Below are 72,089 nucleotides of genomic sequence, written 5' to 3' on the forward strand. Positions count from 1 at the left end.
CAACCACCTAACATTCTTCAACGTGCTTCCAAATCCGAACACACGGGCCTACAGCATTCTCACCTCTATCGAAAATGCAGCCGCCGCAGCCGGGATTCGATCCCGTGACCTGCGGGTCAGCCGCCAAGTACCTTAGCCACTAGACCAACGCGGCGAGGTGGTCATCAAAATATTTTAGTTGCTTGATCTGCCATAGCACCTACATTTCGGCTTTCGTGTGGCGAGTTTGAAAAAGCTACAAACCTTTTTTTTCATTCAAATTTCTCAATGAATTTAGAACATTCTTTCTTTTTCTGTTTCATGTATTGCACAGCAGTGGTGCACACGTACGTATACTGACACGCGAGGACCAGAGAAATAATTTCTATTTTAAACATAATACATAAATAAAAAATGACAGCATATCCACGGGGTGAATGATGGAGAGTGAGGCTAAGCTGGGTCCGCACGCCGTTTCGGCCTCCCGTTGTCGTACTGCAGGGTCTTCGCGGCACCGCCACGCAGCTTCGCGAGCGCTTCTGCCTCGCTCGACCGCACGTCGGGGTCCCTTCTTCGAGCGCGAGCCGCCGCCGCCCTGCGCGCACGCCACTCGGCAGATTTGTCCACCCTCTGTCGCCGAGCCTATGATTGAGCGCGCACGCCAAAACGGTGCTTTTATTGTACTATTGAGCGCCCCCTGGTGTATGGTGCCACCGAATAACACGTGATCGTAGTCACGCGATCGTCTTTCTCTCCTTCCGTACGTGTGACGTCAATCCTTCTTTTCTACTAGTAACGCCCTCTAGTGTCGTACCATTTGCATAAGCACCACCCTCTATGGCTGGTCCAAAAATTAACGAGGGGCTGTTACTCACAACGGGGACGCACAAGCCACGCCATAAGGAGCTTCGCCCCTGAAAACATTACATGGTAGACAAGACATGAGTTGGGCTGGAACATCTTAAACTCTTCTATAGTATCTTTTATTACACAGTGCAAACAAAATAAAAGATTGATAAAGAGGGACATGACCATTCTTATTTTTTACTTGTCTATGTTCCACGTGCTTCTAAGCAGTCCGTCATCACAGCAGTCCACAAAATATCTTAAGTGCAAAACGCAACACGGATAGAAGACAATACGAAAGGCTACTTCAAAATGACCATAACGCAATGGCCTACAAGTAATGTTTTGTATGTGTTTACACTTAGGAAACATGTGCATATTTGGGCCAACACCTATGTTTTGTATATTATGTGTTTACAAGCGTTGTCAACCAAGACACTTTTCTAGTCTGCTCCCGTACAGTATAGTTTATGCACTTGTACCATACCGGCTAATTAGTACCACCCATATACACGAGAACGCGGAGTGTGCTATGGCATATGAGGCTTGTCGAGGCATTATTTCCACCGTCGAATATCAGGTTCTTCTGGTTCCACATTTACAGGCTCAACTCATAGATTACTATTAAGCCGCCTAAATAAGTATCCACACATGTGCACCTTGAAATTTTATTGTTTCACACTGGCCGGACAAGTGCAAACGTCGATGGTTGGTAAAGCAGCAACCATATGAACCTTGTCATGGCACATTTTTTAAACTAGGAATACTCACTTCCAGCTTTAATCGGGTGAGTACGTCAGCTGAGCCATACTTTGTAGCTGCCATCTTCTGCAGGGTAGCCACATCTGCTGCCCTTCTCAGTCAGCTAACCTGCTCGAGCTGGTTCGTCGAGCATAACTGCATGCATCCTTGGCCTCTCATTAATGTATCAAGGAACATGACATGGGTGTGCTTGCGCATGCCGAAAACGTGAGGTAAAAATATACGAATTCTTTGCATAACAGCTATCTGTAGGAGCATATTGCAGAATGTACGGCGTGGTGCAGACTGAAATGCTGGCACATTTGCAGTTTCCGCAGGACTACCTGGCTCTAGTGTGAGATCGTTGTGCGATGGTGGTATAACCTTATTTTTAATACAGCATAATGTTGTGTCTTGTGTGGGGGGGGGGGGGCTGCAGGGCTATAGGCTTGTATTTTACCGCTTTGTCGATTTCATGAATGATATGTAGGGTTTAATGTGCCAAAACCACCATATGATTATGAGTGACGCCACAGTGGCGGGTTCCGGAAATTTCGACCACCTGGCCTTCTTTAACTCGCGCCCAATTTAGAGCACACGGGCCTAGAACATTTTCGCCTCCATCAAACATGCGGTCACCGCAGCCGTGATTCGATCCTGCGACCTGCAGCTCAGCAGCCGAGTACTTCAGCCATTGTGTAGACAATCAGAGCGGCGCTTAAACGCTGTGTCGACTCCACCTCTCGGAGCACGTGTGCCCGCACCCGGGCGTTTTCTTACAGTTTGCCCAGTAAAAATTGTTGCCGTGAGCTCAAACAAAGTAAACTAGGAATCGGCGTGCTCCGATCCTAAACGGGATACGTGGCTCTCAAAGTTTGCCGCTGTAATGGTATCTACGTGTCGACTGTGAGTCTGTCAAAACTATGACGCACACTATAGACGTGTCTTCTATACGCCTATAAACGCTCTTAGAAAACCCTTGCCTTCAAGATGCATTCCTCGTTATTTTTAATTTTTGGTATACCACAGCACCGAAAAACCTGCTCACCGTGATGGCTATCACCTCAACTGCTGTGGTTGTTTTATTTGCATTAACATTCCCTGTGTCTGACCGCCATCGAGGAAAACGAGCGTTGACTTGTCAAGTCTGATGCAACGGAAGATTTTTCTTTTGTCATGATGGATTATTCATCTCTAGGATATTATGTATTACGACCAGATAAATACATTGCGCAGCGAGCTATATAAGAAAAATTGCAAGGCTTGCGTAGCTTTAAGACGTAAACAGGCACGACACTGTAGTTTATAGGGCAAAAAAAAAGAGCCACGTGATATTCTCGTTGCAGCTACTTTTTCATCACACGACTTCATTCTTTGAATTAGAAACGTTCCCAGCGGTGCTGCCTCTCCTCTGAGAAAACCACTACTGTTGCACGACATGACACGGCGATTCCTGAGCGAAAACTTTGTCGGCGCGCCCTTCTCAAGCAGCCCACGGCCGCAAAAAAAAAAAAAAAAAAGGCCGAATGCCTCTTTCAGAACCAGCGTACACTTTATAGTCGATAAGTGGTGCTGTGATCTAGTAGGTAAATTCTGGGAAGAATTCCGAGTCGAGGTTCATTCGCGAAGACGCGGCCATATGAAAAAGAAGTGGAGGTCGGATACAACAAGTGCAGAGCATGAGAGATCATTGGTGCTCAAATGCATTAACAAAACGTGTCGTGAGGCAAGTCGTTAGCGATAAGTTACAGGTGAAATGATACCATTTCAAATGCTCAGCCACAGCAGCCATACCATGTCATAGGAGGTATAATCAGTTTGCGAAGGACAGGAAAAACTGGGGGTCTCTAGAACGAATATGCTTCACGCAGAGGACGTTACACGTGACGTTGTTGGTTGTAGCAATGGTGGTGATGATGATAATCATAATAACGATGATGGTGATAGCATTATAACAATAGACAACACGAAAAGTAACACACTTCAACCCGAAACAGCTGTCTCTGTATCGCATAAGCGCACGACGCCAAAGGAGGAGGCACGATGACTAAAAAACAGCCGAAGCACATTCAGGGCGTTTACAACGTTGGCTACGCCTGTACGTCATCGTCGGGATCTTCTTCGATGGAGATCCTCTCCTCTCGTATGGTGCGGCATCCACCGGCGTGGCTGCTCTCCTCACTGCTTGGAATGGTGCCACCCGAGTGGCTGGCGGCGTCGGCGCGCGAGTCACCGGCCGAGTTGCTCTCAGAGTCGGCGTCGTCACCCGAGCTCGCTACGCGAGGAACGGCAGCTTGAGGCTTAGGCTTGAGCGATCGCAGTAGCTTCCGCAGCCGCTGCCGCAGCGTCAGGTCCTCACACTCGGCGAGCGAGTCCCAGGAACCCCGGCTCCGCTTCTCCTGTTCGTGCTCGTACAGGGCTTTCACTTTCTCTAGCGCTGCAGGATGTAAATGAGACATAGTTAATACACATGAACTCTGTGTCAGTGTGACATGACACCCATTCAAAAAAATGAAAAGCAAAAACAAAGCTAATGTTTCTCTAAGACAACCTCAGCACGCATCAGTGCGTAGGTGGGTTGGCAAAAAACTTGATTTCTTCTTTTTTGAAGAAGAGGAGCGAAGAGATAGAGAGAGGGGGAAATCATTACACAGGGTAGTTCTCCATCACTAAAACTTTGAAAAAAGAAAAAAATATGAGAGGCAAAAGGGGACACAGTGATACAATGGCTTCGTTAGGTAGTCACCTCTTTGTCACTGTCTCTGCGTTTGTCTCTGAGATATTTTTCTCTTTTCAACATTTTAGTGGCTTTTTCTAAGTTTAAGTATGTGCGAATTTGCTCAACAAGCAACACTTTTGAAGGCTGCCGCAGCTTTCACTGATCTAACCAGGGTGGCCTCCTAAACTATGGTTCTGGAGCAGCGCAAGGCAGCCTCCCACAGCTCCTCACTGTCTAATCGTTTACGGCGGGATGGAGATGGCGTGTGCTTAGGCCACCCCCACCAGATATTATGTAGAATTTTTTACAGAACAATATTTACCGATAGAGGGCGGGATGAACAGCAGAGTTATGATTTGGGTGAGTTGGTGCACATTCCTCAGAATTTGAACGAGTCAATAGAACAAAGGACGCAGCGAGAAGTGGGACACAAAACTATTGGAAAGATTAGGCGTGAAATCCTGGAAGCCTGTCACATCATCATATGAAAGGATAATAGCATAGGTGCACCTTATATCACAAGTACAGATGAGAAGAGAGAGAGGGAGGCAAAATAAGAGAATGGTAAGGAGGTCAACCAGATTTATATCCCCTTTAAAACTCTGCACTAAGGGGAGATGGAAAGGGTAAAGATGAAAACCAAAGTGGAGAGAAAAGTAGACGCGCAAAAAATGTAAACAAAGAAACAGAAGAAAGGCGTAGAAGTTGCACTCCCTATCACACTGGCGTTAGCGACTTGTCCTATCTTGTTACCAGTGTTGTACGGTGCTTTGTTATGTTTTGAGCTGTGCATGCTCGCCCGGTTTTTGAAGATGATAAATGCTTTCCGTAAGTCGCAGTTGTTTGTCCAACCATTGTGTATATTACTGCTCTCCTCTGTCCTTCGTTCCCTTGGCTCGCTCCAATGATGAAGAATGAGAGCAGAGGCTAAGTGCGGTAATCATATTCACTGTTGTTTTATGTGGAACAGTCGGACTTGAATAATGAAGTATGAAGTTTTACGAAACAATAAGAGAGAGAAAAACATAGGTGCAAGAGTAGTACGGTAAACCAACTGAGAATTCAGTCTGACATAAAACAAATGCAACCTCAAGGAGCACACATAAAGTGAGTTAACATTGCTCGCACACAAAAGCACACACAGCAGAGTTGCTGTCAGTCACTCAGGCTGGTGTGCTGTGAGCCTAAAAGCAAACCAAGGTATGGATGCTGGGCTGTGAGAGGCATTGAGGTGAAGCGACACGGTTTCACAGCATTAACTTGATCACCCGATGCATTGCGCCTACATTTTACCCTGTGTTTCATTGAATTTCTCCTGTTCTCTTTCTAGATATAATAGCAAGGATGTCCTTCAATTTTGTTTCATCATAAACGCAGTTAATAAAACAAAACAATCGCAAAGTGTGAGAGGTCTGCCACATCAGAGTTTGCTTGTTCTGGGATAGGGATATATCGGCGTTGGGAAGAGGACGCAAAAATAGAGGTACTGAAAGAAGAAAAAAATAAGAAGGGCATTTATAAACTAAGATTTCACAGAATACCGTGAAACGGTTAGAATTCTGCAGTGAGTTCAAGGTTGAAAATGCATTTCCTGATTATAATTATCTCACACGAATCGCAAAGCACTTTCGCTCTCAACATGCTTGACATTACTGTGGATGGTAACTGGAGTTGTTCATGCTCAGTTCTGTTCTTCATTTTGTATATATATATATATATATATATATATATATATATATATATATATATATATATATATATATATATATATATATATATATATATATATATATATATATATATAAAGGAGATTTATTAAGCAGAAAGGTTGATGCTTGGAAGGCTTGGAAGGCAAAGCACCAGCCGCAATTTCCGAGCTCGAGCCGCTGCTGCACACTCGATGCTGCTGCCTCTGCGCCGGAGTACTTCCTCTTCTTTACAATGGCCCCACGGAGAAAAAAGGAGCCATCCTGGCGACTTAGTCCTGGGCAGGCGGCGTTGAACCGTGGTATTGCTTGAGCCTCTGGACGTGTACAACCTCACGGTTGCGACGTCGCAAGTCTGATGGTGGCGTAAGAGGCTCAATGAGGTAGTTTACTGGCGAAGTGTGTTCGACAATACAATATGGCCCATCGTACTTTGGCAGAAGTTTGGAAGAGAGCCCAGGTGTGCGATGCGGCACTGACAGCCATACAAGAGAACCCGGAAGAAAAACGGGAGTTGAGGTCTGGGCATCATGAATTGCTTTTTGCCTGTTTTGGTCATCGCAGGTAAAGCGACGAGCTAACTGGCGGCATTCTTCTGCGTGTCTGGTGGCGTCCAAGATCGGTAGGCACTCGGACGCGTCTGGTCGATAGGGCAAAATGGTGTCAATGGTGTGGGAGGGGTGGCGGCCGTAGAGGAGGTAAAAAGGGGAGAAGCCTGTTGTCGCTTGCGTTGCCGTATTATAGGCGTATGTAATGAATGGGAGAACTAAGTCCCAGTTAGAGTGGTCAGGCGTCACATACATAGATAGCATGTCCCCGAGAGTACGATTAAAGCACTCGGTAGCCCCATTGGTTTGTGGGTGGTAAGCGGTACATGTGCGATGTACAATAGCACACTCAGCGAGCAATTTTTCAATGACCTCGGACAAGAAGGCGCGGCCGCGGTCACTGAGGAGTTCTTGAGGGCCTCCATGACGCAACACAAAATGACGCAGTAGGAAAGTGGCAGCCTCCTGTGCTGTAGCCATTTTAAGAGCAGCGGTCTCAGCATAGTGCGTCAGGTGGTCGATAGCAACTATTATCCACCTGTTGCCAGTCGGAGTCAATGGAAGTGGCCCATAAATATCTATTCCAACCCGTTCGAAGGGTCGGGAAAGGCATGGTAAAGGCTGCAGTTCACCGGCGGAGGCGTGTGGTGGAGATTTTCGGCGCTGACATTCGGCACAAGAGCGGACGAAGGTATACATGCCACGCCAGTAGTAGCGATGTCGAAGCCTTTCGTAGGTCTTGAAGACTCCTGCGTGGCCACATTGTGGGTCAGCGTGAAAAGAGGAACAAATCTGCGACCTCAGGGTTCGTGGAACGACGAGCAGCCACTTGCGTCCCTCTGGTGTGTAGTTACGTCGATAGAGAAGCGTGTCACGTATCGAGAAGTGTGGAACTTGGCGCCGAAGCGTTCGCGTCTTTGGGAGTTCAGAAGTGTCGGAGAGATGATTGAGGAGAGACGCAGTCCGCGGGTCATTGCGTTGTTCGATAGCAATGGTGTCAAAGTCAAGCGATGACAATGTGGAATCGGAAGCGGAGTCAGCTGTGGCATTCTAGGACAGGGGGGAACGGGAAAGGGCGTCGGCGTCAGCATGCTTCCGTCCTGACCGATAAACCACGCGTATGTCGTAATCTTGAATTTTCAACGCCCAGCGAGCGAGGCGGCCAGATGGGTCTTTTAACTTCGAAAGCCAGCACAGCGCGTGGTGGTCGGTCACGACGTCAAAAGAACGACCATATAGATATGGGCGAAACTTTCCAAGGGCCCACACAATGGCCAAGCACTCCTTTTCTGTGACGCTGTAGTTGCTCTCAGCCTTGGTAAGTGTGCGACTAGCGTATGCCACGACGTATTCCTGATGTTCCGGTTTACGCTGTGCGAGCACAGCACCCAGGCCTACACCACTGGCGTCGGTGTGGATTTCAGTTGGAGCTTCAGGATCGAAATGGCGTAGAATGGGTGGCGTCGTAAAAAGCCGTCGCAGGGTGGTGAAAGCCTCGTCGCAGGCAGGGGACCACGATAAGAGGTCTTTACAGCTGCTGAGAAGTTGCGCGAGAGGTGATATAATAGACGCGAAGTTTCGGACGAATCGCCGGAAATACGAACACAAGCCGATGAAACTTCGAAGTTCTTTGATGGTGGCAGGTTTAGGAAACGCCGTAACAGCTCGCAATTTCTCGGGATCCGGGAGGATGCCTTCCTTGGAAACAACGTGGCCCAAAATGTTTAGTTGACACATGGCAAATCGACATTTTTAGAGGTTTAATTGCAAACCGGCGTTAGTTAAGCAAGTAAGGACGTGCTGAAGGCGACGTAAGTGTGTGTCAAAGTTAGGGGCGAAGACCACGATATCATCGAGGTAACACAAGCATATCTTCCATTTTAGTCCACGCAGGATGTTGTCCATCATTCTTTCGAACGTTGCAGGTGCATTGCAAAGTCCGAAGGGCATGACGGTGAATTCATATAAGCCGTCTGGCGTGACAAAAGCGGTTTTGGGGCGATTGGCCTCCGCCATAGGCACCTGCCAGTAGCCTGACCGCAAGTCTAACGAGGAAAAGAACTCGGCACCTTGCAAACTGTCCAAAGCATCGTCAATGCGCGGTAGTGGATAGACATCCTTCAGCGTGATCTTGTTCAATCGCCGGAAATCGACACAGAAACGAATAGAACCGTCTTTCTTTTTGACGAGAACCACCGGAGACGCCCATGGGCTCTGTGAAGGTCGAATGACGCCTCTGCGAAGCATGTCGTCTACTTGGTCAGCAATGACGCGGCGTTCTGTAGCGGACACGCGATATGGTCGTTGTCGCAGTGGTGAGTGGGACCCAGTGTCAATGTGGTGTTCTACTGCTAAGGCACGGCCGAGAGATGTTTGTTCAACGTCGAAAGAGTGGCGGTAGCTCTCAAGAATGGTGAGGAGTTGTGAACGCTGCGAAGATGTCAAATCTGCAGCGATGAATGGTTGAAATATGTTTGCCGACGTTGAGTCCGGCGCTGAGACGACAGCCAGTTCACAGACGGAGGTAGAAGGCACCTCATCGGGGATGGATATAATTCTGGAAGAACTGGTTGTCTCGACGTGGCCAAGGCACTCGTGACAAAGTAGGGATAAAGACGACGACTCATGATTATAAATTGGCATTGTGGTTGACCCTTCTACAAGATCGAGAGCAGCAAAAGGCAGGGGGAGGGCTCTTCGGGCGACGAATATTGGAGATGGTGTGAAGAAGACCGTGCCGTCCGATATGGCGCTGCATGAAACTGGCACGAACGCAAAAGAGCATGGAGGGATGTAGGTGTCATCGCTAGTAAATAAAGTAGTAAATTCTTATAAGTATCTGGGTATCCACATAACTTCTACATTGTCTTGGAAGACACACATTGAATATATTGCAAGTAAAGCTAATAGCACGTTGGGTTACCTTCGAAGAAATTTTAATCAGGCACCCGTTTCCTTGAAACTCTTATTCTACAAAGTATTGGTACGTAGCAGATTAGAATATGCAGCATCTGTTTGGGACCCTGGTCATGACTCGCTTATCTATGAATTAGAACAAGTGCAGAATCGGGCAGCGCGCTTCATCCTTTCAAATTACCATCGCATCTCGAGCGTCACATCAATGAAAACTACACTAGCATTACCCCTACTGTCTCTTCGCAGGAAAGTGTCTCGGCTGTGTATATTCCATAAAATTTACTTCACCAATCCGTTACTCAGAAGCAGATTATTGGCCCAACCAACTTACGTTTCCACTCGCATTGATCATCGCCATAAAGTAGGACTTCCTTTAGCGCACACCAAGTGTTTTCACGATTCATTTGTGCCAAAAACATCTGTATGTTGGAATCATCTTCCTTGTGATATTGTTGGTATAAAAGATGCCGCTTTATTTAAAACTGCCGTCACTAATTTTATTTGTACGTAGCCTCAGTTCAACCCTGTAGCAAGTGATGATTGCAATTTTTCAGTTGTTGTATTTTGCTTTGTATGCTGTACATGTATGTATGTACCCACTCCCCTCTGTAATGCCCTCGGGCCTTGAGGGTAACTGAATAAAATAAATAAAAACGACAAGTTTAGCGGCAAACTGGGTGTCGACGGACGCTTGGTCATCCAGTGAGCAAAATTCGACCTCAGCCCTAGCACAGTCGATTACGGCGTTATGACGCGACAAAAAGTCCCATCCCAAAATAATATTATGGGAGCATGATGAAAGAACCACGAACTCTATCGTATACAGAACGTCCTGAATTGTCACGCGGGCTGTACATACTGCGGTCGGTTGAACAGGTTGAGCACTGGCTGTGCGAAGCGATAATCCGGAGAAAGGCGTCGTAACCTTACGAATTGAGCGACAAAATCCAGCATCTATAACCGAAACAGCTGCACCGGTATCTACAAGAGTGACAGTAGGGATATTTTCGACGAACACATCAATAACATTGGTAGGTGGCAAATGAGGACTTGGGCAAACCGAAACTTGCGCAGTTCTTGCCTCAGGAACTGCGTCGTCTAGTTTTCCTCCTCGTTAGGTGCAGGCCGTCGACGCATAGGAGAAGGCGAGCGGCGGCGTGGAGAGGGCGAGCGAAGACGTCCCGGCCGAGGGCGGTGGTCGTCCTGGTAACGGGTGTTGCGAAAGACGGCGACGCCAACACGGTCCCGAAGGCGCCACTGCTTTCAACTCCGCCGGGAAGGTCACCAGCCGTTTGGTAGCGTATGTTTCTCAGCTCGCGACTGCTTCTGCGCAGAGCTGATAAGACGAGCCGACGAGACGACGGTGAGTTAAATAAGGTTTATGTACAGCATATATACAGAGGCGTTACAATTTCGGCACTGGGGCCGACAGAGACTCGAAGAGCCGAGCTCTCCTCTCTAACACATAGGTCAACTTTTCGCCTAAGACCGCAGACTCAAACACATGTCGGCTCTCCGACATGGGGACTCCTCTCTCATAGGACCGCCCATCGCGACACGCCGCAGGGCTTTTTTTTTATATGCACCGGGTCCAACCAAAATGTCCAATCAGAAGCGCCGCTGGTCGTCAGGGCAGATTCCTCCAATGGGGTCGCCGCTGGGCCACGTTACCCTCAGACACGAGGACGCCGGCTCGCTGTCACGTGCGCTGCTGACTCACTGCACGTGGGCCAGAGAGGCGCCGCGCGTGTTTACGCCGTTGAGTTGTTCGTGTCAGGCGGTCTGCGGGCTGGCCTTGACCCAGATTGCCTTTTTCAGAGGCACGGACGTTTTACGAGGACTCGCTGGCATAACAGCACCCCCGCCGCCAGACAATGCACCGGAAAGACGAGCTGCTTCCACGGGGCTCGGATGTCAGGTGCGCTCGTTCGCCAGGTCCCTCCAGGTTCGCCTCCAGGGCCATGGGGAGAATACAGCTCCAGACTGTTCCGGAAACACATCCCATTTTTGACGACGGATCCCAGCTCCACTGGCTTGTCGCCACAACTTGCTGGCCAACTTCGCTCGTCTCTTCTGACCATCTTCGGTTTCAGCACTTGTCGATGGTTCTGCAACTTGCTAAGAACGGTTCGACAACAAACAACACACGACACAAGCAAGTGCCCTCGGTCACCCGACAGAACACCAGACAAAGTATAGTACAACATATACCTATCTACGTGTCTATCGGAATTTTGTTCCCTCTACATCAAGAGGCACATGTGGGACACAAGACTCTTAAAGTAAGAACTTGAATTTTTCACAATTACAACAACGCAACGAATTAGAATACCACATAAAGTTGGCCCCTTGAGATCACTCTGAACGAGAGCGCTCAGCCCCGGTCGTGATGAGGTCAAAATTTTGCCCCGAATCGCCAGCGAGAAACCGAAAGGTTGAGAAGTTACTAGCTGGAACGCACTGCTCAATGCACCTGCATTAGCGTTTACCTTTCCTTTATTTTTTTTTTAATAGCGAACGTCAAAGTTGCGCTGTGGAGCAACATGCTCCACTTCAGCAACCGGCCACTTTTAGGCGACGATACCTATGCGGCACCAAGAGCGGCTCACACTTTCGACGTTGCACAGGGGAACAACGATACGGCTTGCTACGGATTGACTCCTCACCGCTTAGCTCGATATCGTGTTCGATCACCCTCGTGTTTCCGGGGCGGTCCGAAAACACGTCTTCAAACTCGGAACCAATCTTTCTCAGGTCCTCTTTCTCAGGTCCTCCTTCACTTAAGCTAGGCTCTAGGTTTATCTGCTCCCGGATTACTTTCGATCCCCCTTCAATTACCTCACTAGAACTCAAAATTTCTGCTTCCTCTTCCTTTGAAGCATTCAACAACAGATTTACGACCGCTTGATGTTGAACGTATGGTTTCATCAAGTTGTAAATTTTGTCCGGCCGCCTTCCTAATTTCACTTCATAATTTGTATCGCAAGGCTTCGATAATACTTTGGCGGGCCCTTCCCAATCAACCTCAAGCTTGTTCTTTTTGAACGGTTGCAGCAGCATTACCTGACTCCCTACTTCAAAAGCACGCTTCTTCACCGATTCCTCGTAGTGCTCCTTCGACAGCACTTTTGCCGCGTTTTTCTGGCTTTCCACTAGCGCTTCAATTTGGCTTTCCACTAGCGCTTCAATCGAGAGATCCTCACGCTGCTCTCGAATGAGCGTCTCTCGATCAACTCTCGGCAGCTCGCTCCAACTTTCCGCTACAGGCGAGAGCGTTGCAACCCTCTCGCTCTGACTCAATGGCGCCATGTCGTCTCCCCTTTCTACGGAAACCGCGCTGGTCGGTTCGGCGACGGGCCGCTCGCGTGACTGCTCACATGACTCATGCGGAAACTTTCCCTTCTGGGGTTCCGTCGACCCGCCGACAAGGTCACTTGAGAGTTCACCGCATTGAACCAGATCAAGCTGCCGTGATAGCTTCCGCGCTTGCGATCGCGTGAGAGCCATGCACGCTAAGTTGGGGAAGAACGATTTGCCCTGCTCTTTGAGAAGCTGCTCTGAGTTGTTGGAGAAAAGATAAGGAAAACGATCATTTAGCGCGGCAGACACAGCCGCTTCGGTGCGAAGCTCACCGAACGGGCCTTTAATGACAACCGTGGCGATTAGTAAGCGAACACTCTGCTCCTCGCGACCTGCCTGATCCACGCGCATTCTCCTGTGAAGTCATCCGGAGACACCAATGAAGGACGGACAACGTCCATGGTTGCCGCTGAGTCTCTAAGTGCTCGGCACGTTTTCTCATTCACCCTAATTTCTTGGAGATACGGCTCCAACAACCGAATGTTTTTATCTGATTCTCGGATCGTTGCGAAAGCAAACTTTTCCTGACAGTTTCTCGCGATGTGCCCTTCCTTTTTGCAGTTGTAGCAGATTAGCGGCTTCCGTTTGTCTTCCGATTCAAATGCCTGTGTGGTAGAAACCTCACTCGATTTCTCCGCTTCTGTTTGCCCTTCCCCTACACTGTCCTTCGTAAGAGACGGGTCCTTCTTGAAATTACGGTGCGGATCGGGTCTCCGTTGATCAGGTTTCTTTGAAAAGCCCTCTTTTCTTTCATCCTTTTCAACGCGCACTGCCCTGCTATGCAACTTTCGGCGAGTATAATACTCCTCAGCTAACTCTGCTGCCTTGTTTAGCTGTACTTCACCAAGTTTGTCCTGCAGCCAAAGTTTGACATCCTCCTCGATGCAGCGGTAGAATTGCTCCAATGCAACGCATTCCACCACTTTATCGCGGTCGTCATAAACACCTTCGCCCTTGAGCCATTCAATCAAATCGGCTTTAAGACGAAACGCGAAGTCAACGTGTGACTCATTCCCCTTTCTAGCATACCGGAACCTTTGCCTGAAAGCCTCGGGTGACAACTTATAACGTCTCAAGAGCACCTCCTTAACCTCGTCATAGCTCTCAAACGCTTCCCTCGACAAGCAAGTTATCGCGTCGGACACTTCGCCGGGAAGAAGAGCTAGCAGGTTCCGCGCCCAAAGAGGCCGCTCCAAAGCGTTTCGCTCACAGACGTGTTCTAACTTGACGAGATACTTCGCCATGTCCTCGCCTACTACGAACGGTGGCAGTTGGTCCCGAATTCTAATACCGCTGACCTGAACTGTTGGAGAAGCTACGCTAGGCGCCTGCGAACACTGTAGGATTGCCAATTCTAGTCGTTTCAACTCGAGACGCTCCTGTTTCTCGGCCTCCTCGCGACGTTCGCGCCTTTCAGCTTCTTCACGTTCGCGAGCTTCGCCTTCTCGCCTTTCAGCCTCCTCACGGCGTGCTTTAATATCCACCCAGGCCTCATCGACTTCCTCAGCCGACACTCCCTCATCCTTCATGATCTCAAGGATCGCTTGCTTTCGTTTCGCACGGCCCAAAGTAATGCCGAGTTCCTCACAAATTTCGATGAGTTCCTTCACTTTAAGGTTCTCCATCGTTCACACTAGCCTCTTGCTGTTTGCCCCTGTTAACAATTTACTTGCCGTACCCACTATAAGTCAACTAGCAAGACGCGCAAGCAATTTTTCACTCTCCCGTGTTTACCCCCTCCGCATTAACTTTGGTTTCAAAGCACTTCGACTTTGCTTGAAACGATCAAAGCTCACTCTAATGCTTCACACAGCCCTTCTCTAAACTACTACAACCTGAGCTAGAGTAGTCTGGTGAACTGAGGGGAAAACATCAGGCACTCACCGCATCGATGTCGCTGACGCCGGCCGATCCCGCAGCTGCCAACCACTGTTGCGAAAGATGGCGACGCCAACACGGTCCCGAAGGCGCCACTGCTTTCAAGTCCGCCGGGAAGGTCACCAGCCGTTTGGTAGCGTATGTTTCTCAGCTCGCGACTGCTTCTGCGCAGAGCTGATAAGACGAGCGGACGAGACGACGGTGAGTTAAATAAGGTTTATGTACAGCATATATACAGAGGCGTTACAATTTCGGCACTGGGGCCGACAGAGACTCGAAGAGCCGAGCTCTCCTCTCTAACACATAGGTCAACTTTTCGCCTAAGACCGCCGACTCACACACATGTCGGCTCTCCGACATGGGGACTCCTCTCTCATAGGACCGCCCATCGCGACACGCCGCAGGGCTTTTTTTTTATATGCACCGGGTCCAACCAAAATGTCCAATCAGAAGCGCCGCTGGTCGTCAGGGCAGATTCCTCCAATGGGGTCGCCGCTGGGCCACGTTACCCCCAGACACGAGGACACCGGCTCGCTGTCACGTGCGCTGCTGACTCACTGCACGTGGGCCAGAGAGGCGCCGCGCGTGTTTACGCCGTTGAGTTGTTCGTGTCAGGCGGACTGCGGGCCGGCCTTGACCCAGATTGCCTTTTTCAGAGGCACGGACGTTTTACGAGGACTCGCTGGCATAACACGGGCTGGCATTGGAGTGGAGGAACTGTATCGCGCGTTGGAGTCAAGCGGGAAGAAAGGCTCATGGCGGTTTTCATTGGTGATATGCGTCCGGCGGCGGCAATACCTTGCGACGTGTCCGGGGTATCGACAAGCGTAACATATCGGGCGATTATCGAAGGTGCGCCACGGGTTGGCGGTATTAGTGCTGGTTCAGTGAACTGGAGCTGGGGGACAGCTCGCGCGAGGCTGGAACGGAGGCGCAGGCGCCTTGCGAGTTGGCATGGCTGCAGCCGCGGCGTAGGTGAGAGGAGCAGCCACAAGATTAGGCTCGCGAGCAGCTGGTAAGGCCTCGGCGACCTCTCCTTGAATGACGTCACGTAGAGACGATGGTAAAGTTGTGGTAGCTTCTGGTGTGAAAGGCACCAAGGAAAGCTGTCGTGCAACTTCTTCGCGGACAAATGCTTTTATTTCGGCTATTAGTGACGCGTGGTCATGACCACTGATCACATTAGACAGCGATGCCAAATCGTGCGCTGGAGGACGTCTTGTCAGAGCTCGCTTCTTCCGCAATTCATCGTAGCTTTGGCAGAGGCTAATTACGTCGTTAACAGTGGTCGGGCTTTTCGCCAAGAGCATTTGAAAAGCGTCGTCGTCAATCCCTTTGAGGATGTGCTTACATTTTTCAGCTTCCGTCATTTCGGCGTTCACGCGTCTGCACAAATCGACGACGTCCTCTATGCAACTTGTGAAGGTTTCACCCGTTTCTTGTGCGCGTGTGCGTAAACGTTGCTCGGCACGAAGTTTTCGGACGGCAGGTCGATCGAAGACTGCTACAATCGACGTTTTAAATTGCGGCCATGTTCGGACGTCTGCCTGGTGGTTTCTAAGCCAAAGGCTGGCTACACCCACGAGATAGAACGAAACGCGTGTCAACTTGTCCGCGTCCGTCCATCTGTTTAAAGCGCTCACCAGTTCAAAAGTCGAGAGCCACTCTTCAACGTCGTTGTCATCTGTTCCACTGAAGATTGGAGGCTCCCGCTGAGGAACACTGTCTGGACGGGTGGCCGGAAGAGATGGAAGCGTCTGCTGATCGGCGTCCGGCATAGCAGAAGGTAGCCGTCGAGAACGGAGTTCCAGGATGGTAGCGGGAAGGTGTAAGGGACGGTACCCAGCACGGCTCCACCAATTAATTATAAAGGAGATTTATTAAGCAGAAAGGTTGATGCTTGGAAGGCTTGGAAGGCGATGCACCAGCCGTAGTTTCCGAGCTCGAGCAGCTGCTGCACACTCGATGCTGCTGCCTCTGCGCCGGAGTACTTCCTCTTCTTTACTATATATATATATATATATATATATATATATATTATATATATATATATATATATATATATATATATATATATATGTGTGTGTGTGTGTGTGTGTGTGTGTGTGTGTGTGTGTGCGTGTAGGCATGCATGTATGAGCCCAGAGAAATGTTGACGATAGTCGAGTCTGAGCGTTGTAAAATAAAATAACAGCGATAATGATGCGTGTATTAGGCAGATACATGTAATATTTATGTTGGTCAACATTACTAAAGGAAGCCAATACCTACCTAACTTAAATTCGACTTCTTCGACGGGCACTTTGTTCAGATGCTTTCTAAAAACTTGGGTGAGCTTCTTTCGATGGAAGTCTGCCTCGATATCTTGCTTCGTTCTCGGAATGCGGCATTTCATAAAGCAGCACATCACCACCACTGAAAAAACGAAACGAAAATGAAGTTCATGTAGTTCCTTTTTAAACAATCTCTTCGGATGCTTTATTTGCACAAACTAAATATCAGTTACGTTGTTTAAGGAGTCCTCAAGAAAGAGGAGGCAACCTTTTCCATATTCGAAGTTACTCGGCTTCACGTTTTCCTCCGAACTAAACTGGTTGGTATTCGCCGCATGCATTGACTATTGGCTGATGCATTAGGGCACAGTCATTCAGGGTATACGAGTATACGTGTGTTACTCTCTGCGATTACACAATCCTCCAATGCAGAGTAGCCAACTGCGTGACTAACCTTTCTTATTTCATTGTTTACTCTGTCACTGATAATGAGACGTAAACCGCATGATGACCAAGAATAGATGACAATTTTTCTTTCTTTCTCCTGTATTAAATAACGTCAATGCCGTGCATAGGTCGCAAAAAAAGTGTAGCTCACTTGAATTCATTCGTGAAATATGTCTTGAGCTTTAGACTCACTCAGACTCCGCTCTGCAAAGTTTTCCTGAGCCGGACTCACTCGGACTTACACGAACAAATACTTTCTTCAACTGGACTCCTCCCACATGCACACGTCAGTTGGCACAAGGCCCTCAGTCCCCAGTGGCTGCGAAGCAGCTGACCACGGTGGCAGTCAGATCTGCAACGCAGCTGAGGGAGCTAAGAATCTCTGTGTCCGGACAGGCTGCCATTAGAACCCGAACATGACAACGTTTAACGCTAGAACCTTGGCTAGTGAGGCAAGTCTAGCTGTACTATTCTAGGAGCTAGGTGGTGTTAAATAGGATGTAATAGGACTCAGTGATGTTAGGAGGACATATTGAGGCCTATAGAGTGCAACAGAATGGGCACGTCCTTTGCTATCGTGGCTTGGCTGGCCGAAGGGAACTCGGTGTGGGGTTCCTTATTCAACTGGATGCACTCGAACTAAAATCACCAAAATATTACTCACCCCGACACACTCAGACTCACGGTTCAATCTGTGTCTCAGTGAGTTCTAGTGAGTTGACTCATAGGTGAGATCACCGACCTATGGTATCGAGAAGATGGAGATGGCGCTTCGCTGACCGACAATCTAAAACGTTCAATATGTGTTCCCGAAAGTTGCGCTGAGTGAGGTTGATACGCTGAAATGATGAACACTGGCCTAATGAAGACAGGTACGCTTGTTAAAAAGTTGGCCCCAATGACATTCCTCTGTGAAAATCTGTCATCTCTTCAAGCTTCAGCCTTTTTTCTGAACTTCTGCCACATAAGGATAGCTACGCTGTAAGCCAATTTTTGAACTAGTGCCGCATCATGCAAACTCGCTTGTATTTTCACAGGTCTTCAACAGTTGTCCGTGTTGTAGACAAAAAAAAAGCCAGTGATTTAACAATTGAAGAAACAAACTTAGCTGCCCTCCAAGCTAGTCTTGCAGCGTCACTAATAACTCATGCGAGTTGTTTTTTTTTCGGGACGTTAAATAACGTATTTCTTAATTTATTGCGGTTTTCTTGTTATTTGGATTGGTTTCGAGTCTCAAAAATCAACCCAAGTTGTAACTGGCAAGGGTGCTTCATTGCGTACATACTACGTCAAAGGTGAAGCACTACAACAAATCGTTGGGGGGAAAGGGGTGATCGTGGGAAAATGACGGCGCGATACTATAATGGCTATGCTATATGGTTCAATACAAATAAACCTTTCGCTACTTGACATTTGATAGCTCATTACACAAGGTGTGAATTTACACTGCTTAATAATACTGACGTAAATTATTTCTTCAGAGAAAAGTCAAAGCGATATATTGTTCTAACATTTTTTTCACGCCAGATAAAAAAAAAACACATACTCTGAACCATCGGTGATTCGAAATTAATGGTACCGATTCCGTAGCCACACCTCAAAATACCCTTGAATAAGCGATCCTGTGTTAAAAATAGCCACTGGGTATTTTAAACCCCGCCAGCAACTTCGAGTTCTTGTAGGGTGTGCCAGTGCGACTCTCAGAGGGAGCGGTGCAGTAGAGTTGAAAAAAATATATATACTAATTTATTCTCACAGAACAGCTTAAGTACAACAAGGTGTCTTTAGAACAACACAGAACATGTAGCGAAGGATAGCTTGTGGGGTTAGCTGATAAATCGTCATACGCTCGTGCACAAAAAAAAAGAAAACCACACTGACTATGAGACGTCAACAAAGTGAGCATGTTAATCTCACTTAACACCAATTAGAATCAATTGATATTGCAAAGTAAAGATTATTTATTATTTATTGTGGCTTCCTACGAGTGGGTAATAGGTGACAGGAAGAGCAAAGAGCGGGAAACGGGGACACGGGTATTCACAGGTGCAGAGGTTTGAGCATGTTGGCAGTACCTGGCGAAACGAGGAGAACGTGTAACGCGGTCACACCGGTAAAAAGACACAACGTCAAGAGATGGGTCTTACCGACGACGATGAGACCTCCGAGAGGAGGAACATGAGCTGCCATACTCGGAAGCCGGCGATGACATCCTGCTCCAGCCAGTCTGCCGTGTCCTCCACGTGCAGCGAGGGTACGCACTCCTGCGAATGCGAAAACCGTATAAGTAGGCAATTTTATACCCTCTGTCACTACTACGAAGGCCCAAATAGGACACCCTGTGGACAGTGTAATTTACCAGTGGCCACTGGTATTAACGAGGTTTTCCACACGCCCGCATACAGTTTGTGTTTAAAAGGTTGTTATGCAGGCTTATAAGCTCCAAGTATAGTAAACTTTAAAATGTGACATACTTTGCAGATTATCATTTGCATTGTACCGAAACTCAAAGTCTATATATACTGCCATTCAAGGCTGCTTCTTCCTTCGAAAAAGACATTTGAACAAGCTTTGTTTCAATTCAAAAATGTTTTGCAGGTTAGTTTGGTCATCACAAACAGGCTCGTTCGTTTTTTTAAAGATGTGATTCATACTATTCGAATAGGCTTCAACCCTAAAATTTACTATTCGCACAAGTCTGTAAACAAACCTTCCACTGGCCATGGCACCTAATTTTTCTTCACAACCAATGCTAAGCGGGTTCATTTTTGTAGGTTCACGAACAAGCCGGTAAAATTTGTATTATGTCGAGCGCGTAGTTGATAACTAAAAATTAAAAAACGAAAATGTAGTCAGACAACACCGATGCACTCGCGAGCTGTGACGTCTTTGCGAGCGTCTGCATTTTGGTCACTAACGGCGAACTATTTTACCGTAAAAAATTGTTGCGAGATCACACGAGTCCCTTGCGGCGCTACTGGTGTCCATAACCACTATAGCACAAAATAAGGTAAATAAAAGCCCACAAGACATAGCAGGATTCGAACCCAGGTCCTCTGCGTGCCAGCCCAGTATTCTGCCGCAGAGTCATGCTGATGCGTGAAACTCCGTTGCAAACATGCTTTGGCAGGCTTGATGTCTGGAAAGGAATCGTTTTAGCATGAGCGATGAAACGCTTTAGAACAGCAAAGGAACAACTGGGCGTCGCACGACGGGAATTAATAACGAGCGGGCCGTCGAAAGCTCAGACCTATTACAAAAGCCTGTTCTTAATCACGTATTAACTCTGGCACATACCCACTTGAGGCGTATTTCTTCGTCTTTAGCCACTGCATAAGAAATTTGCGCCTAATTCCTTGCAAGTGTCTATAGTGAATATCACGGTTTTCAAAGGATGACGAAAAATATCATGGTGAAAACCGGCCTACTACACAAAAATTGACTATTTATGGCGTTGTGGGCATCCAGCAAATGTGCTTGTAGCAGTTTCAGAGCATTTCTACAAGATGCTCTGAAACGGCGCCCCTCCAGTTTTCGCTGTGACTGTGCGGCGCGTTGCGCGCAGGCCTGGCTGTTTTTGTTCTGCAACCAGCTGCACGTCCTATCGAGCAATTTTACGTCTCATATTGGCAAGAAAAAAATAAAGAATTCGCAGCTGCTGCAACTTGCACAACAATGCAACATAACTTGCATTGCATAACTTGCATTGCATAACTTGCAATGCAAACTTGCTTAACAATGAAATGAAATGTCGTAACAGTTATCTTTCAAGCATACTATGCCACTCAGATAGGACGACTCAGCATCGTTGACATTAGCCCCTAGGTGCAGGAAGAAAATGGGACGCGCGCACTCATCCCCCTTCTAGCCCGGAGTACTGTATCACATACTAATTCCGCCATATTAGAAAATTTCGTAATGACGGAATTTTGAGCGAACCATGGAAGTCGTAGCAGCCATTGGGCCAATTTGGGTTGTCAAGTGGCTGAACTGGAGGACGAGGCAGCATTCAGTAGTGTCCAGTATAACACCCGGTGATGAATTGTCCCTTCATCATGGACGAAGACGCGCGCGTCGCATTCGCATCTTTTGGTTTTATGTTGCGTGTTCACTTTCACTGCCAAGTACTTATAACAGGCCCAAAACAGTTTATACTCAGAACCAGGTGCTGCCAAAAAACACCTTATTTGTTTTTCTTTAAAACAATGACACATGTTTGTTTTTCCCGCTTCTACTTGTTCTTCTTTGTTTGTTTGTATGCTTGTTTGTGACCTGTCGACTCTGGCACATACCCACTCTGGGGGATTGGCCAAGAAAATTTTACTGATCTTCCTCCTCCTCCTCCTCCTCTTCCTCCTCCTCCTTTTTCATACGTGGCACGGCCCAGTCAGCCATATTGTTGTTTGCATATAGGCGTGTCCCGTCGGACATAAAAAATATTTCAACGTTATTTTAAATAAACCCATAAAGTAAGAAAGCGCCGCAAAAAAGTAGTGCGGATGTCACACAGATCTTCCTAACAAGGTTCTACTATTTCCGGAGAAACTATGTTCTGAACACAAGTGTCTTACCGATTACACAAGCAACTTTTGATGGCTGCACACACACACATTTTTAGTGAGACGGGTTGTGACAGGCGCTCCTAATTGATTCTATTTCAAGCACCTCCACTCGAGCATTTAGAGGAAAAAGATGGGAAGAACAACAACAATAAGATCAACAAAAAATCAACAGCAGCAAGAAGAACAAGAAGGGGAACAGCAGCAACAACTAGAAGAACCGTATGAAGATGAACAGCAACAACAAGGAGATGAGTATCAATGCGTTCGCCGCACAGGTTTCTTTAATCACACTGAGGCATTGGCGAATGGCATCAAAGGCAACTATTCAATACAGTCCATTGCGTAGGCCGAAATCTTTTTGGGGATCTGAAGTGGTGATCAGGCAAGCAAAGAAAATTTCGTGGAGAGGTGGAAGGAAGCGTTCCCGGTGTGCCACCCAATGGCTACGCTAATCATTGATTGATATATGGGGTTTAATGTCCCAAAACCACCATATAATCATGAGAGGTGCTGTAGTGGAGGGCTCTGGAAATTTTGACCACCTGGGGTTCTTTAACGTGCATCCAAATCTGAGCAAGCGGGCCTCCATAGAAAATGCAGCCGCCCGCAGCCGCTACGCTAATTATACGTTACCATGAGTGGAAAATGCGTATGAACGATCGTCACAAAAACAAAGTAGCCAAGTTGGCAAACTGGTGTCGATTGGAGCGCTTAATCAGTACCATACGTGCTGGACGAACGTACATTGATGTGGGACACACACCAAATGCTCGGAATTGCCTTTCCATGTCTCTAGCAATGGGTCATGACACATGTGTGACTTTATTAGGCATCGTTTTCTAGTACCATGTAATTTACACCAAGCCATGGTAAAATATTGCATGGTACTTGTTATTCTTCTATAATGAGAAATATCACGTCATTTTTCTTACATATATATATTTATGTTCATGCTTTATGCCGTCTCTCTTGCTAATAATATTGCATAATCAGAAACATTTAACGGCTTCTCGGTACTTAGTCTTGCTTTTTATGTTTTCAACCCTTCCCTTCTGTAATGACAGTGAACGTTGAATGTCTCGCAATTAAATCAATAAATCAATAAACAAATAACTATTGAAATTCGCGTAGCTATTCACAGAATAATGACCAACAGCGGCAAAGCTGAACGACACGCGTCCTAATTTAGGGTGTCGAGGGAGTTTGTTCGCGAAAAATTGTGCATTATGTTGCTATATATTTTAATGTATACGACTGTTAGCGTGCGCATATAAGTTACTACAGACAAAATGCATTGTTCTTGTCGGCATGACGTTCAAATTGTTCCGAACAAAGCGTGCATCCACTTCTAAAATATTCGATATCAAGTTCGTTCATTGGGCTCCTCATCCTCCTTACTTCGAGAGGAGGAGTTACCCGACGGCTCCATGATTTGAAGCGTTCGCCGGGCAGAGCCCTCCTTTCGGCAACCCGGGCTGTCAGACATCAGGCACGCAGCAGCAGATGGCGTTCGCAGCCGCCCAGAATGTCATGCAGGCCGCTGCTCAGGAAGTGCATCAGCAGCCTGCATTTCTTTTTTGTGATAGTCAAATACGCCTTCTGAGGCCCATGTGCGTATCCAAAGCCCGTGCGGGACAATATGGTTCCAGAAGCAAGACCAGCAGACCACTGTTGATTTGCCCGAAACTCGTATATGTCCCCGTAAATGTGCTCCTTTCCGCTTGGGGGCTCGGCAGGGTCGGCCCCTTGATTGGGCTTGCCAGAGTCGACCACTCCTTTGGGCTTTCCAGAGTCAGCCACTTCTCTGGGCTTGGTAGAGTCGTTCAATTTTTTGGGCCCGGAAGAGTCGTCCACTTCTTCGGGCTTGGCAGAGTCGGCCACTTCTCTGGGCTTGGTAGAGTCGTTCAATTCTTTGGACTTGGAAGAGTCGTCCACTTCTTCGGGCTTGGCAGAGTCGGCCACTTCTCTGGGCTTGGCGAAGTCGGCACCTTCCTTGAGCTTGGCCCCACACGCCGCTGAAGCGGTGTCCTTCGTGCCGGTAGAGGCGTCACGTTCCTTGTCTCCCCGCGACGTAGTCATCGCGACGTTGTCCAGCTCACGTTCGGACTTGTAGGAGATATCGCGCAACCCGTCGTTGTCGCGCAAGAAGTGTAGTGACTTCTGGAAGCGGGGCACTTCCACGTCGTCGTAGACGTTCTCGCTCCAGGTGTTTGATGCGTCGGATGGCATTCGAGTCGGGAGTGGTGGACCCGTCGTGCCCGGCGACAGGCGATCGCAGAAGGGCTGGGGCTTGCGTTTGGGAGGCTTCCGGCAAGGCTGCACGAAGGGTACACAACGCCAACTTCACACACAGACAGCACATACGCTTCGAAGCCTAGCCCCTCATACACGTTGCACCGGGTCAGCGCGTGGCTGTGGATTCAGTGGCTTGTAGACGTGGAGCTGCGCCCTCTCCCTATGGAGAGAGAGGACGCGCCGCTTCGTGCATGGCCTTTGAGATAACAGGCGCGCGCCCACCATCTCGAAGGCTATACTTTGTACATTGGTTCACCCTCTAGCTTTCTCCTGAGAGATAGTACCCGGTACTGCGTCCATAAGTCACGCGCTGACGCGCTGACGCGCTGTAACACGCACATGTGGTCAGGCCATTAAAATAAGAGAAAATTGAATGAAAAACACCACGGCGTTTGTGTTGAATTGGTTTCTTTCTTACGAACGTATGTGCACGTTGAGTCTTCTAGAAGGAACACTGTATATGCCTAGACTACAATACCATCTCTAAGAAGAAGAAGAGAGTATCTGGAGATTATTTCTGCGCCACAACTATAATTATCATCTGTCTCGCGTGCTTTCCTTAACCCGCCCCTGTGGTCTATAGTGGTTGTTATGATGCTCGACTGCTAACACGAAAGTCCCGGTAGGAATTCCCCGCCACGGCGGCCGCATTCTCATGGAGGCGATCCGTTTAGAGGCCAATATACTTCGGCCTAGGCGTACTTTAAAGAAAATCAGGTTGTCGAAATTTTCGCAGTTCTCCTTTGCGGCGTCTCTTATAACCACATTTCGGTTTTTGGACGTTACACCCCAACTAGTATTAATATTACTATGCGGTACTACCCGATCACTCCAAATTTACAGTGTAACTTGTCACCATCTAACGGCTACAATAGAGCAGTCCTCTATAACACCTCACTGCACCATTTCATCGTACGTAATTGTGCATAGGATACGCTGAAAGATGGAGTTACAGGGGCATTAATGCCTTCATAAGGGCGAATAATGCTAAATCACGATACGTCTTGTGATGCTACAGTATTGACATAATCACGTGGCATCATGACTTCGCCAAGGGACCTTGCTTGGGCTATAGAGCCCTAACGCAGACGGATGCAGGATCTTCTGTTCTATTGGACATACGCTATGGCCTTAGAATTTAGCGATGCCTGCCGTTATCCGCTAAAGGAATACTGAAAACGACTTTTATCACCGAGATTTCAATAATAATAATAATAATAATAATAATAATAATAATAATAATAATAATAATAATAATAATAATAATAATATCTCTTTGACGGCCCAAAATTACAATATGACTATGAGAGACGCCGTAGGCGAGGTCTCCGGAAATGTCCATCTGGTGTTCTTTAACGTCCACTGACTTTACCTAGTGCACAGGCCTCTGGCATTTCGCCTACACCGAAATTGTGATCACTGCGACCGGTAATATAACCCACGACCTTTGGGTCAGCAGCTGAGATACGTTAACACCGCTCTACCACGGCGAGATTTCCAGCCCAAACGAAAAGCTGGGTGGCTGTGAACTAGAACATTCACACAGTCAACCTCAGGAGAAACTTTAGCAGAAAATAATGAATGCGTTTTTCACGAACTTCGGCGGATATAGAGACTGCGCTGTGAACTGGAGAGGTGCGCGTTCACTAACTCGCCGGAAAAGGGCGTACCAATCAAGCTGCCTGCATAATGTTACTGCACCCAGTTACTTCGCCACTTTTTGCCCGCGTTTCTCAACCCGCTCCTACCGAATTGAGGTTCGAATTCGGGCTGCTCAGTCTATTATTACGAACAGGAAAAACAGCGGTAAACTAAATGGCCAAGAAAGGACATGCCTGCGAGAGCTGCAATTTTTGTCCGTCCTAATGAAACCAACACACAGTGATGTTAAGGAATGCATACAGGAAACAGTACTTGCATGCTTTAAAGTGTAGCAAAGTAGTAGATGGAAACGAATCAAAGTGGGTAAAGAAACCAGTGAAAAGTAGACTCCTCATACACTTATACTACTTTCATTTTGGCAGATACCCTTATTCTTAGATTCACTATCTTTCGGTTTCATTAGATTTTGCCTAACGGAAAAAGAACCGAACCCTCAATCAATCTCCCCTTCTTACTTTATACGGCCTCTAGTTTTGGCATACGCTGACGAAAAACGTGAAGCTTTTTCAGGCTCACTAAAGAAGTATATATTAGCCTTTTAAGCTCACTCGAACTTGACTCTCCAAAAGTTTTGTGAAGTGGACTCACTCGGACTCATGCTCATGAAAAAAAAGTTTTCTCAGCCGCATTCACTACGACTTTGACACACCAAAATATAATTCATTAGAACTCACTCAGACACACGGCTCCATCTGAGTTTTGAGTGAGTCGACTCACCAGTTCTTTGGCGCAAACATGACATTTTCAACCATGGTGTCAATGCTTTTTAGCATCAATATCTCGCATAATCGATGCTCTCCTTGGCGCATTTTCATCTCGAACTTCAAAGAAGGAATATTAAGAGGTTGCCATTCGTCAAGGACATTGTTTTAGGAAGTCGACTCACACAAGAGCTTTTATTAATAGCCATGAAAAAGTTTGCGGGTTGAGGGGAGGTAACTTCCTCCGTCATCTTGCATTAAATATTTCAGCGTATGTTATATCTCTATGCGCTTGTCCCTCTGCGAGAGAGAGCACCTTTTTCCGTGCCTTAAGTATACAATCACTGTGACGGACGGCGTCATCGAACTTACCCAGAAGCAGCATAAACAGTTCGGGAAAACACACCCGTATCTGAAAAGCAGAGAGAGTAGAAGAAAAAAGGCTGGTAAACAGTGATGATAATTAATACTATCTGCGGTTTTACGGGCCAAAACCACGACGCACGATTATGAAGCACGCTGAAACGGACGGCTCTTGAGGGGAACAGGCCGAAGTGGAAAATGAGGTGTGACGGCAGTGTACTGCTTAGAGTTGGGGCATTTAGTAGCTTCTGGCATGCTCGAAAACTACCGGGACCACGACCCCATCGGGTGCGATTCAAAAGAATCTAGTTGAGAAAGGGGGAACGGTCAGTTCGAGTAACTTTTGCACAGGCGTGTTATATATTGTTACTCAGTGGTACGTCAAGATCCGTATTCAAGTCTTTTAAATTTTGTAAATTACGTGATGCGGTGTAATTTTTTCAAAAGGGAAACCGCCGAACCAAAGGCTGAAAGATAGCATCGAAGCTTTAATCATTTGTACGAATATACAAAAAGAAACTGAACAAAATGTTTCATTTTTTTGGTGTTTCAAAGGTTTAGTCTCATATTGCGTGCCTTCACTGCCATGTCGATTTGGAGTGAATGAACATTTGAAGGAAGATGTTAGAATAAACCAAATAATTTTATAAAATGATTAAACTTGGCGTGACACAGTGTAGTCGTTACGCGCTATGAGAATTGAGAACAATTGGCGCACGGTTTTAGCATAAACCAGTGCAAGTGTTGTGGGATGCTTTTGATAAGTATTGCACCTAAGATTACTTTTGTGTTCAGTTGAGGGGCGTTTTTCCGTAATGATTTAAGGGGTCTTTTGAGTAATCAAAATTTTTAGCCATGAGCAAGAGTATTAGTGTGGTTGCCATTTAAAAGAAAAAAAAGCGTAGGTGCATTGTGGCACATTTGAAAGACCGGCCTGGTTGCCGAAAACTCATTGCCGGCGCTTGCTGGTTCTAGCGGTTGGTCTTTGTGGTTTCAGTGGTGTTGGGAGACTGCGGTTACTGTGATCTCTCCCGTCGAGCAGCTGGTACTACCCGACGTCCGAGATCTTCCCGTCGGCGGAGGAGCTGCAGCGATCAAGCTATGCCTAGACCCAGCGGGTCATTTGCCACGCCGGATTAGTGCCAAAAGGACAGTCTCGCCACGGCTGGACGGAGGAAGCAACAGAGGCCGAGACGGCGCCCACTGATTGACAGCGGCGCCAACAGTGTGGAATGTCGCCAAAGAGGGTTTTGGAGCCGCCGCTCTATCTCCCGCCTGGGCCACGCATCGTTAGCGCGTTAACCGGCAGACGACGACAGCGCTGGTCAAAGGGCTCTCCCCAGAGAATTCCACGAACCTGGCACCTCTCAAAAGGCCGCGCTAGGATCTCCTCGTGGGAACGCACCCCGCGGCCGGCATCAAAGGGGTCGAGGCGCCCGTGCGCCTTCCGCTCTCCCCCTCCCTGTTCTACGGCAGCGCTGCGACAAGGGTGTGTGTGTATGTGCAAGCCTATATTGTGCCTCTATGAACAGACGTGATGGGCGGTACTTCATTGAGAGGAACTGCCACATCCCGATTGGTCCGCATTGTTTTATATAGTGATCCCCAACCTAGGGACCTAGGGAACGGGGGTCAACAAAAAAGGGCGTGGAGTGCCTCGCCCAACGTTCTTCTTCTCTTCTGTCATCTCAACAACTCACCGTAAAGATGTAAATAAATCCGTTAAGTTTGCTCAAAGCTCTCCCCCGGTCCTTGGCTCGACGGAGTGACGGCGATCGGCCCCGCTACCCACAGTAGAGAGTAGGCTGCGCTGAGTAGAGAGGCCGACGAAGGCCAGAGCGAGTGCGACGAGGTGCTTTGCCAGTTAACTGTTAGCGAAACAGCTAGAATAGCTGTAGACAATCTGGCACAGACCTCAACTGTGTTTGTCGCGACGGTGGATCTTGCAAATGAGGTCGAAGTAGGCAAGAACACCGGAGAAAGCTCAGAAGCAGCGAGCGTAGAGAATGGTATCAGTGCAGTTGCAGACAGCTCTCAGGAATGCGAGCAAGATTTTTCGAAGGGAAACAGCTGCATTGTTCCTAAGTGTGTTAACCAGTCCGCCGGTCTAGAGGGTGAGAATAAAGATGACCAGGTCGAAAATCATTAAGACCGCGCGACTGAGACAGCTGACGAAAGCTGTGAGAGGGTTCACGAGTGTGAGATGCGATCGGGAGGCTCGAAAACGACACGCAAAAAGCGGCGCAACAACTGGTTGGCAGCGGTGGGATGCCATCAGCGACCTTCCTTCCCATCCCTAACAGTGCGTGCACTACAAGCGCGCGGCTTCGCAACTGTTTGCTCTCGAGTAAAGGCACATTGTGCTGGAATCGCCTTCACAAACACAAAATCGTTCACTGATGTTGCTAGTTATGAGTTTGTAGACAAGCATCGAAACAAATAATTGAATCTTTCGCGTCTAAAATCATTGTAAAACTTGATTACCCTCCCTGGTGGTGCGGCCACTGAGCTATTGACTGCGGCTCAGTGGTGCACAGCTACAGACACTACTATTTAATTTTATACTTTACAAGTGGATATGTTCATTTTTCTTCTATTTTGAAGGTATGACATGTTACCTTTATTCAGACAGGCTAAAGATGCGTAACACTGTGTATTAGAAAACAGTAATGGAAAAGTATGAGTCGCGAGACTGTCGAAACGAAAAGTGGTGCATAGAGGTGCAATTTACATATATACCCAACAAAATGGCTGGGAGGATAGCCGCCGTGCTAGCTCAGTGGTAGAGCATCGAGCAATTATTCGAAGGTTGCAGGTTCGCTTCCTGTCCACGGCAAGTTATCTTTTCACCCACTTTTCTTTCTTCACATACACATTAGAGTTTGGTCTAATATGTTCCCCTATACTTTCCTTGGAAAAAGTCCAACGGAAAAATTGGGGGACCCTTAAGCTTCACCTTTAAGAGTTGAACGCAATAGCGAAATCCGGCCCCTAGTGCGCTTTGAAACCGCTAAGTGCATACTTATTAATATGTTTTCTTACATACACACACACTCACGCACACACACACGTACACAGTAGATTGTACCAGCGCGCGCGCGCGAATGGATTTGATTGATTGACATGTGGGTTTTAACGTCCCGAAACCACCATGTGATTATGAGAGACGCCGTAGTGGAGGGCTCCGGAAATTTCGACCACCCTGGGTTCTTTAACGTGCACCCAACTCTGAGCACATGGGCCAAAAACATTTCCGTCTCCATCGGAAATGCAGCTGCCGCAGCCGGGATTCGATCCCGCGACCTGCGGGTCAGCAGCCGAGTACCTTAGTCACTAGACCACCGCGGTGGGGCGCGCGCGATTGGTATATACAGGTTTTTGATATAAAGCAAGAATCGCATGGCTTCCAAGATACACGCCGCGCGCTCGCTATCTCGAAGGCCATAAGGAGTCTGACAATGCCTCACAACTGGCAGCACATTATCTAGCGTTTGCTGTTTGCTTGATCAACGTCTCTGGAAAAGCATGATTATGTTTCCCGCCAAATGGACAAATTTGTCCATTTTTAGAACTGTTTTAAAGTTCCTGTGTCTTTGTAGCGGCGATGGCTGCACTATCCCGGCCTTTTTCTTCGTAGTTTGAGGCCTCCAAAACAGTGCGCCTACACATCGCCGAATGGACTCGTTTTCGTCATGACACCTGTCGAACGAAATGCGTTAAATGGGCCCTGAATCACTTTTTCAAGTAACCATGGAATGAATTCACTAGAAGAGCTTATTGCCTCACGAATTCAACGCCGCAAAAATTTTAGTTAAGAATCCGTCTAGTGTGAGTGGAGTTACAAAGGTTTGTCGCATGCTACAATTGCATTCTCTCTCCTCTCGTCGCGAGGAAAGCGCCTGAAGCCAAGCAGGGAGAGATGGCAGGGGAAACAAAACTACATCACCCGCACCTCGTGACCTTAAGCACTTTTTTTCTTTTTTCTTGGTATGCGAGGTTTTTTTTTTTTTTTTGGTGTAATCGCGGGCGCCCGCGTGGACAAGCAGCAACCTCCCGCAGCGATCTCTGTAACGAGCTTTTTCGATCACGGACAATTTTTTGCTCACAACCAACGGGGCCGACGGTGGAAGGGGAAGCATCTAATTCGACAGCGACGAATTATTATATGTTACGAAAAAGATATTAATGATTTCAGGTACTGGGTACTCTACTATGGGACAGCATAAAGCCGTCCAGTCCACCGCGCGGGAAATCACGAATAGTATACGAAGGAAGGCTGGCAAATAACTCCTTTGAATCTGATGATGCGTGAATGAAAAGCTGTTTGAAGGGAGGAATACGGCCACTCCAGGCACTCATGTGGTTTTTCGGGCAGTCAGTCGCCTAATCGCGAATTTTCGAGAGTATATGGGAAGTTGGCTGGCCGTCTCCTGCTGCTGTCTTTTGAAATAACTAGAGCGACTTCATACGCAAAGTTCACAGTTGAGTGCTGCGCAAGTAACGTAGACCCACTCAGCCCCTCCCCAGCGACGTGCCTTCCCACACCTCCTGGCGAAGCTTTTCCTCTTTGCTTGACGAGCCGTTGACGCCAGGCCCTACACACGAACTGATGTCATCGCATGTGCGCGTCGTGCGAATTAGGCGGCCAGCTGTTACAATCGCTGCCTCGGCTGCGCTTCTCCCCAGCGCTTGCGTGTCTTTACTAGCGCATAGAACATATGACGTGCAGGATGGCGTTATCAATTCGTGCCTAACACAGAGCATCACGGCGACGGCAAAAACACACCGAGAATGTCGAATGTCCATGTAATAGATATATAGCGCAATAGAATGCTTGAACTGGTATAGCGCATTACGGGGAAGAAGAAACGGCCGAGCAGACCGACACAAGAGGACAGAGCGCTATCCTCTTGTGTCGGTCTGCTCGGCCGTTTCTTCTTCCCCGTAATGCGCTATACCAGTTCAAGTACGACGAACCAACTCGCCCAATCTTCAACACTCGTGCAATAGAATGACACCAAAAAAAAGAACACCATTGTTAAACTTGTCTAGGTCTTATTAGAAGAGCGACTATATGACAAAGGTATTTTTTTAATGTGTCCAGGTGGCCACGACGCTGACGACGAAGAAGCTTAGCACCACAGCCCGCCGACCGACTCCGCCGGCGGGAACGCCAGAAAGCCACCACGCGACGGGGCGCAGAGCATCGAAGCGACACGTCCACATCTTTCGAGTGCTAGTCACCAAGTCAACTTTGTGTACACGTGTATACACATGACTCTTACGCACTCCTAACGGTGCCTCTAGGCATTGCTGCCGCTCGAGGCGCCACACGTAATTGAACCGAAACCAAAATAGGGCCCGAACACCACAGTATTCAAGCAGAATATTTGGCGGAGCTAGTTGGCGGGTGGAAGGAACTGAAAACCAACGACATGAACGTCAGAAGTGGGCCGTACAAACCCGTACTTCGCATGCATGCGCTCGTGAAAAACAGTCGAAAATGTGTCGCTTAATACCGGTGCCACCAAATACCAGATATAAATGCTGGTTCTGTAGGTATAAATCTCGCCCTTATGGGTGATTACAGTCGGATTAAAGTAGATTTTATAGCAGCTGTCATAAGCCTGACTGAAAGTTTGAAAACTTCCGGGATTTCTAATTTAAACAATCGCAGAAAATGATCAGTGTATATCGAGTATACCAATTCTAGAAATCAAGTTTTCCTGAATTCGCCAGTTCATTCCAACTTATTTACCGTCCATCAATGAGCGATGATGGCGGGCCACAAAATACACCTAGTCCGGAGCAAAACACATCTCCCTGCTTGGCACATCATCAGTCTGCGTTAAATGTGGACACAAAGCCCGTGCAATGCAACCACCCCCGCACCGCTATACAGCCGCATCGGAGACGACAAAAGACACGAGAAAAGCTTCAAAATGCTTACCGCAGACCGAGATGAGTGACCAAAATGCTGATCCGCATCGTCGTCGTTCACTTGCTTGTTCCTTATGGTAGGTCACCACTTAAAAAAACGCATTTTTTTTAACAATTGAAGAGATCTTACATTTTCGAGTTCTCTGACCATTCAATACTACCTAAAGAAAAAACATACGAAGCTATGTGTAGCCGCTCAATAGTTATCACCATTTTTCAACCCCTGATGGATGCATGCGAAACCGAAACTGAATGTTTCCGTTTTTACAATAGCCACCATCTTGTCATAAATATTTTTATTGCCGTATTACTTAGTAATAAGTTATCAAAGTACGATTTAAAGCTTGCGGAACATAACGTTTTCATTTTATTTTTAAATTTTCTTTATTAGGATGAAGCACTGCACTAGTCGAATGGCGCGCGTTTTCGTTCAGCAGTCATTGTTGTTTCTAGGCTATTTCGACCTAGAACTGCTTGTATTTAGTTATGGCCTTTTAAGGAGAAAGTTATATTATTTCATACGCAAAGACACCTGGCGAGGTATAGGACGAAAAAAAGTATAAACGCAAATTAGCAATTTAATTAACCAAGCCTGGATCCACTGTGAAGCACGGGGATGGAAAACGAGCTAGGAATACAATACTTTTTTTTTTGCCTCGCTCAAAAAAAAAAAGCTTGCACCACTTCAAAAGAGGTCTCAAGCTATACACCTTTTCACAGGAAGGAAAAAAGCACCGTCATGATGAGCTGTGCGCGGGAGTACAAAGGCTAAGGGCGCAGCGTTGTCAGTGCATTTTCGAGGGGACGCGCCAATTTGCACAGACCAAGGAGGGCTATGGCGGCGCCCAGGGAGGCGTTTATGAAAAAGTGAATAAGCAAGGTGAATGTCAGGCGTATTGAAAGATACTTTGTTACATGGACATTTGATTCAAATCTTTAAAGCCATTTTTCTGAAAACGTGATGTTTTTGCATCCTAGTGTTACGTGAACAAAGATAGCTGTGCTTCTAACTAATATTTTCTCATAAAATCTTACGTGCTCTTTCTTTATAGGTGGATCTGTGCATTCAAACATAATTATTGATAACAAGTGGCAACTTTTTTTTAATATAGCCAACTGCGTGCAAAACAAACTTGCCAAATATAAACCTTTTTACTCGCTTTATGATAGCGCGCCTAGGCTTCAAGATATGATGGTCACGGAAGTTAAATGCGCTGGGCGTTGTCCTCACTACATAGCTGCCAAGTCACGTTTGAGTCGCATGAATTTTTTTTTACTTATCACTGTGTGTGCAACATGTATACTTAGGAACTTTTTATTTTTATAAATTTAGTTTTTTTTACATCTTAAGCCATTTCATCCTCTTAGTCTTAAATTTTTAAAGCTCTACAAGCCAAATTTATAATTGTAAGTTTAAGACTAAAACTGTGAAATTTCTTGTCAAAGGTGTTGACCTACTCCTTCTTTTTCCTTTGTCGTCGTTCTGATGTGGCGCTATAACAATCGTCAAGTTGACTTACCTTAAGACTGGCTCTTACCCACTTTCGACATAGGAATGCGCATTGGGAGGTCTCGCGCCGCCGTAATTTTAAGCATCAAGTGGGGAGGAGAATGATGTCTGGCCCATACATCTACACTGTCGGAGCTGCTTCATCGTTGTCTAAAGTACATGGTTATGACCACGAAAGTATTTGACAATAATGGCCACCGAAGGCCCCGGATGTTGCATTTGTTCGCCTACTTCCCGCCTTTACACACGAAACGTCCAGGACCTAGAGCAGGACATTGTGCGAAGCATGCCATCGTTCCATTTTATTTAAATGCGAAGCATTTCTAAACGAACTACGGAGATTTTCATCGTATCTATCTATCTATCTATCTATCTATCTATCTATCTATCTATCTATCTATCTATCTATCTATCTATCTATCTATCTATCTATCTATCTATCTATCTGTAGCGTCTCAATGCGCCGCTCGTCAAGGAAAAAGTTGGCATTTGGGCCGCGCGGCAGGTGCAACGCGATAATAAAAAAATCAGTTCAAAAACTGAACGCTGTCAAAGCTGGAGGGTGTTAGCTCCTACAGTTAATGGTGACCCGATAAAGAACACACAGCCCCGATCATCTCGCATGGATCCTGCCGGCTCTGCCACCAATCCTACCGGTCCTGACACCCAAGAAGACGCCAAATCTAGCGGTGCTGCAGTCGCTGCGATTCAACATGTCAACCTGCCACCATTTTGGCCCAACAGCCTCAGCACATGGTTTCTGCAGGTTGAGGCGCACTTCCGTATAGGGCAAATCACCAGCCAACAGACCAGGCACTGGCATCTGGTATCCTGCTTACCTCCGGACGTAGCCGACGACTTAGCTGATATTTTAGCGTCGCCACACCCGAGCCATCCCTACGACACGTTAAAGGCAGCTATCATTTCCCGCAAGTCTGAGTCCGAACACAGCAGACTCCAACAGCTCATCACGGCTACAGAGCTCGGTGACCGTCACCCATCACAGCTCCTGCGACGGATGCGCCAGCTCCTTGGCGGCCCCCCCGCCCCTCAAGAGAAAAAGCTTTTACGTGAGTTGTTCCTCCAGCGCTTACCACAGAGCATGGTCCCGGTCCTCGTAGCTGCAGGAGATGTCCCACTAGACACACTCGCTGAAATGGCTGACCGAGTGGTGGACTACTCGTGGGCACATAGCTTCAACGCCGTTACCACACCGCCACCGGCCACCGCTGCAGACCCGGCGCTCGCGAGCATCGAGAACCATTTGCACGCCCTTGTCAGGCGCCTCGATGACTTTGTACCTGCACATCGTCGACCGTCATCCAGGTTCCAGATACACAGTCGCTCCTCCACGCCCCCACGTTGTCCGGGACTTCGGCCACCCGACGCGCCGCGGGACGTTTCATCCTCAACCACGTGCTGGTACCACCGCCGATTTGGTGCCTCTGCTTCCAAATGCACTCGCCCATGCTCCTGGTCGGGAAATGCGACGACCGGCCACTGACGGCGGAGAGTGGTACTGGTCGAAAGTCATGCCGCCTTTTCTATGTTTCTGATAAGATCACTGGCGCTTGCTTCATAGTCGACACAGGAGCCCAGGTTAGCGTCATCCCGGCCTCGTGTGCAGATCGCCGTCGCAACGAACAGACCTGCCCACTCCAAGCGATCAACAATTCCACCATTCGCACATACGGCCAATGCTCTCTTACACTTGACCTTGGACTACGCCGTACGTTCCGCTGGATTTTCATCCTCGCTGACGTCTCGCAAGCTGTTCTTGGAGCTGACTTCCCCAGTTTTTTCAACCTTGCTGTGGACATGCATGCTCATCGCCTCATTGATCTCAACACCCACCTCTCCATCAACGGTGTACTCTGTACTTCCTCGCCAACGGGACTGCGAGCTCTCACACCTGCTTCGCCGTATGCAAAAATACTCGACGACTTTCCCAGCATCACGAAGCCGCACACCAGAGAGTCACCGGTGAAGCATTCCATCACTCACTACATTGTGACCACTGGACCTCCCGTTTTTTATACGACCCGGTCGACTATCTGGAGAACGCCTCGCCATCGCCCGCCGTGAGTTTGAGCACATGCTTGAACTCGGCATTGTGCGGCCTTCCTCCAGCAACTGGGCATCGCCACTCCACATGGTGCCGAAGAAAGATCCTGGCGACTGGAGACCATGTGGGAATTACCGCGCTCTCAATGCCCACACCTTACCAGACCGCTGTCTACTTCCTCACATACAGGATTTCACATCAAATTTGGCTGGGTGCACAATCTTCTCTAAGATTGACTTAATGAAGGCTTACCATCAGATTCCTGTAGAACCCGCCGACATTCCGAAGACGGCCATCACCACCCCATTCAGTCTCTTTGAATATGTGAGGATGCCTTTTGGATTGCGTAACTCTGCACAGACCTTTCAGTGCACTATCAACGAGGTAACGCGAGGTCTAGATTTCGTATTTGCCTACCTTGATGACCTCCTTGTAGCAAGCTCATCCGGCCCTGAGCATGAAGCCCACCTGCGCACCCTGCTCCACCGCCTGGATGATTACGGCTTCGTAATTAATCCCAATAAGTGCCTCTTCGGCGTCACTACAATAGAGTTCCTAGGCCACCTTGTCACTCCAAAGGGTATCCAACCACTCGCCAGCAAAGGCAAGGCTATTCAAGACTTTCCACCCCCGACTTCACTGAAGAGACTCCGAGAATTTCTGGGCCTACTAAACTTCTATCGTCTCTTTCTTCCAAAGTGCGCCACATTCCTAAAGCCCTTGACCGACCTATTGGCTAAAAAGAAAGACCCGGCTGCGCCACTGGAGTGGCCCAAGGACGCTGCATCTGCCTTTGACACTGCCAAGAAGGCTCTGGCAGACGCTACCATGCTCATACATCCCGTCTCTGATGCCCCAATTCGTCTCATCACCGATGCATCAAGCGTGGCAGTTGGCGCTGTTCTCGAGCAGCACGTATCCGGTTGGCAGCCCATTGGGTTTTTCTCGCAAAAACTGAAGCCAGCAGAAACAAAATACAGTACATTTGCCCGAGAACTCCTCGCAGTATACCTCGCCATCAAACATTTTCGTCATTTATTGGAGGGTCGGGACTTTTACGTCGTTACAGACCACAAGCCCCTGACGTTTGCCTTCCATCGCAATCACAGCAATTATACTGCACGGGAGATCCGCCAACTACGCTTTATTTCCGTGTTCACTGTGGATCTCAGACCCGTACATGGGCCGGAAAATGCTGCTGCTGATGCACTATTCCGCATCGATGCCTTGTCGACCCAGCCACCACTAGACATGAAAGAGCTAGCAGCTGCCCAAAGCAACGATCCTGAGCTGCATCGTATTCGCTCTTCATCCACGTCTCTATCGTTCACGGAGTGCCCGCTTCCATTTTCTACCTCATTATTAACGTGCGAAACGTCTACTGATATCCCTCGGCCCTTTGTGCCTTCAGCTTTTCGTCGTGGAATTTTTGATCAATTACACAACATGAGCCATCCTGGTATTCGTGCGACCCAGAAACTAGTCACATCTCGTTTCTTTTGGCCAAGCATCAATGCTGATGTCCGACGCTGGGCGCGAACCTGCCTCGAGTGCCAGCGCGCTAAAGTTCACCGTCACACTGTCATGGCAACATCCCCATTTCGGCCTCTAGACGCAAGGTTTTCTCACGTCCATTTCGACATCGTCGGTCCTCTTCCGTCATCGCAAGGAGCCTGTTACCTGCTGACATGTGTAAATCGCTTCACCCGATGGCCGGAAGCGTTTCCCATTTCCGACATTACAGCACCAATAGTTGCCAAGGCTTTCACAAACGGCTGGGTGTCGCGCTTTGGATGCCCTTCAGTCATCACCACTGGTCGCGGTCATCACTGTCAATCGGCCCTTTTCACCTCACTTGCCAATATCCTGGGCATTCGACACATCCACACAACTGCCCACCATCCATCCGCCAATGGCATGGTCGAACGGCTTCATCGACAACTGAAAGCTGCCCTCACTGCTCACCAGCCAAGGGAACGTTGGCTCGACCACCTCCCCTTCGTACTTCTGGGCATCCGATCAGCATTGAAAGTGGATCTTGGCTGCTCATCAGCCGAACTAGTCTATGGCGTTTCCCTGAGTCTTCCAGGAGAATTCTTCGAGCCATCATCGCCACCTTCCTGTAGCGAAAAGTAGGGGTTGTTCAAAGTTAGGCGCATCAGACGACCAGGGAGACGAATAAGTGTGGGTAAAACTCCGCGGAGGCAATCGATGAGAAGTCAACACGATGATTTCGGGGAGCACTCATTGGGGGTTTATTTAAAATAGCTAACACAACTTCAATTTACAAAATGCACTAGGTCACAAAGACAAAACATAGAAAATGGTGGCATACCCCTCGGCCTGCATGGAATGGTCTACGGTGGTGAGATCCGCTGTTTACCCCCGACTTCGCTCACTTTTCAAATTCAAACATCCTCTTTTTAACCCTTGGTCGAACAAAGAGTCTTCACAAAAACCAATCACATGTTGGGACTCGCAGCATCACAACCAATCACAGAAACACTTTCATAAAAGGCACTACATTTGTAAAAACCTCGTCACCGAATGAAACACGCAAAGGGATAGGTTCTCCGCACGTGACACTCTCTCCCATGCCAGGCCGTGCTGCCCAACATTACTCGTTCTGCCTCCATCGGCCGACTTCCGTCGGCGGCCATTCTCACGCTCGAGCCCCGTCAGTTCTTTCATTAACTGTGGCTTCCTAGAAGCGTCCTTAAGAGCGATGGGTACACCATTGGGCTCCGTGCGCTTACCAGGTGTACATGCGACAGCGAAGCGCCCCGACATCCTAACAACAGCGGGGGAGAATATGGTCGTTTACCTGCCGCCACTATGTCTCGGTCAGCCAAGTGGTCGCGTCCCCATGTCATTCTCAATGGAGAAATCAATGAGAAACCGGGCTGCTCGACAAAAAGAAAGACCACCGAGTAGCTCGTACGGGCAATCCTTGACCACTAAAAACGTCTCGTGAACTTTGGTGGTGCCAAATTCAAGTTTTATTTCAGCTTCACCATTGGGGGTGAGCAAGCCTCCGCCAATTCCTCGGATGAATATGTCTTTTCACGATTTGAATGAAGCACATATTTTGTTAGCTAATTCTTCTGAGATGACATTTACGGCCAAGCCGGTGTCAATTACAAGTTTTGTTTCTGTACCGTTGGCTCGTGTGGGGACTGTGAGAAGCTGACCTTCCGACAATGTGCCGATGGGGCGGCCGGGCTGACCCCCTAGGCCTGGCCGTTCTCGTTTCCCGAAGGATTAGGCTGTACATTATGATTGCCTTGGGGCTCCGCCTGATCGTTCCTGCCATCTCGGAACCGCTGCCAGCACTGTTGTGCTAGGGGACCTATGCGGCGGCAAATCTGGCTTCGGGGACGCCCATCGTTGGCACGGGAAGTTCTCTGAGGCCAAGGCATTGGGGGGCGACGCACCTCGTCTTCGATGCTTTTTAGCCGGTCAGACAGCAAGGCGATCGAGTCCGCAATCGCTTTTAGGTCTCTTTCGCTGTCAGCAGCCTCCCGTGGGCAACGCAATTCGGCTGCGGCGCAAGTGGCGACATACGTAGGAGGAGGGTGCCCTGTCGCTGCGGAGGTGCGAACCCTACGGGATGCGCGAAGTTTTGCGTCCACGACTGCGATCCGGTGGAATACTGGATGCCAATCGGTTGTAGCCCCGACACACGGCTCATCAAAGCTGCCAGATTTATGCGTTGCAAAGTTTGGAGGAATGCTGTGCAGCTCTCCGGGTTTGCGATTATCATCTTCTCCAGAATATCCGGACGCAAACCGCGCATAAGGTGCCGCAACCGATCATCTTCCGTCATGGACGGGTTCACTCTTGCACACAGCTGTATGACGTCATTGTAGTACTGCTCGGGGGTTTCGGACGGCAATTTGGTGCGGTTTTGTAGCCGCAAATGGGCGATCTCGACTGAGTGGTGACTCGTAAAGGACGTTTTTAGTAGCGTCGCCCATTCTTCCCATGCATTAGAAGCACCGGTTAGAATTTGAGTGGTGTGTTACTTTTTCGCATCTCCGTCTAAAGCCAGATATAGAAATTTCACCTTCGTGGCTTGGTCTCAATTGTTAAGCGACGCTACATGTTCGTAGCAAAGTAGCCACTCGGACATAGATTCCTCCGGCGCGCCTCTAAAGACTGGTGGTCCGACGAATGGTTTAACTTGGGGGGTAGACATAGCAGAGAAGAAGGTAGGGGGTTCCGTCATAGTAGAGCTGTCAGAGGTAGGTTCCTGATATTTGTTGTTGACTCGGGGCATAATTTCAGAGCGGGACTATCGTTACCGAGCAACCTCCACCACTTTGTAGCGAAACGTCGGGGTTGTTCAAAGTTAGGCGCATCAGACGACCAGGGAGACGAATAAGTGTGGGTGAAACTCCACGAAGGCAATCGATGAGAAGTCAACACGATGATTTCGGGGAGCACTCATTGGGGGTTTATTTAAAATACCTAACACAACTTCAATTTACAAAATGCACTAGGTCACAAAGACAAAAGATGGAAAATGGTGGCATATTCCTCGGCCTGCATGGCATGGTCTCCGGTGGTGAGATCCGCTGTTTACCCCCGACTCCGCTCACTTTTCAAATTCAAACATCCTCTTTTTAATCCTTGGTCGAACAAAGAGTCTTCACAAAAACCAATCACATGTTGGGACTCGCAGCATCACAACCAATCACAGAAACACTTTCATAAAAGGCACTACATTTGTAAAAACCTCGTCACCGAATGAAACACGCAAAGGGAGAGGTTCTCCGCACGGGACACTCTCTCCCATGCCAGGCCGTGCTGCCCAACATTACTCGTGCTGCCTCCATCGGCCGACTTCCGTCGGCGGCCGTTCTCACGCTCGAGCCCCGTCAGTTCTTTCATTAACTGTGGCTTCCTAGAAGCGTACTTAAGAGCGATGGGTACACCATTTGACTCCGTGCGCTTACCAGGTGTACATGCGACAGCGAGGCGCCCCGTCATCCTAACAACAGCGGGGGAGAATATGGTCGTTTACCTGCCGCCCGTGTACATGGACGCGACGGGGGCGGGCTGAGTTGAGTGGCGGGTTCAGCTTACCTCGACGCGCCCGAGTTTATATGAACTCGCACGGACGAGTTGAGGTGAGTGGTGATTGCAGCGACGCTTTGCGTCGAGGCGAGCCGGAAGCCCGTTTTCCTGTACCGGTTTCCGCTCCTCCAAGCTTGCGCTCTCGCCGCTGTGGGCTGCGGTTGTTTACGCAGTTGTCGCTCCGCCACCGCGATGGCTGTCTTGGTATTTTTTCTCAGTTTGCATCAGCTGTACTTTATGGTTGTGTTGGTGTCTTGGCTAACACTGCACAACGCGATGGCAGCAGTGGTTCTGTTGCGGCACAGCGCTCGCCGCAGGCGTATCCGCAGCCTGACGCACCGTCCCCTGTTCACCCCTGGCTGGTCTCTCCAGGAATTCGCCGTGATTCATGGCTTGCAACGCCTTTCATTTGTGTACCTGATGCTGTGCAAAATCCTTTGAAGCCCTACACGCGAGTCATTTTTTGCAATAGTTGTGGCTTGTCGCTAATACGAATTAAGCGGCACCCAGAACCTCGTTGAAAATTTTAAATTGAAAACAATAAGCAGTTTTTAAATGAAAATGACTAAAGACCCTCATCAATTGTTGGAACAAAGTGTACAGTTTCACCACAATTAAGTGCACCGTGTTCCTCTTGCCTCATACGCTCACCCTGTTTGACTAATCTGATTTCTGTGGCTTTTGGACTGGACAGTGAGATCATTACACGATGAATTTTAATTCTGAGGGCTTGTAATTTCAATTGGAATGCAATATACATTTTTGAGTAAAATTTCTATCGGCTTACGTAAGCGTTTCTTCAAATTCTTCCAACAGGTCCTTATTTGCTCCCAGGTCCACGTCAGGCCCTGTTCCTTCAAACATCTTTCCAGGTCCATGAATATGTCCTTATTTTTTTGCCGCTTGCTATCGAGCAAATGACTCAGTTTTTTCTCGTTGACTAAAGCTAGCAACGTCGTTATTTCATCATCTGTCCACATGGTGCACGGAGCCCGCGAGGATGTCATCGTGCCTAGCGCGCGCGTACCGGCCGACAGAGAAAGAGCAACGTCGGAATGATGGGGAAGCGGACACCGCGACGGGTGGGAGAGGTCACGAGCCGTCAACTCAGCGCGACCGGTTATACATGCCCTTTCTGAGCGCGGCGAGTTCGGTGAACCTACCCCCTGTCTGCCGGTCGACGGGACTCGCCGCGACGACTCTCCGCCCCGACGCGTCCGCTTATACATGGGGAGGGCGAGTCCAGAAAACCTGTTTATTTCGACTCAACGCACCCTCGTCGGGTCAATGTAAACGGGCCTTATGTCTCGGTCAGCCAACTGGTCGCGTCCCCATGTCATTCTCAATGACACGCATGCCTGCTAACAATGGCTTAAACTCAGACGGTGGCGCCTGACCTGCCTCTTGCTAGACGCTTTTCCGAGTAGGCTTTCCCTCCTAATCCAGAACGGGGTGACCTTGACTGCTCCGCTTGTGAGCCGTAAAAGAACAAGGTTTTCCGCTAAACATTGCTCTCGCGACATTCCACTCACGATGCCGCCACGTACATTCGAGAGCTGCGCACCACGTTTCGGGACCTTGCTCCAGTGATTCCTGCTGGCCGACACCCCCAGTCTGTCTTCATAAGTCAGGATCTGCATGACTGCCGTCACGTCTTCGTTCGGCGTGACCAAATACGGCGCCCACTAACACCAGCCTATGGTGACCCATTCCGCGTACTCCATCGTACACCTAAGACATTCACGCTGGACATCAATGGCCGTGAAGACGTCGTGGCTGCTGATCGACTGAAACCTGCGTATATCACAGCTCTCGCGGCCGCGGGGTTTCAATATAAAGTCTAAATGCCAACATCCAAGCATGTCCACTGGGTGACTCCTCTGGTGATTCCTACGGCTCTCGCTCTACGGGGGGGGGGGGGGGGGGGAGCCCTGTAGCATCTCAATGCGCCGCTCGTCAAGGAAGAAGAAGTTGGCATTTGGGCCGCGCGGCGGGTGCAACGCGATAATAAAAAAATCAGTTCGAAAACTGATTGCTGTCAGGGCTGGATCTTTCCCATGTTAGAACCGACATATCTATCTATCTATCTATCTATCTATCTATCTATCTATCTATCTATCTATCTATCTATCTATCTATCTATCTATCTATCTATCTATCTATCTATCTATCTGTCTGTCTGTCTGTCTGTCTGTCTGTCTGTCTGTCTGTCTGTCTGTCTGTCTGTCTATATATCTAGCCGCCTACGACCTTTAGCTCTCCTGGACGTTTCAACAACGGAATATTTACCAAAGATGGCTACGTCGCAACATGACTGCATGATGAGCATAAGTGACTAGTCATAACATGAAAACCGTGACATGTATGCCATGAATGTCATGATTTACATGTCATAGTTTTGCTGCTCCAGCGGTGATTTCGTTCACATGTAATATTGCAAAACTGGTATGGTATGACATGACTGCATGACTAAAACAAGTGACAGGCCCTAAGGTGGAAAGCAGGACATGCATGCCATGTAATTCTTGATAACACGCCACGCTCGTGATGCGCTTCAAGATTCAGATCGGTTATAAGACGATGACTGCTATAGAAAAACAGTAATAACCTACGTATGTCGCATTACTGACCACAAAATGCATGTCAACCACGGAACCACCACAAAGTCAATTTTCACCAGGTTGTACGAAGGCATTCCTATTTGTTTAAGGTATCATGCTTAGACGACGGCCAACCGCAAGCTTACGAACTGTCTGCAGACGACGGCGAGTCGACTTCGTTAAAGCACGACCGCTGCAACACGTTTTCATTTCCGCTAACACCACTTATCTCCGCTTTACACTGGCCTTTCATGTGAAGGTTGCCTTAGACATTCATTTCACGATTCATCATCAGCTTCAAATTTTATTTTAGAGACTGCGATACGAGCATTTTGTGGGATTATGCTATATAGCCGTTCAACGCACCACAAAGGAAAGTGCGTAGCGAAACAGCTTCTGTAATATATAGTACAAGACTAAAAATAAAAGTACAGCTCAAATAAAAACAGGACACAGGAAACAAGTAGACAGGATGGAATGCTCTCTATATATCAACTGGTTTATTTACGAAAGAAATGTGGGAAGAAATGTGGAGCATACGTCAAAAACGTGACTGCACTAATCGCAAAGCAGCTGATATCAAAACTAAAGCATATCAAAAACTAAAGGTAGGGTGAACTAACGGTAAGCTGGTGGGGTATTTGAATTGCCATTGAGCTGTGGCAAATCAAACATTGGCCAAACGGGCAGGTGTACAAACCAGTGGGCCCGGGAGCATGAGTTGACGCTCTCGAATGACAAAAGCACCCATCTTTCTGCGCACTGTGTGGTTGTGTGCCTTTGTTTGATGAACTAAAGGTGCTGGGACGCGGTAGGGAAACGGTTGCACGTGAACTGGTAGAGACGTTTCATATAAAATTGAAGGGTGATAATTGCGTCATCTCGACGTCAGTGTGTTTGAGGGGGCGCGAGTTTCAATTGTTAGGCCGCAATATGCTTTAGTTTTTGATATGCTTTATTTCTGACATGAGCTGCTTTGCGATTTGCACAGCCGCGTTTGTTACGTATGTTCCGCATTGCTCGCCACAATTATTTCGTAAATAAATCAGTTGGTAGTGAGAGTTCTGCCCTGTCTACTTGTTTCCTGATTCCCGTCTATATTTGCACTCTATTTTTATTTTTAGACATGCACCAGCTCGCCCAGCAACGCATTATGGCGCAAGAGCTGCGACTACTAACTGCTTAAATGTGATGTTCTCGCTCAGAACAGCTGTCACTGGGTCGAATGTTACCTTAGGGCTGCCTTATAATCTGCTAATTTCTCTTCAAATTGGGTGCATAACGAGCAGCCTGCACACTACGTCGAGCTTCGCAAGAGCTATGTGAACACCCTTACCTATAAGTTTACGCCCTACATGCTTGGCACTACGTCAAAAGGTAGCACTTGCTTCCACGTCATAGACGTACTTCACATCGGACCGTGTCCGTCCTTTCGACAACAAAGTCTCGGGAAAGTATCCGACCGCGCACAATCGCTGGAACCGTAGCGGAGAATAATCGTAGGCATCGCTGCGCGCCCACTGCGTCGCAGTTTTAAGCGAAGTGTCCGATTCTTCGCTGTTCTTGAGAGTTACAAAGAACCTACAGTATCACGCACACCTGGCAAAGCCAGAGGTAGTGCCGCAACACATTTACCACGCGTTTCAGCGTGCGTGACATTACAAGGACACGCTAAAACGTGCCCGTATACAGTACATTTCGCGGGCGCTCTGTGCTACTAACTGATTCTCAGCCAGCTCGGCATGGTGGAGCATTGTGTAAGCTGTATGCGCGCATGGAGAAAGAGTAGGCACACCCCCTGTCCGTGCATTCGTGAGTCCGTCCGTCCGTGCTTCTGCCCGTCCATGAGTTCGTCCATGCTTCTGTCCGTCCGTCTGTCCATCCTTCCGTCCATCGTGCGTCTGTCCGTGTTTTTGTCCGACCGTCTGTGCTTATGCCCGTCCATCCGCCTGTCTGTCCTTTTGTTGTCTGTCACTCACAATAGCGCCACCTGCTGAGTGAGTCATACAACTAGGTGCTTACCAACGTTAGTGGTTACGAACCGGTTACAGAGAGACATGCATGGACAGACCAGTGGCTTTAGGAGCTTTGCCCCTAAACGGAGGGGGGGGGGGGGGGAGCAAGAGCCAAACAGCCCCATTAGCTCTCACAGCCAAACGACGTTTATAAAATTGTCCCTATTACTTCATGGCGAGCTGCATATTGGTCAGGGCTAGCTCCCATATTATTTATTTTCTCGAGCGAGAGAACACTTAGACGCATTAGAGCATGTGCACAACCATAATATGGATACCGCATGCCGACGTTGCATGCAGACAGTTAACGGTGAAAAGAGGTCGCAAGGTTTTTCCGTACTCACTAATGATGATAAATGCTTCAAACATGAGAACTTTCTGTCGCATTTATTGCAACAAAAAAATGAAATGTCGCCGTATCCTCCAAACAGTTCAAATATGGCGGGCATCGCTTTTATTCAAAGCGACATATTCTCCTCAGACTTTCCTTTACCGCTTGTGCCAAGAGCACTGAATGAGATTCGTTTCATCTTCGTGCAATAATGCGAGAAGGTCGGCAGGGTCTCGACTGCCTGCGTGCTTTAGATCATGAGGTTAAATGAAAGAAAAAAGTGATTCCATGTTTTTTAATATAGGATCCAAACGGCGTACATATTATAACTGGGTGCATTTTGCTTAGAATTCAAACGTCGGTACCGACATTTCATTCTAAGTTCAATGGTCTGGTGTCAAGATACATTGTGTCCCTCTTATATCAATGTACAATAAAAATTCAACTATATCGGTAAGTAGAAGTTTTACTTCCGTGTTATACCGAATTTAATAAAGGAGAGATCAACCATGCTTTTTTTTTCGTATGCGTATGTGTATCCAAAGCGAATGAATAAATATATAGCATCACATGCTATTAAGTATTTATATCGTCTTAGAAATTCCAGACCGAATCGACAAAATCTTTGACTTCTTAAGTGTTTTCTGCGATTGGTCAGCTGGCCCAGCTAATCGAATGTTCAGCGTAGCAATTGGCCGAAATTTGGACCTAGAGAAAGTTCTAGAGCAAGACGTCTCCGGGATTGGGGGGCCCCGTACACTTACCTCACTGTATGCGTCGATATACTTTCGTCATTAAAATTAGCGGCTGCAGGGTCTGACATCACGGTTTAGTGCAGATGCTTGTTCTACTCAGAAGCAGTGTTTCGCGCAGTATATGAGAAAAGCCAAGGTATGCAAGTGTCCACACGAAAGCTTCACGTACGCACACCAGCATGTTAGCGTAGCAAGACGAGAACATTTTTTTCTAGGAGATATACTACATGGCAACAGTCTGGACACACATATAGGGTATCTTTTAAAAAAATGTTCTCCAACACATGCTCTTGCAATGTCCCGCGTTAAATCAGGGACTTCTCACCAGTGAGTCCAAGCTGGGAAGAGGCACTCAGGAGCTCCAACCTCCTGCACTAACTAAAGCCAGTCCAGGGGGCCCAAGAAGTGGTGGAACACAACCGCGTTTCCGCCTCGACTCGGGCGTCATCTACAGCAGCGGCTGCTGAGATGTCCCTCGTGGACACCCAGGTGGCCTAAACTCCTCAGGACCGTCTAATAAAGTTCTTGACGGTCAGACTAACTTATATGTTATGGTGCAGTTTTGAATCAGCATGATAACCACTCATAACGTTAGGCATACACACACCGACCTGCTAAGCTGCTCAAACGTGTACAGTATGGTCCACCTTTAAAGGGAATACTCGAATGAGCACTTTTCATGTTACTGTCCCTCGTAACTGCAACTTTACGTTGAAACATAGTTTGTGCATGGCTCTAGACGATCAAAAGAACAAAGAATTATCAACCAACGCCAGACTTGAGCAAATTTAAATGACTACGCATTTGCAAGAAAAAGGAATGCAGACGCGCCCTGCACTCGACTGTACTTTCTATAAGTCAACCAATCTATACATTCGCCTCGGTGCCTGTCACCAGGGGCTGAAGTCGACTTGTACGCAACAAGCCAAAGCAGACATCAGCACATGTGGGCGCCTGCTAGATTTGAAAGCAGCCCCGTTTTCACGGTATCCCATATGATTGTCATCAAAATAATGTGATTGATATGTGGGGTTTAACGTCTTAAAACTACCATAAGATTATGAGAGACGCCGTAGTATAGGGCTCTGGATAATTCAACCACCTAAGATTCTTCAACGTGCTTCCAAATCTGAACACACGGGCCTACAGCGTTTTCACCTCTATCGAAAATGCAGCCGCCGCAGCCGAGATTCGATCCCGCAACCTGCGGGTCAGCCGCCAAGTACCTTAGCCACTAGACCAACGCAGCGAGGTGGTCATCAAAATATTTTAGTTGCTTATTCTACCATAGCACCTACACTTCGGCTATCGTGTTGCGAGTTTGAAAAAGCTATAAACCGGTTTTTTTTCATTCGAATTTCTCAATGAATTTAGAACATTCTTTTTCTGATTCGTGTATTGCACAGCAGTGGTGCACACGTACGTATACTGACACGTGAGGACCAGAGAAGTAATTGCTATTTTAAACGTAATACATAAATAAAAAATGACAGCATATCCACGGGGTGAATGATGGAGAATGAGGTGAAGCTGGGTCCGCACGCCGCTTCGGCCTCCCGTTGTCGTACTGCAGGGTCCTCGCGGCGCCGCCTCGCAGCTTCGCGAGCGCTTCTGCCTCGCTCGACCGCACGCCGGGGTCCCTTCTTCGAGCGCGAGCCGCCGCCGCCCTGCGCGCACGCCACTCGGCAGATTTGTCCACCCTCTGTCGCCGAGCCTATGATTGAGCGCGCACGCCAAAACGGTACTTTTATTGTACTATTGAGCGCCCCTGGTGTATGGCGCCACAGAATAACACGTGATCGTAGTCACGCGATCGTCTTCGTCTCCTTCCGTACGTGTGACGTCAATCCTTCTTTTCTACTAGTAACGCCCTCTAGTGTCGTACCATTTGCATTTTTCAGCGTATAGTACAAGCGCCGCCCTCTATGGCTGGTTCAAGAGTTAACGAGGGGCGGTTCCTCACAACGGGGACGCACAAGCCACGCCATAAGAAGCTTCGCCCCTGAAAACAGTACGTGGTAGACAAGACATGAGTGGGGCAGGACCATCTTAAACTCGTCTATAGTATCTTTTATTACACAGTGCAAACAAAATAAAAGATTGATAAAGAGGTACATGACCATTATTATTTTTTACTTGTCTATGTTCCACGTGCTTCTAAGCACTCCGTCATCACAGCGGCCCACAAAATCTCTTTAGTGCAAAACGCAACACGGGTAGACGACAACACGAAAAACTACTTCAAAATGACCATAACGCAATGGCCAGCAAGTGATGTATTGTATGTGTTTACACTTTAGAAACATGTGCATATTTGGGCCAACACCTATGTTTTGTATATTCATTGTGTGTTTACAAGCGTTGTCAACCAAGAAACTTTTCTAGTGTGTCCCGTACAGTGTAGATTATGCACTTGTACCACACCGGCTAATTAGTACCACCCGTATACACGAGAACGCGGAGTGTGCTATGGCATATACCATGAGTTTTGTCGAAGCATTACTTCCACCGGCGAATATCAGGTCCTTCTGGTTCTACATTTACAGGCCCAACTCATCGATTACCATTAAGCCGCCTAAATAAATAGCCACACAGGTGCACCTTGAAATTTTATTGTTTCACACTGGCCGGACGTGCGCAAACGTCGATGGACGGTTAAGCGGCCGCCATATGAATCTTGTCAGGGCTTATTTTTTTTAACTAGGAATACTCGCTTCCAGCTTTAATCGGGGGAGTGCATCAGCTGAGCCATACTAATTCGTAGCCGCGATCTTCTGCAGGGGAGCTACATATGCTGCCCTTCTCAGTCAGCTAACCTTCTCGAGCTGGTTCGTCGAGCATAACTGCATGCATCCTTGGCCTCTCATTAAAGTATCGAGGAACATGACATGGGTGTGCTCGCGCATGCCGAAAACATCAGGTAAAAATATGCATATTCTTCGCACAACAGCTATCTGTAGGAGCATACTGCAGAATGTACGGCGTGGTCCAGACTGAAATGCTGACACGTGTGCAGTTTCCGCAGAACTACGGGGCTCTAGTGTGAGATTGTTGTGCGATGGTGGTATATAGCCTTATTTGTAACATACAGCGTAGTGTTGTGTCTTGTGCGTGTTGGGGGGGGGGGGAGGGGCTGTAGGGCTAGAGGCTTGTATTTTAACGCTTTGTCAATTGATCGATTGGTTGATATGTAAAGTTTGATGTCCCAAAACCACCATATTATTATGAGTGACGCCACAGTGGCGGGTTCCGGAAATTTCGACCACCTGGCATTCTTTAACTTGCGCCCAAATTAGAGCACACGGGCCTACAACATTTTCGCCTCCATCAAACATGCGGTCGCCGCAGCCGTGATTCGTTCCTGTGACCTGCAGCTCAGCAGCCGAGTACTTCAGCAATTGTGTAGACAATCAGAGCGGCCCTTAAACGCTGTATCGACTTTACCTCTCGGCTCTCGGAGCACGTGTGCTCGCACATGGGCGTTTTCTTACAGTTTGCCCAGTAAAAATTGTTGCTGTGAGCTCAAACAAAGTAAACTAGGAATCGGCGTGCTCCAATCCTAAACGTGATACGTGGCTTTCAAAGTTTGCCGCTGTAATGATATCTACGTGTTGACTGTGAGTCTGTCAAAACTATGACGCACACTATAGACGTGTCTTCCATACGCCTATAAACGCTCTTAGAAAACCCTTGCCTTCAAGATGCATTTCTCGTTATTTTTAATTTTTGGTATACCACAGCACGGAAAAACCTGCTCACCGTGAATCACCTCAACTGCTGTGGTTGTTTTATTTGCACAAACATTCCCTGTGCCTGACCGCCATCGAGGAAAACGAGCGTTGACGTGTTAAGTCTGATGCAACGGAAGATTTTTTCTTTTGTCATGATGGATTATCCATCTCTAGGATATTATGTATTACGACCAGATAAATACATTGCGCAGCGAGCGATGGAAGAAAAATTGCAAGGCTTGCGTAGCTTTAAGACGTAAACAGGCACGACACTGTAGTTTATAGGGCAAAAAAGAGCCACGTGATATTCTCGTTGCAGCTACTTTTTCATCACACGACGTCGTTCTTTGAATAAGAAAAGTTCTCAGTGGTGCTGCCTCTCCTCCGAGAAAAGCACTACTCTTGCACGACATGACACGGCGATTCCCGAGCGAAAACTTTGTCGGCGCGCCCTTCTCAAGCAGCCCACGGCCGCAAAAAAAAAAAAAAAAGACCGAATGCCTCTTTCAGAATCAGCGTACGCTTTATAGTTGATAAGTGGTGCTGTGATCTAGTAGGTAAATTCTGGGAAGAATTCCGAGTCGAGGTTCATTCGCGAAGACGCGGCCATATGAAAATAAAGTGGAGGTCGGATACAACAAGTGCAGAGCATGAGAGATCATTGGTGCTCAAATGCATTAACAAAATGTGTCGTGAGGCAAGTCGATAGCGATAATTTACAGGTGAAATAATACCATTTCAAATGCTCAGCCACAGCAGCCATACCATGGCATAGGAGGTATATATAGTCAGTTTGCGCAGGGCAGGAAAAACTGGGGGTCTCTAGAACAGATATGCGTCGCGCAGAGGACGTTACACAAGACGTTGTTGGTTGTAGCAATGGTGGTGATGATGATAATCATAATAACGATGATGGTGATAGCACTATAACAATAGACAACAAGAAAAGTAACACACTTCAACCCGAAACAGTTGTCTCTGTACCGCATAAGCGCCCGACGCCAAAGGAGGAGGCATGATCACGAAAAAAACAGCCGAAGCACATTCAGGGCGTTTACAACGTTGGCTACGCCTGTACGTCATCGTCGGGATCTTCTTCGATGGAGATCCTCTCCTCTCGTATGGTGCGGCATCCACCGGCGTGGCTGCTCTCCTCGCTGCTTGGAATGGTGCCACCCGAGTGGCTGGCGGCGTCGGCGCGCGAGTCACCGGCCGAGTTGCTCTCAGAGTCGGCGTCGTCACCCGAGCTTGCTACGCGAGGAACGGCAGCTTGAGACCTAGGCTTGAGCGATCGCAGTAGCTTCCGCAGCCGCTGCCGCAGCGTCAGGTCCTCACACTCGGCGAGCGAGTCCCAGGAACCCCGGCTCCGCTTCTCCTGTTCGTGCTCGTACAGGGCTTTCACTTTCTCTAGCGCTGCAGGATGTAAATGAGACATAGTTAATACACATGAACTCTGTGTCAGTGTGACATGACACCCATTCAAAAAAATGAAAAGCAAAAACAAAGCTAATGTTTCTCTAAGACAACCTCAGCACGCATCAGTGCGTAGGTGGGTTGGCAAAAAACTTGATTTCTTCTTTTTGGAAGAAGAGGAGCGAAGAGATAGAGAGAGGTGGAAATCATTACACAGGGTAGTTCTCCCTCACTAAAACTTTGAAAAAGAAAAAAAATATGAGAGGCCAAAGGGGACACAGTGATACAATGGCTTCATTAGGTGGTCACCTGTTTCTGACTGTCTCTGCGTCTGTCTCTGAGATATTTTTCTCTTTTCAACATTTTTAGTGGCTTTTTCTAAATTTAAGTATGTGCGAATTTGCCCAACAAGCAACACTTTTGAAGGCCGCCGCAGCCTTCACTGATCTTACCAGGGTGGCCTCCTAGACTATGGTTTTGGAGCAGCGCAAGGCAGCTTCCCACAGCTCCTCACTGCCTAATCATTTACGGAGGGATGGAGATGGGATGTGCTTAGGCCACCCCCACCTGATATTATGAAGAATTTTTTTACAGAACAATATTTACCAATGGAAGGCGGGATGAACAGTAGAGTTATGATTTGGGTGAGTTAGTGCACATTTCTCGGAATTTGAACGAGTCAGTAGAACAAAGGACACAGCGAGAAGTGGGACACAAAACTATTGGGAAGATTAAGCGTGAAATCCTGGAAGCCTGTGACATCATCATATGAAAGGATAATAGCATAGGTGCACCTTATATCACAAGTACAGATGAGAAGAGAGAGAGAGGGGGTATAATAAGAGAAAGGTAAGGAGGTCAACAAGATTTATATCCCCTTTAAAACTCTGCACTAAGGGGAGATGGAAAGGGTAAATATGAAAACCAAAGTGGAGAGAAAAGTAGACGCGCGAAAAATGTAAACAAAGAAACAGAAGAAAGGCGTAGAAGTTACACTCCCTATCACACTGGCGTTAGCGACTTGTCCTATCTTGTTACCAGTGTTGTACAGTGCTTTGTTATGTTTTGAGCTGTGCATGCTCGCCTGGTTTTTGAAGATAATAAATGCTTTCCGTAAGCCGCAGTTGTTTGTCCAACCATTGTGCATATTACTGCTCTCCTCTGTCCTTCGTTCCCTTGGCTCGCTCCAATGATGAAGAATGAGAGCAGAGGCTAAGTGCGGTAATCATGTTCACTGTTGTTTTATGTGGAACAGTTGGACTTGAATTAATGAAGTATGAAGTTTTGCAAACCAATAAGAGAGAGAAAAACATAAGTGCAAGAGTAGTACGGTAAACCAACTGAGAATTCAGTCTGACATAAAACAAATGCAACCTCAAGGAGCACACATAAAGTGAGTTAACATTGCTCGCACACAAAAGCACGCACAGCAGAGTTGCTGTCAGTCACTCATGCCGGTGTGCTGCGATCCTGTAAGCAAACCAAGGTATGGATGCTGGACTGTGAGAGACATTGAGGTGAAGCGACAAGGCTTCGCAGCATTAACTTGATCACCCGATGCACTGCGCCTACATTTTACCCTGTGTGCAAGGATGTCCTTCAATTTTGTTCCATCATAAACGCAGTCCATAAAACAAAACAATCGCAAAGTCTGAGAGGTCTGCCACATCAGAGTTTGCTTGTTCTGGGATAGGTATATATCGGCTTTGGAAAGAGGACGCAAAGGTAGAGGTACTGAAAGAAGAAAAAAATAAGAAGGGCGTTTATAAACTAAGATTTCGCAGAAGACCGTGGAACGTTTAGAATTCTGCAGTGAGATCAAGGTTAAACATGCATCATAACTATCTCATACGAATCGCAAAGCGCTTTTGCTCTCAACATGCTTGACATTACTGTTGATGGTAGCTGGAGTTGTTCACGCTCAGTTCTGTTCTTCATTTTGTATGTATGTATGTATGTATGTATGTATGTATGTATGTATGTATGTATGTATGTATGTATGTATGTATGTATGTATGTATGTATGTATGTATGTATGTATGTATGTATGTATGTATGTATGTATGTATGTATGTATGTATGTATGTATGTATGTATGTATGTATGTATGTATGTATGTATGTATGTATGTATGTATGTATGTATGTATGTATGTATGTATGTATGTATGTATGTATGTATGTATGTATGTATGTATGTATGTATGTATGTATGTATGTATGTATGTATGTATGTATGTATGTATGTATGTATGTATGTATGTATGTATGTATGTATGTATGTATGTATGTATGTATGTATGTATGTATGTATGTATGCACGTATGTATGTATGTATGCACGTATGTATGTATGTATGTATGTATGTATGTATGTATGTATGTATGTATGTATGTATGTATGTATGTATGTATGTATGTATGTATGTATGTATGTATGTATGTATGTATGTATGTATGTATGTATGTATGTATGTATGTATGAGCCCAGAGAAATGTTGACTATAGTCGAGTCTCAGCGTTGTGACATAACAGAGATAATGATGCGTGTATTAGGCAGATACATGTAATATTTATGTTGGTCAACTTTACTAAAGGAGGCCAATACCTACCTAACTTAAATTCGACTTCTTCAACGGGCACTTTGTTCAGATGTTTTCTAAAAACTTGGGTGAGCTTCTTTCGATGGAAATCTGCCTCGATCTCTTGCTTCGTTCTCGGAATGCGGCATTTCATAAAGCAGCACATCACCACCACTGAAAAACAAAACAAAAATGAAGTTCATGTAGTTCCTTTTTAAACAATCTCTTCAAATGCTTTATTTGCCCAAACTAAATATCACTTACGTTGTTTAAGGAGTCCTCAAGAAAGAGGAGGCAACCTTTTCCATATTCGAAGTTATTCGGCTTCACGTTTTCCTCCGAACTAAACTGGTTGGTATTCGCCGCATTCATTGACTATTGGCTGATGCATTATGGCACAGTCATTCAGGGTATACGAGTATACCTGTGTTACTCTCTGCGATTACACAATCCTCCAATGCAGAGTAGCCAACTGCGTGACTAACCTTTCTGATTTAATTGTTTACTCTGTCACTGATAATGAGACGTAAACCGCATGATGACCAAGAATAGATGACAATTTTGCTTTCTTTCTCCTGTATTAAATAACGTCAATGCCGTGCATAGGTCGCAAAAAAAAAGTGTAGCTCATTCAATTAATTCATTCGAGAAATATGTCTTGAGCTTTAGACTCACTCAGAGTCCGCTCTGCAAAGTTTTCCTGAGCCGGACTCACTCGGACTTACACGAACAAATACTTTCTTCAACTGGACTCCTCCCACATGCACACGTCAGTTGGCAAAAGGCCCTCAGTCCCCAGTGGCTGCGAAGCAGCTGACCACGGTGGTAGTCAGATCTGCAACGCAGCAGAGGGTGCTAAGAATCTCTGTGTCCGGACAGGCTGCCGTTAGAACCCGAACATGACAACGTTTAACGCTAGAACCTTGGCTAGTGAGGCAAGTCTAGCTGTACTATTCGAGGAGCTAGGTGGTGTTAAATAGGATGTAATGGGACTCAGTGATGTTAGGAGGACATATTGAGGCCTATAGAGTGCTACAGAATGGGCACGTACTTTGCTATCGTGGCTTGGCTGGCAGAAGGGAACTCGGTGTGGGGTTCCTTATTCAACTGGATTCACTCGAACTAAAATCACCAAAATATTATTCACCCCGACACACTCAGACTCACGGTTCAATCTGTGTCTCAGTGAGTTCTAGTGAGTCGACTCATAGGTGAGATCACCGACCTATGGTATCGAGAAGATGGAGATGGCGCTTCGCTGACCGACAATCTAAAACGTTCAATATGTGTTCCCGAAAGATGCGCTGAGCGAGGTTGATACGCTGAAATGATGAACACTGGCCTAATGAAGACAGGTACGCTTGTTAAAAAGTTGGCCCCAATGACATTCCTCTGTTAAAATCTGTCATCTCTTCAAGCTTCAGCCTTTTTTCTGAACTTCTGCCACATAAGGATAGCTACGCTGTAAGCCAATTTTTGAACTAGTGCCGCATCATGCAAACTCGCTTGTATTTTCACAGGTCTTCAACAGTTGTCCGTGTTGTAGACAAAAAAAAAAAGCGAGTGATTTAACAATTGAAGAAACAAACTTAGCTGCCCTCCAAGCTCGTCTTGCAGCGTCACTAATAACTCATGAGAGTTTTTTTTTCGGGACGTTAAATAACGTATTTCCTAATTTATTGCGGCTTTCTTGTTATTTGGATTGGTTTCGAGTCTCAAAAATCAACCCAAGTTGTAACTGGCAAGGGTGCATCACTGCGTACATACTACGTCAAAGGTGAAGCACTACAACAAATCGTTGGGGGGAAAGGGGTAATCGTGGGAAAATGACGGCGCGATACTATAATGGCTATGCTATATGGTTCAATACAAATAAACCTTTCACTACTTGACATTTCATAGCTCATTACACAAGGTGTGAATTTACACTGCTTAATAATACTGACCAAATTATTTCTTCAGAGAAAAGTCAAAGCGATATATTGTTCTAACATTTTTTTCACGCCAGAAAAAAAAACCGCCTATACTCTGAACCATCGGTGGTTCGAAATGAATGGTACCGATCCCGTAGCCACATCTTAAGATACCCTTGAATAAGTGATCCTGTGTTAAAAATAGCCACTGGGTATTTTAAATCCCGCCAGCAACTTAAGAGTTCTTGTAGGGTGTGCCAGTGCGACTTTCGGAGGGAGCGGTACAGTACAGTAAAAAAATATAGATATATATACTAATTTATTCTCACAGAACGGCTCAAGTACAACAAGGTGTCTCTAAAACAACACAGAACATGTGGCTAAGGATAGCTTGCGGGGTTAGTTGATAAATCGTCATACGCACGTGAACAAAAAAAAAAAGAAAACCACACTGACTATGAGACGTCAACAACGTGAGCGTGTTAATCTCACTTAACACCAATTAGCATCAATTGATATTGCAAAGTAAAGATTATTTATTATTTATTGTGGCTTCCTACGAGTTGGTAATAGGTGACAGGAAGAGCAAAGAGCGGGAAACGGGAACACGGGTATTCACAGGTGCAGATGTTTGAGCATGTTGGCAGTACCTGGCGAAACGAGGACAACGTGTAACACGGTCACACCGGTCAAAAGACACAACGTCGAGAGATGAGTCTTACCGACGACGATGAGGCCTCCGAGAGAGAGGAACATGAGCTGTCATACTCGGAAGCCGGCGATGACATCCTGCTCCAGCCAGTCTGCCGTGTCCTCCACGTGCAGCGAGGGTACGCACTCCTGCGAATGCGAAAACCGTATAAGTAGGCAATTTTATACCCTCTGTCACTACTACGAAGACCCAAATAGGACACCCTGTGGACAGTGTAATTTACCAGTGGCCACTGGTATTAACGAGGCTTTCCACACGCCCGCATACAGTTTGTGTTTAAAAGGTTGTTATGCAGGCTTATAAGCTCCAAGTATAGTAAAACTTTAAAATGTGACATACTTTGCAGATTATCATTTGCATTGTACCGAAACTCAAAGTCTATATATACTGCCATTCAAGGCTGCTTCTTCCTTCGAAAAAGACATTTGCACAAGCCTTGTTTCAATTCAAAAATGTTTTGCAGGTTAGTTTGGTCATCACAAACAGGCTCGTTCGTTTTTTTTTTAAATGTGATTCATACTATTCGAACAGGCTTCAACCCTAAAATTTACTATTCGCACAAGTCTGTAAACAAACCTTCCACTGGCCATGGCACCTAATTTTTCTTCACAATCAATGCTAAGCGGGTTCATTTTTGTAGGTTCACGAACAAGCCGGTAAAATTTGTATTATGTCGAGCGCGTAGTTGATAACTGAAGATTAAAAAACGAAAATGTAGTCAGACAACACCGATGCACTCGCGAGCTGTGACGTCTTTGCGAGCGTCTGCATTTTGGTCACTAACGGCGAACTATTTTACCGTAAAAAATTGTTGCAAGATCACACGAGTCCCTTGCGGCGCTACTGGTGTCCGTAACCACTATAGCACAAAATAAGGTAAATAAAAGCCCACAAGACATAGCAGGATTCGAACCCAGGTCCTCTGCGTGCCAGCCCAGTATTCTGCCGCAGAGTCATGCTGATGCGTGAAACTCCGTTGCAAACATGCTTTGGCAGGCTTGATGTCTGGAAAGGAATCGTTTTAGCATGAGTAATGAAACGCTTTAGAACAGCAAAGGAACAACTGGGCGTCGCACGACGGGAATTCATAACGAGCGAGCCGTCGAAAGCTCAGACCTATTACAAAAGCTTGTTCTTAATCACGTATTAACTCTGGCACATACGCACTTGAGGCGTATTTCTTCGTCGTCAGCCACTGCATAAGAAATTCGCGCCTAATTCCTTGCAAGTGTCTATCGTGGATATCATGGTTTTCAAAGGATGACGAAAGATAGCATGGTGAAAACCGGCCTACTACACAAAAATTGACTATTTATGGCGTTGTGGGCACCCAGCAATTGTGCTTGTAGCAGTTTCAGAGCATTTCTACAAGATTCTCCGAAACGGCGCCCCTCCGGTTTTCGCTGTGACTGTGCGGCGCGTTGCGCGCAGGCCTGGCGGTTTTTGTTCTGCAACCATCTGCACGTCCTATCGAGCAATTTCACGTCTCATATTGGCAAGAAAAAATAAAGAATTCGCAGCTGCTGCAACTTGCACAACAATGCAACATAACTTGCACTGCATAACTTGCATTGCATAACTTGCAATGCAAACTTGCTTAACAATGAAATGAAATGTCGTAACAGTTATCTTTCAAGCAGACTGTGCCACTCTGATAGGACGACCCAGCATCGTTGAACTTAGCCCCTAGGTGCAGGAAGAAAATGAGACGCGCGCACTCATCCCCCTTCTAGCCCGGAGTACTGTATCACATACTATAATTCCGCCATATTAGAGAATTTCGTAATGACGGAATTTCGAACAAACCATGGAAGTCGTAGCAGCCATTGGGCCGATTTGGGTTGTCAAGTGGCTGAGCTGGAGGACGAGGCAGAATTCAGTAGAGTCCAGTATAACACCCGGTGATGAATTGTCCCTTCATCATGGACGAAGACGCGCGCGTCGCATTCGCATCCTTTGGGTTTATGTGGCGTGTTCACTTTCACTGCCATGTACTTATAACAGGCCCAAAACAGTTTATGCTCAGAACCAGGTGCTGCCAAAAAGCCTCTTATTTGTTTCTCTTTAAAACAATGGCACATGTTTGTTTTTTCCCGCTTCTACTTCTTCTTCTTCTTCTTTTTCTCGTTTGTTTGTATGCTTGTTTGTGACCTGTCGACTCTGGCACATACCCACTCTGGGGGATTGGCCAAGAAAATTTTGCTGATCTTCCTCCTCTTCCTCCTTCTTTTTCATACGTGGCACGGCCCAGTCAGCCATTGTTGTTTGCCTTTAGGCGTGTCCCGTCGGACATGAAAAAATATTTCAATGTTCGTTTAAATAAACCCATAAAGTAAGAAAGCGCCGCAAAAAAGTAGTGCGGATGTCACACAGATCTTCCTAACAAGGTTCTACTCTTTCCGGAGAAACCATGTTCAGAACACAAGTGTCTTACCGAACTTTTGACGGCTGCACACACACACACATATTTAGTGACACGGGTTGTGACAGGCGCTCCTAATTGATTCTATTTCAAGCACCTCCACTCGAGCATTTAGAAGAAAAAGATGGAAAGAACAACAACAATAAGATCAACAAGAAAATAAACAGCAACAAGAAGAACAAGAAGGTGAACAGCAGCAACAACGCAACAACAAGAACAGTATAAAGATGAACAGCAAGAACAAGGAGATGAGTATCAATGTGTGCGCCGCCTAGGTTTCTTTAATTACACTGAGGCATTGGCGAATGGCATCAAAGGCAACTATTCAATACAGTCCATTGCGTAGGCGGAAATCGCTTTGGGGAGTGTATAAGCTTAATCTGAAATGGTGATCAGGCAAGCAAAGGAAATTTCGCGAAGAGGTGGATGGAAGCGTGCCCGGTGTGCCCCCCAATGGCTACGCTAATTATTGATTGATATATGGGGTTTAACGTCCCAAAAACACCATATAATTGTGAGAGGTGCTGTAGTGGAGGGCTCCGGAAATTTCGACCACCTGGGGTTCTTTAACGTGCATCCAAATCTGAGCACACGGGCCTCCATAGAAAATGCAGCCGCCCGCAGCCGCTACGCTAATTATACGTTACCATGAGTGGAAAATGCGGATGAACGATCGTCACAAAAACAAAGTAGCCAAGTTGGCAAACTGGTGTCGATTGAAGCGCTGAATCCGTACCATACGTCCCGGACGAGCGTACTTTGAGTAACTATATGACACACACCAAATGCTCGGAATTGCCTTTCCTTGTCTCTAGCAATGGGTCATGACACATGTGTGACTTTATTAGGCATCGTTTTGTAGTACCATGTAATTTACACCAAGCCATGGTATAATATTGCACTGTTACTTGTTATTCTTCTATAATAAGAAATATCACATTATTTTTCTTGTATGTATATTTATGTTCATGCTTTATACCGTCTCTCTTGCTGATAATATTGCATAATCAGAAACATTTAACGGTTTCTTGGTACTTAGTCATGCTTTATATGTTTTCAACCCTTCCCTTCTGTAATGACAGTGAACGTTGAATGTCTCGCAATTAAATCAATAAATCAATAAACAAATAACTATTTAAATTCGCGTAGCTATTCACAGAATAATGACCAACGGCGGCAAACCTGAAGGACACGCGTCCTAATTTAAGGTGCGAGGGCGTTTGTTAGCGAAAAATTGCGCATTATGTTGCTATATTTTTTAATGTATACGACTGTTAGCTTACGCGTATAAGTTACTACAGACAGAATGCATTGTTCTTGTCGGCATCACGTTCAAATTGTTCCGAACAAAGCGTGCATCCGCTTCTAAAATATTCGATATCAAGTTCGTTCATTGGGCTCCTCATCCTCCTGACTCCAAGAGGAGGAGTTACCCGACGGCTCCATGGTTTGAAGCGTTTGCCGGGCAGAGTTCTCCTTTCGGCAACCCGGGCTGTCAGACATCAGGCACGCAGCAGCAGATGGCGTTCGCAGCCGCCCAGAATGTCATGGAGGCCGCTGCTCAGGAAGTGCATCAGCAGCCTGCATTTTTTGTGTGTGATAGTCAAATACGCCTTTGAGGCCCATATGCGTATCCAAAGCCCGTACGGGACAATATGGTTTCAGAAGCAAGACCAGCAGACCACTGTTGATTTGCCCGAAACTCGTCGATGTCCTCGTAAATGTGCTCCTCCTCGCTTCGGGGCTTGGCAGAGTCAGCCACTTGATTGGGCTTTCCAGAGTCGACCACTTCTTTGGGCTTTCCAGAGTCGGCCACTTCTCTGGGCTTGGTAGAGTCGTTCAATTTTTTGGACTTGGAAGAGTCGTCCACTTCTTCGGGCTTGGCAGAGTCGGCCACTTTTCTGGGCTTGGCGAAGTCGGTGCCTTCCTTGGGCTTGGCCCCACACGCCGCTGCAGCGGTGTCCTTCGTGCCGGTAGAGGCGTCACGTTCCTTGTCTCCCCGCGACGTAGTCATCGCGACGTTGTCCAGCTCACGTTCGGACTTGTAGGAGATATCGGGCAACCCGTCGTTGTCGCGCAAGAAGTGTAGTGACTTCTGGAAGCGGGGCACTTCCACGTCGTCGTAGACGTTCTCGCTCCACGTGTTTGACGCGTCAGATGGCATTCGAGACGGGAGTGGTGGACCCGTCGTGCCCGGCGGCAGGCGATCGCAGAAGGGCCGGGGCTTGAGTTTGGTAGGCTTCCCACACGGCTGCACGAAGGGTACACAACGCCAACTTCACACACAGACAGCACATACGCTTCGAGGCCTAGCCCCTCATACACGTTGCACCGGGTCAGCGCGTGGCTGTGGATTCAGTGGCCTGTAGACGCGGAGCTGCGCCCTCTCCCTATGGAGAGAGAGGACGCGCAGCTTCGTGCATGACCTTCGAGATAACAGGCGCGCGCCCGCCATCTCGGAGGCTATCCTCTGTGCATTCGTTCACCCTCTAGCTTTCTCCTGAGAGATAGTACGCGGTACTGCGTCCACAAGTCGCGCGCTGACTTGCTGTAACACACACATGCGGTCAGGCCATTAAAATAAGAGAAAATTGAATGAAAGACACCACGGCGTTTGTGTTGTATTGATTTCTTTCTTATGTACGTATCTGCACATTGGATCTTCTAGAAGGAACACTTGTATATGCCTAGACTACACTATCATCTCTAAGAAGAAGAAGAGAGTATCTGGAGATTATTTCTGCGCCGCAACTATAATTGTCATCTGTCTCGCGTGCTTTCCTTAACCCGCCACGGTGGTCTATAGCGGTTATGATGCTCGACTGCTAACACGAAAGTCCTGGTAGGAATTCCCCGCCACGGCGGCCGTATTCTCATGGAGGCGATCCGTTTAGAGGCCAATATACTTCGGCTTAGGCGTACTTTAAAGAACATCAGGTTGTCGAAATTTTCGTAGTTCTCCTCTGCGGCGTCTCTTATAAACACATTTCGGTTTTTGGACGTTACACCCCAACGAGTATTAATATTACTACGCGGTACTCCCCAATCGCTCCAAATTTACAGTGTAACTTGACACCGTCTAACGGCTACAATGGAGCAGTCCTCTATAACACCTTACTGCACCATTTCATCGTACGTAATTGTGCATAAGATACGCTGAAAGATGAAGTTACAGGGGCATTTATGCCTTCATAAGGGCGAATAATGCGAAATCAAGATACGTCATGTGATGCTACAGTATTGACACAATCACGTGGCATCATGACTTCGCCAAGTGACCTTGCTTAGGCTATAGAGCCGTAACGCAGACGGATGCAGGATCTTCTGTTCTATTAGACATACGCTATGGCCTTAGAGTTTAGCGATGCCTGCCGTTATCCGCTAAAGGAATACTGAAAACGACTTTTACCACCGAGATTTCAATAATAATAATAATAATAATAATAATAATAATAATAATAATAATAATAATAATAATAATAATAATAATAATAATAATAATAGTAATAATATAAAATTATTATTTTTTTATTTTTATCACGGCCTTCCCAGTGAAATCGCAACCATTCCTCCATCATCGTTCATAGAAAATATCAATAAGCACTTTCTATGTTAAATCATTGGCCTCTATGTTTTTTTTATAATTACCCACCCCTTATGTAACACCCCCTCGCGGGTCTTTAAGGAAATAAAATGAAATAATAATAATAATAATAATAATAATAATAATAATAATAATAATAATAATAATAATAATAATAATAATAATAATAATAATAATAATAATAATAAAATAATAATATAATAATAATAATAATAATAATAATAATCTCTTTGACGGCCAAAAATTACAATATGACTATGAGAGGCGCCGTAGGCGAGGTCTCCAGAAATGTCTATCTGGTGTTCTTTAACGTCCACTTACTTTACACAGTCCACGGGCCTCTGGCATTTCGCCTACACCGAAATTGTGACCACTGCGACCGGTAATCTAACCCACGACCTTTGGGTCAGCAGCTGAGATACATAAACACCACTCCACCACGGCGAGATTTCCAGCCCAAACGAAAAGCTGGGTGGCTGTGAACTAGAACCTTCACACAGTCAACCTCAGGAGAAACTTTAGCAGAAAATAATGAATGCGTTTTTCACGAACTTCGGCGGCTATGGAGACTGCGCTGTGAACTATAAGAGGTGCGCGTTCACTAACTCGCAGGAAAAGGGCGTACCAATCAGGCACCCTGCATAATGTTACTGCACCCAGTTACTTCGCCACTTTTTGCCCGCGTTTCTCAACCCGCTCCTACCGAATTGAGGTTCGAATTCGGGCTGCTCGGTCTATTATTACGAACAGGAAAAACAGTGGTAAACGAAATGGCCAAGAAAGGACATGCCTGCGGGAGCTGCGATCTTTGTTCGTCCTAACGAAACCAACACACAGTAAAGTTAAGGAATGCATACAGGAAACAGTACTTGCATGTTTTAAAGTGTAGTAAAGTAGTAGATGGAAACGAATCAAAGTGGGTAAAGAAACCAGTGACAAGTAGACTCCTCATACACTGATACTATTTTCATTTTGACATATATCCTTATTCTTAGCTTCACTATCTTTTGGTTTCGTTAGATTGTGCCTAACGGAAAAAGAACCGAGCCCTCAATCAATCTTCTCTTCTTCTTTTATAGCACCTCTAGTTTCAACATACGCCGACGAAAAATGTGCAGCTTATTCAGGTTCACTAAAGAAGTATATATTTGGCTTTTAAGCTCACTCGAACTTGACTCTCCAAAAGTTTTTGTCAAGTGGACCCACTCGGACTCATGCTCATTAAAAAAAGTTTTCTCAGCCGCATTCACTCCAATTTTGACACACCAAAACATTCACTAGAACTCACTCAGACTCAGACACACGGCTCCATCGGAGTTTTGAGTGAGTCGACTCACCATTCCTTTGGCGCAAACTTGGTGTTTTCAACCATATTGTCAATGCTTTTTAGCATCAATATCTCGCATAACCGATGCTCTCCTTGGCGCATTTTGATCTCGCACCTCCAAGAAGGAATCTTAAGAGGTTGCCATTCGTCAAGGACATTGTTTTATTAATAACCATGAAAAAGTTTGCGGGTTTGGGGGAAGGTAACTTCCTCGGTCATCTTGCGTATTTTTTAGCGTATGTTATATCTCTATGCGCTTGTCCCTCTGCGAGAGAGAGCGCCTTTGTAGCGCCATAAGTATACAATCACTGTGACGGACGGCGTCATCGGACTTACCCAGAAGCAGCATAAACAGTTCGGGAAAACACACCAGTCTCTGAAAAGCAAACAGAGTAGAAGGAAAAAGGCTGGTCAACAGTGATGACAATTAATACTATCTGCGGTTTTACGGGCCAAAACCACGACACGATTATGAAGCACGCTGAAATGGACGGCTCCTGATAAATGGACCATGCGGTATTTTTTTCACGTGCACTAATATTGTCAAGCATAACGGCAAATCTCGAAGGGCCACGTAGAAAAAAGACGTGTGGTTCCAAAAGGTTCCTCTAGGTCAACGATCTCAATTGTTAAAAAACAAAAAAGCAACAAACAAGAATAAAAATGTGCTCTTTCACTGAACTAATTCAAGTGACTGACCTAATCGGATCTTATGCTTCGTAAACTTATGATCTGGTATCACATGTATCTGATATGACACGTGATTCCAACAAGCACCTTGTATTTTGATCTTTTTAGAAGAGATTATCTGAAAATCCGAAAAACCCACAATGAGTGCGCGACTGGAAATGGTTAGAAAAGCAACGAGCGTGTCACCCAGGGCTCGATCCACTATTTATTACGTCCGTATTATCTGTTTTGACCGCGCCCTTTTATTTACGTGTGACGCACCCATGTGCTGCGCCAACGTCTTCAGCTTATAAGAATTTAACTTCGCCCCGCCGCGGTGGTCTAGTGGCTAAGGTACTCGGCTGCTGACCCGCAGGTCGCGGGTTGGAATCCCGGCTGCGGCGGCTGCATTTCCGATGGAGGCGGAAATGAAGTAGGCCCGTGTGCTCAGATTTGGGTGCACGTTAAAGAACCCCAGGTGGTCTAAATTTCCGGAGCCCCCCGCTACGGCGTCTCTCATAATCATATGGTGGTTTTGGGACGTTAAACCCCACATATCAATCAAATCAATCATCAAGAATTTAACTTCATAATGAGCATTGGTGTCAAAACATAACTGGCATTGTCAATTTTCCAGTAGGAGGCCCGATGTCAGCTGGTTTCTACGTTAAGATAAATAGAATCAGTTTATTGGCGAGTGTTCTGTGGTTCTTAAGTACATATATAGGCGTGTGCATGGGGAAACGGGAGGGAGGCGCCTCGATAAACCTGAGTGCCGCAATGCGTTCGCCTCCGCTTCGTTCAGGGTGGAGACAAATCCGTCATATGCTAGACTGATCGCCATTACTAGGCCCACTCCTCAGTGCGTGCACTGCAAGCGCGCGGTTTCGCAACCGTTTGCTCTCGAGTAAAGGCACATTGTGCTGGAATCGCCTTCACAAACACAAAATCGTTCAGTGATGTTGCTAGTTATGAGTTTGTAGACCAGCATCGAAACAAATAATTGAATCTTTCGCGTCTAACTCGAGTGACTTCATACGCAAAGTTCACAGTTGAGTGCTGCGCAAGTGACGTAGACCCACTCAGCCCCTCCCCAGCGACGTCCCTTCCCACACCTGCTTGGCGAAGCTTTTCCTCTTTGCTTGACGAGCCGTTGACGCCAGGCCCTACACACGAACTGATGTCATCGCATGTGCGCTTCGTGCGAATTAGGCGGCCAGCTGTTACAATCGCTGCCTCGGCTGCGGTTCTCCCCAGCGCTTGCGTGTCTTTACTAGCGCATAGAACATATGACGTGCAGGATGACGTTATCAATTCGTGCCTAACACAGAGCATCACGGCGATGGCAAAAACCCACCGAGAATGTCAAATGTCCATGTAATAGATAGCGCAATAGAATGACACCAAAAAAAGAACACCATTGTTAAACTTGTCTAGGTCTTATTAGAAGGGCGACTGTATGAAAAAGGTATTTTTTAATGTGTCCAGGTGGCTCCGACGCTGACGACGAAGAAGCGTAGCACAGCAGCCCGCCGAACGACTCCGCCGGCGGGAACGCCAGAAAGCCACCACGCGACGTGGCGCAGAGCATCGAAGGGACACGTCCACATCTTTCGAGTGCTCGTCACCAAGTCAACTTTGTGTACACGTGTATACACATGACTCCTATGCACTCCTAACGGTGCCTCTAGGCATTGCTGCCGCTCGAGGCGCCACACGTAATTGAACGGAAACCAAAATAGGGCCCGAACACCACAGTATTCAAGCAGAATATTTGTTGGAGCTAGTTAGCAGGTGGAAGGAACTGAGCACCAACGACGTGAACGCTTGAAGTGACCAGGAAAAACACGTACTGACAACTCATTTTGCATGCGCCTGTGAAGAACAGCCGAAAATGTGTCGCTTAATACCGGTGCCACCAAAGACCAGATATAAATGCTGGTTTTGTAGGTATAAATCTCGCCCTTATGGTCATCCCAGTCAGGTTGAAGTAGGCCTTATAACGGCTGTCATCAGCCTGACTGAAAGTTTGAAAATTTCCGAAATTTCTAGCTTAATCTTTTCCAGGAAATGATCAGCGTATATCGAGTACCAGTTATAGAAATCAAGTTTTCCTGAATTCGCCAGTTCGTTCCAACTTATTTACCGTCCATCGATAAGCAATGATGGCGGGCCACAGAATACACCTAGTCCGGAACAAAACACATCTCCCTGCTTGGCGCATCGTCAGTCTGCGTTAAATGTGGACACAAAGCCCATGCAATGCAACCGCCCGGGCAACGCTATACAGCCGCATCGGAGACGATAAAAGACGTGAGAAAAGCTTCGAAACGCTTACCGCAGACCGAGATGAGTGACCAAATTTCTAACTTGCATCGTCGTCGTTCGCTTGCTTGTTCCTTATGGTAGGTCACCACTTAAAAAAGCGCATTTGTTTTTTTTAACAATTGAAGAGATTTACATTTTCGAGTTCTCTGACCATTCAATACAACTTAAAGAAAAAAATTACGAAGCTATATTGAATCGCTAAGAAGTTATCACCGTTTTTTCAACCCCTGATGGATGCATGCGAAACCGAAACTGAATGTTTCCGTTTTTACAATAGGTACCATTTCGTCATAAATATAATTCATTAACGTATTACTTAGTACTAATTTATCAAAGTACGCTTTAAAGCTTGCGTAAGATAACGTTTTAGTTTTATTTTTAAATTTTCACTATTAGGATGACGCACTCCACTAGTCGAATGGCGCGCGTTTTCGTTCAGTAGTCATTGTTGTTTCTATGCCATTTCGACATACAACTGCTTGTATTTAGTTATGACCTTTAAAGAAGAAAGTTATAATATTTCATACGCAAAGACACCTGGTGAAGTATGGGACAAAAAAAGTGTAAACGCAAATTAGCAATTCATTTTGCCAAGCGTGGTCCACTATGGAGCACGGCAATGGAAAACGAGCTAGGAAAAGAATACTTTTTTTGCCTCGCTCAAAAAAAAAATTTGCACCACTTCAAAAGAAATCCCAAGCTATAAGCCAGGTGAATGTCAGGCGTATTGAAAGATACTCTGTTACATGGACATTCGATTCAAATCTTTAAAGCCATTTTTCTGAAAACGTGATGTTTTTGCATCCTAGTGTTACCTGAACAAAGATAGCTGTGCTTCCAACTAATATTTTCTCATAAAATCTTACGTGCTCTTTCTTTATAAGCGGATCTGTGCATTCAAACATAATTATTGATAACAAGTGGCAACTTTTTTTGTAATATAGCCAACTGCGTGCAAAACAAACTTGCCAAATATAAACTTTTTTGCTCTCTTCATGATAACGCGCCTAGGCTTCAAGATATGATGGTCACGGAAGTTAAATGCACTGGGCGTTGTCCTCACTACATAGCTGCCAAGTCACGTTTAAGTCGCATGAAATCTTTTTTTTACTTATGACTGTTGGTGCAACATGTATACTTCGGCACTTTTATTTTTATGAATTTATTTTTTTTACATCTTAAGCTATTTAATCCTCTTAGTCTTAAATTTTTAAAGCTCTACAAGCCAAAACCATAATTGTAAGTTTAGGACTAAAACTGTGAAATTTCTTGTCGACGGTGATGACCTACTTCTTTTTCCTTTGTCGTCGTTCTGATCTCGTGCTATAACAATCGTCAAGTTGACCTACCTTAAGACTGGCTCTTACCTACTTTCGACATAGGAATGCGCATTGGGAGGTCTCGCGCCACCATAATTTTAAGCATCAAGTGGGGAGGAGAATGATGTCTGGTCCATACATCTACACTGTCGGAACTGCTTCATCGTTGTCTAAAGTTGATGGTTATGACCACGAAAGTATTTGACAATAATGGCCACCGAAGGCCCCGGATGTTGCGTTTGTTCGCCTACTTCCCGCCTTTACACACAAAACGTGAAGGACCTAGAGCAGGACATTGTGCAAAGCATGCCATCGTTCCATTTTATTTAAATGTGAAGCATTTTTAAACGAACTACGGAGATTTTCACCGTATCTATCTATCTATCTATCTATCTATCTATCTATCTATCTATCTATCTATCTATCTATCTATCTATCTATCTATCTATCTATCTATCTATCTATCTATCTATCTATCTATCTATCTATCTATCTATCTATCCACCTATCTATCTATCTATCTATCTATCTATCTATCTATCTATCTATCTATCTATCTATCTATCTATCTATCCATCTATCCATCTATCCATCTATCTATCTATCTATCTATCTATCTATCTATCTATCTATCTATCTATCTATCTATCTATCTATCTATCTATCTATCTATCTATCTATCTATCTATCTATCTATCTATCTATTTATCTATCTATCTATCTATCTGTAGCGTCTCAATGCGCCGCTCGTCAAAGAAGTTGGCATTTGGGCCGCGTGGCGGGTGCAACCACCACCTCCTAAAAATTCTTCAGGCCTGCGCCCTCCGCCGTGACGTCCCCACCAGCCGTCCTACGAGTCCAATACCTCCTGACCGGTTCCGTCGCGCATTCCCGAATTTCCACTTGCTGCAGTGGTGACGGCCGTGCTGCACGTGTTTTTTTCGCGAGTCTGCCGAGCCATTTTCTTTGCGTTGTGGGCAGTGAATTTTACTGCCGGAATTTTATTGCACGAAGCTTCTGACATGCCCAATAAGTGTTGTGTGCCGGCATGTTCAAGTAATTACAAGACCGGGAAGAAAGTTCAAGTATTTTCATTCCCCAAGGATGAAGTGCTAAGGAAGAAGTGGCTCAGTGCTATCCCAAGAAAGGATTTCTTCCCTACGGAAAACAACAAGGTAAGAGCAAACTGGATGTCACCATTGCATCACACTGATGGTGAAATTATACTCATTGTAACTGTTCGCGAAGTGCTTGTGCAATGTTTAGACGCATTCCGAGGTTCGCTGACACTCTGCGACTGCCATTGGTATGCAGGTATGCGCATTGCATTTCACCGAGTCATGCCTTCAGAACAAGTCGTCCTACACGGATCCTATGACAGGAAGAGTGCTAGAGGTCTCACTGAAAGTACCACGCCTGCGTTCAGGATCAGTGCCCACACTGTTCCCAGGATGTCCTTCGTACTTGTCGAAGGATGACCATTCTCCGAGAGAATGCCCGGAAACGAAAAAAATGCGCCGAGAAGCGGCTGACCTCGCTCGTGCCATCGCAGAATCGGAGGGTTCTTATCGTGATGAAGAAACGAAATGCTGTTTTTCCTCGCTTTTTGAGCTTATGGAATGTTTGAAAAGTGCACCTGTGCCAAATGAGTGGATTGTAATTCACCGCACAAACTGTGCCCTGTTTTTAAATATTGTTGATGAGAGCATGCCGATGTTGCGGCCGTCTGTTACTGTTTTCAGCGACCTGAGTATCAGTGTATGTTTTCATGGTACCAAATTAAGCCGTATAGGTGATTATGTCGTGCCAGGAAGCATTGGGAATGTGAATGTCCTGTCTGCCATCCTGAGTAGGCTTCAAAGCATCCTCGATGAAAATTGCTCCTCAGAAGGTCTTTGTGACGTAGTCGTTAGCCTTCTTGAGCAACTTGAACGAGATGCCATTGACAGCAAGAAACGTATCAGTCGCTTCTTGCGAGAACAGGTGGCGTTGCTTGGAAAACAACGATTGGAGTATTCCTCCGAAAGTATGGTGGTTGCTTGCATATTGCATACCATATCTCCACACGCCTACAAATTTCTCAGGGGTTCAGGTTTTTTTGCCATGCCACATCCCAGTACTTGTCGAAATGTCTGCTCCTCGTTTCACTTGTCACCTGACACTGAGTCAGCCAGTGAAAATTTTCTCAGGTACATAAAACACAGATTTAAACAATTGCAGCCGCATGAAAGTGCCGTGGTTCTCATGGTTGACGAAATTCACATCCAGCCTTTCTTCGATTTTAAAGGTGGAAAAATTTCAGGGGCAGCAGGAAACAGTGAAGAGGCCGCTACTTCTGCTCATGTGTTTATGGTGCAAAGCATGCTGAGTTCTTTTCGCGAGGTGGTGCACATTCTGCCTGCACGAACAATGAATGCTCACTCTCTTCATGCTGTCCTGAAAAATGTAATCATTGGCCTTGAGGAAATTGGTTTTAAAGTTCTTGCAGTAGTTTCAGACAACAACGCAATCAATCGCAAAGCACTTAGTATGTTTTCAGATCCGCCAAAGCCGAGCATCGTTTACCCAAATCCAAAAGACGCAACAAGACCTATGTTTTATGTTGTGGATTCTGTGCACTTGTTGAAATGCATTCGAAACAACTGGATAAATCAAAAGAATCTTGGGACAAACCTATATTTTCCTATGTTTGATCTCTCAAACAACAGTGTCCATCCCGACTGCATACAGCGGGCATCATTCAAAGATCTTCGGGAGCTGCACAAGCTAGAGGCTTCTCA

At 46.7% G+C, this 72,089-nt stretch overlaps 1 protein-coding gene and 1 long non-coding RNA gene across 2 annotated transcripts; one reads left to right on the top strand and one right to left on the bottom strand.

Annotated features, from left to right (window-relative positions):
- Positions 1–3,644: 3,644 nt before the first annotated feature.
- On the bottom strand, positions 3,645–17,099 carry LOC142768999 (uncharacterized). The gene is made up of 2 exons (XM_075871731.1): positions 16,965–17,099; positions 3,645–4,003 (listed from the first exon to the last, which is right to left on the bottom strand). Exons 1-2 carry the CDS (start codon positions 17,086–17,088, stop codon positions 3,657–3,659), a joined length of 471 nt encoding a protein of 156 aa, XP_075727846.1. The 5' UTR covers positions 17,089–17,099; the 3' UTR covers positions 3,645–3,656.
- A 53,196-nt stretch (positions 17,100–70,295) lies between these two features.
- On the top strand, positions 70,296–71,020 carry LOC142802957 (uncharacterized). The gene is made up of 2 exons (XR_012893992.1): positions 70,296–70,484; positions 70,624–71,020. It is a non-coding gene; the product is annotated as an uncharacterized LOC142802957 (long non-coding RNA).
- Positions 71,021–72,089: the final 1,069 nt, after the last annotated feature.

Source organism: Rhipicephalus microplus, chromosome 1 (genome assembly GCF_043290135.1).
Source record: "Rhipicephalus microplus isolate Deutch F79 chromosome 1, USDA_Rmic, whole genome shotgun sequence".
Taxonomy (NCBI): domain Eukaryota; kingdom Metazoa; phylum Arthropoda; class Arachnida; order Ixodida; family Ixodidae; genus Rhipicephalus; species Rhipicephalus microplus.

Bases quoted from the DNA above. Each gene is read 5' to 3' on its own strand.
- LOC142768999 (XM_075871731.1), bottom strand. From the start codon at position 17,088: ATGAAATGCCGCATTCCGAGAACGAAGCAAGATATCGAGGCAGACTTC. The intron at 4,004-16,964 runs GTAGGTATTGGC...TACATCCTGCAG, and splicing joins AGAAGTCGAATTTAAGTTAG to CGCTAGAGAAAGTGAAAGCC.